Source organism: Lithobates pipiens, unplaced genomic scaffold (assembly GCF_037356315.1).
Source record: "Lithobates pipiens isolate NorthernLeopardFrog02 unplaced genomic scaffold, aLitPip1_a1.2 Scaffold_16, whole genome shotgun sequence".
Taxonomy (NCBI): domain Eukaryota; kingdom Metazoa; phylum Chordata; class Amphibia; order Anura; family Ranidae; genus Lithobates; species Lithobates pipiens.
The window spans coordinates 119629294-119701382 of NW_027507748.1; the positions used below are offsets into that span (position 1 = coordinate 119629294).

Sequence of the window (72089 nt, forward strand, 5' to 3'; positions counted from 1 at the left end):
GTATCACACAAGAGTTTATATATCTTACACCTTTTTTTCCACCTTAGCGCAGTTTTTTCTTCTTTTTTCTCTCCTCTGGAGTGGAATGCTGTAAGTACACCTGTGGACATTCTCGCCTATGTTTGCTGTTGAGAGGGCACACAGGGTCCCAGCTCGTCCATTAGCACCAGGCAATTACACGCACCCTTTCTTGTTCAAACTACCAAATTATAAACATAGAGATGTTATTCTCTCTAAAGCCTGGCAATTGAAAGACGCACCAGTTATTGATAACTCAAAGGTTTCCAGATTCTTACAAGTTCCAAGATGTCAAGAATCAGCTCAGCAACTTAAACCTGCACTATGCTATGCTCTATCCTGCTCGTCTACGGGTAGTTGCCAGAGGAGAAGTACATTTCTTTGACAAGTCTCCGCGATGCAATGGCTGGATGTGGAGGAAAAATCACTTTGTGCAGAGATGTCTCAGAGCCGCGCTGCAACCTGATGTGCTCATACTGAGATAGTTTTCCTCCTTTTTTTTGTTCTCCTTTTTTATTAGTACATAGCCCAGTTACTCTTTTGTGCTCAGGCAGAGGTATGAAATACCTTAGTCTTTTCAGTGTGTGCTGGATTCAAGTTTGCCGTTGTATGTGAAGCTATATTCCACCCTTTAGGTCTTCTACTGTTTCCCAACCATAGAGGTTCTGTGTGGACGAATGACTTGTTTACTATACTGTTGTGGACCCAGTTGATTCTATGTGAGTTACTTTGTTTTTTGCACATGACATTCCACCGATATGTTTATCTGATCTATGTGACTTTTCGCCTGATTTGACACCTGCTTCACCTGTTTATGGCCCTGTCCCTGGTTTGGTTTCTACCTGGGTGGATAACACCTATACCTCCCAATTACTATACTAATATTATCAGGTCCTGGCCTGCTACTGATGTATTATCCCGTATGGAGAATATTACTTTCCCATACCTGGCTACTACTCTGAGGGTACTATCATGGAACATCGGAGTACTTAATGATCCGGTTAAAAAAACTGGTGGTATTTAAAACTATTAAAATACTAAGAGCTGCCATAATATGCCTCCAGGAGACACACTCACCTCAATCCTGTTTTTTTTCTCGGTTGTTTAGCCATCAATATCATGCTACCCATTCCTCCTATTCCAGGGGAGTAAGTATTTTCATTCATCAGGGAACTGGCTTCTTCTCTTGTGCCCAGTCTCTTATTGACTCAGAGGGTCGCTACATTTTCTTATTATGTCTCATGAGGTCCTCAAGGTTTTGGCAATTTTTATGGTACGATTTCCAGCTCTTCTGCTGTTAGTGGTAGGGTATTTCAACAATTGTATCTGGATGTTTGTGGGATAAATTACTGCTTGTATCTTGCTTTGGGATGGGGGGCCTACCCCATTTGCTCACCTCCTTGGAAAACTCGGATTGACTGACATGTAGATAATATGCCACCTAGATACCAAAATATCTTCACGTTACTCTGCTACTTATGGTGGACTATCTAGGATAGACTTGGGCTTAGGAAATTATGCCATGTTGCCCCTAGTGGGTACTTCTAACTATGAGGGTAGACATATTTCTGATCATTCATTCAGCTATGGGTTGAGCTGTTGATGCTTGATCTTCCTAAACGTTCTTACTGGAAGTTGCTAACAACGGATGTTAAGTAGAGCTTTGGCAACCAGATTGGCCAAGGTCGTACATAAGTTACACCCTACTTATTAAAGTGTTACTAAACCCAGTAATATGAAAATAGTTCACCCCCCCCCCCCCATGCCCACAGCTTATAAATCATCTTTTTACATTAAAATACTGCCACTATATACCTTTTTGAATGATCTGTATACCACGATTACATGATAAACTGCAGAGTTTCTCCAGTGCTGAGAGTTCAGGAAGGAGGAGATTACCACTGCTGCCTGTATACATGTTCACATGTGTGATGTCCAATATCATGTGACCCGGCTAGCTCCGATTAAATCAAGTAAATGTGCTCTCCAGCATTAAAGACACAACTGAGCATGTGCAGGTCAGCTACTCTCCCTGTGTTAGCTGGCCTTCCCCAGATAGACAGCGCAGGGAAACAGCCTTTTTACACAATGCAGAGGATTAACCCCTTAGGTTCCACGGTGAGTATAACAAGCATGCTATGCTGCATATACAGACTGATTTTACTGTTGTGGGTTTAATAATACTTTAACTGCTTGCCGACCAGCGCACGCCGATTTACGTCGGCACAATGGCATGGCTGGGCAAATGAGTTTACCTGTATGTCCCCTTCTAAGACACGGCATTGTGGGCACGTGCGCCCGCCGTGTACTCCGTGAGCATGCCCATGGCACGGACTTGATGTCCGCCGGGGGCCCGCGATCATGATGCAGAGTGCAAGAACGGGGAGATGCCTATGTAAACAAGGCATTTCCCTGTTCTGCCTAGCAACATGACAGGGGTCTACTGCTCCCTGTCATCGGGAGCAGTGATCTCTGTCATGTTGTAGTGAGCCCATTCCCCCCCACAGTTATAATCACTCCCTAGGACACACTTAACCCCTTGATCACCCCCTAGTGTTTAACTCCTTCCTTGCCAGTGTCATTTACACAGTAATCAGTGCGTTTTTATATGTATGTCACTGGTCCCAAAATAATGTCAAAAGTGTCCGATGCAATGTTACAGTCACAATAAAAATCGCAGATCGCCGCTATTACTAATAAATAAAAATTAATAATAAAAATACCATAAATCTATCCCCTATTTTGTAGATGCTATAACTTTTGCGCAAACCAATCAATTTACGCTTATTGCGTTTTTTGTTTTTTTTACTAAAAATATGTAGAGGGATGCATATTGGCCTAAACTGAGAAAGAAATTTGTTTTTTAATATATTTTTTGGGGATATTTATTATAGCAAAAAGTTAAAAATATTGCTTTTTTTTCCCAAAATTGTCACTCTTTTTTGTTTAAAGTGCAACAAATAAAAACCACAGAGGTGATCAAATACCACCAAAAGAAAGCTTTATTTGTGGGAAAAAAGGACATCAATTTTGTTTGGGTGTAACGTCGCACGACTTTATTAATTGTCAGTTATATCGACACAGTGCCGTATTGCTCTGGTCAGGAAGGGGGTTCTTCCGGGGCTGAAGTGGTTAAGCTCAATGAACATTCTCTTTTGAGAGCTCAAAGGGCAGCACAGTGGCCAAGTGGTTGGCACTTCTGCCTGGCAGCCCTAGGATTGTTGGTTTAAATCCCAACCATGGCACTATCTGCCTGGAGTTTGCATGTTCTCCCTGTGCCTACATTGGTTTCCTCCCACTCTCCCAAGACATGCTAATAGTTTAATTGGCTCTTGTCTAAACTGGCCTTAGTTTGTGTATGGATGATAGTTAGGGACCCTAGATTGTAAACTCCTTGAGGGCAAGGATTAATGGGAATTTACAATATACAGTGGTGTGAAAAAGTGTTTGCCCCCTTCCTCATTTCCTGTTCCTTTGCATGTTTGTCACACTTAAGTGTTTCGGAACATCAAACCAATTTAAACAATAGTCAAGGACAACATAAGTAAACACAAAATGCAATTTGTAAATGAAGGTGTTTATTATTAAAGGTGAAAAAAAATCCAAACCATCATGGCCTTGTGTGAAAAAGTGATTGCCCCCCTTGTTAAAACATACTATAACTGTGGTTGTCCACACCTGAGTTCAATTTCTCTAGCCAAACCCAGGCCTGATTATTGCCACACCTGTTCACAATCAAGGCATCACTTAAATAGGAGCTGCTTGACACAGTAAGGTCCACCAGAAGATCCTTAAAAGCTACACATCATGCCGAGACCCAAAGAAATTCAGGAACAATTGAGAAAGAAAGTAATTGAGATCTATCAGTCTGGAAAGGGTTATAAAGCCATTTCCAAAGCTTTGGGAATCCAGCGAACCACAGTGAGAGCCATTATCCACAAATGGCGAAGACATGGAACAGTGGTGAACCTTCCCAGGAGTGGCCGGCCGCCCAAAATTACCCCAAGAGCGCAGCGACGACTCATCCAAGAGGTCACAAAAGACCCCACAACAACGTCCAAGGAACTGCAGGCCTCACTTGCCTCAGTTAAGGTCAGCGTTCATGCCTCCACCATCAGGAAAAGACTGGGCAAAAATGGCCTGCATGGCAGAGTTCCAAGGAGAAAACCACTGCTGAGCAAAAAGAACATCAAAGCTCGTCTCAATTTCTCCACAACACATCTTGATGATCCCCAAGACTTTTGGGACAACATTCTGTGGACCGATGAGACAAAAGTGGAACTCTTTGGAAGGTGTGTGTCCAAGTATATCTGGCGTAGAAGGAACACTGCATTTCATAAAAAGAACATTATACCAACAGTAAAATATGGTGGTGGTAGTGTGATGGTCTGGGGCTGTTTTGCTGCTTCAGGACCTGGAAGACTTGCCGTGATAAAAGGAACTATGAATTCTGCTGTCTACCAAGAGATCCTGAAGGAGAATGTCTGACCATCTGTTCGTGTACTCAAGCTGAAACGAACTTGGGTTCTGCAGCAGGACAATGATCCTAAACACACCAGCAAGTCCACCACCGAATGGCTGAAGAAAAACAAAATGAAGACTTTGGAGTGGCCTAGCCAAAGTCCTGACCTGAATCCTATTGAGATGTTGTGGTATGACCTTAAAAAGGCCGTTCATGCTCGAAAACCCTCTAATGTAACTGAATTAGGACAATTCTGCAAAGATGAGTGGGCCAAAATTCCTCCAGGATGCTGTAAAAGCCTCATTGCACGTTATTGCAAACGCTTGGTTGCAGTTGTTGCTGCTAAGGGTGGCCCAACCAGTTATTAGGTTTAGGGGGCAATCACTTTGTCACACAGGGCCATGATGGTTTGGATTTTTTTTCACCTTTAATAATAAACACCTTCATTTACAAATTGCATTTTGTGTTTACTTGTGTTGTCCTTGACTATTGTTTAATTTGGTTTGATGTTCCGAAACACTTAAGTGTGACAAACATGCAAAGGAACAGGAAATGAGGAAGGGGGCAAACACTTTTTCACACCACTGTAGGTAGTAGATAGATATAGATAGTAAAGTTCTGCGTAAATTGTTGCTACTATATAAATACCTGTAATAAATAAGTTCACTTTCCTAAGTGATCATTTTCTACTCCTTTAGTAAATCCTTACTACTGTCTGGCTCTAATATAGCACTTTAGTATAATCCACGATGATTATGTCTAAAATGCATTGGTTCCATTATTTTAGCTAAACCAGCGCAAAGACCACTTTCTTAACCACTTCAATACAGGGCATTTTCACTTCCTTCCTGCCTAGGCCAATTTTCAGCTTTCAGCGCTGTCACACATTGAATGACAATTGTGCGGTCATACAATGTTGTACCCAAATTACATTTTGATAATCCCCCCCCCCCACAAATAGAGCTTTCTTTTGGTGGTATTTGATCACCGCTGTGTTTTTTATTTTTTGCGCTATAAACAAAAAAAGAGCGACAATTTTGAAAAAAAAAAAAACACAATATATTTTTGCTATAATAAATATCTCATTTAACAAAAAAAAATGTTTTCCTCAGTTTAGGCCGATATGTGTTCTTTTATATATTTTTGGTAGAAAAATTGCAATAAGCCTATATTGATTGGTTTTCGCAAAAGTTATAGCATCTACAAAATAGGGGATAGATTTGTCGTTTTTATTATTAATTATTTTTTTTTTACTACTAATGGTGGTGATCTGCGATTTTTATCATGACTGTGACATTGCAGCGGACATATCAGATACTTTTGGCACCATTGACATTTATAAAACGATCAGTGGCAAAAAAAAGCACTGATTACTGTATAAGTGCCACTGGCAGGGAAGGGGTTAATACTAGGGGGCGCTAAAGGGGTTAAATGTGTGTCATAGGGAGTGATTATAACTGTGGGGGGAGGGTACTGATGAGAGGAGGAGACTGATCGGTGTTCCTATATACAAGGAACATTGGATCAGTTAAGACTCAAGAGTGAGGCCAGGTTCACATATGTGCAGTCGCGGTTTGCAGCCCGGCGTCCGGTTTCTGTTCACCGGTTGAGGTGTGAATGAGGTCCAAAATTTTGCCTGAATTTGCAGCTGAACTGGACCCAAAAATGCACAGGACCCATTTGGAAACTGCACCGTGGCCGTCCCGGACATGTGTGAATCGGCTCCATTGAGAGCCGGTCCCATTCATATGTTATTTGAATTGGATGCAGTTAAAAACGCATCCAATTTGCACATACGTAAACACTGCCTTAGCAAACAGAAGCAGATTGGCTCACTTAGTTAACCAGTAGAGCGATACAGATTTCCAGTTATTAGTTCTCTTTTCAAATCCAGACTTTTGGAAGCAGAAAACCCGTGATCAAAGAGAGTGCAGGCTTCCAGTAGAATCATTACATCTATGATATCAATCTCCTAATAAAAAAGTTGTATATTTCCTTATTAGATGCTACACTAATAAGCTGATATAGGTATTCTTTATTAGCGCACTGATTTTACATAAGGGGCATCCTAAATCACCAGCAGAGTGGATTTTCCATTTTCCCTCTTTTGTACTTAAAGCAGAGTTCTGCCTCAACCTCAGAAAATTTAAAGTCAGCAGCTACACATACTGTAGCTGCTGATTTTTAATATTAGGACACTTACCTGTCCTGGAGTCCAGTGATGTTGGCACCTCAGCTGATGTTTCTATCGGCTGTTGGGTGCTGCCGTCACCATTTCCGGTAAGGGGTCCCTACTGCGCAAGCGCCAAGTGCTCTCCTACTGGCCTGACAATAGGGGGGATGAGGGGGCCGGACTTCTGATGTACCTCGCCGCAGTATGTAAAAAAACAGTTACCCACTCCCCCAAAAATGTGACACCGCAGGGGGGGACAGATAAGTGGAACTTCCACTTTTGGGTGGAAATGCTATAAACATGAATTCCAGGTATGGATATTTTTACATAGTTACATTGGTCTAGCTTGAACCAATGTAACTATCCATATATCATACTTGGCCAAGGTGATGCCACCATCACGCCCATGTCCTGGAATGTCGGGTCTGTTTGGTTGTGTGCCAGCTGGCGCACCAAATACAAGGAGATATTGTTTTATCGCTGTTGGAAGTGCAAATTTTTTTATCTTATTAAATGCAAAAAAGATTTTATACTATGTGGAGCTTTCTGTTTTTTTTGGTGGACCTTATATCCATCCTGCCAAATGATGCCATGCACATAGGAGAACCTTGCGATCAGGAGAAAGGCCCAGGCTGGGTTATAAGTGACAGACATAGAGTGATCCCTTGTAATGAGGGCTCTACTGGAGCTGGTAAGCAGGTTTTTCAGCTTTTGGTGGCGACAAGGTGGTGGATGCTGGAGATTAACACCAAGAATTCAGGATTTATTATCACAAACATTGGTGGACTGGTTAATGGACATTTGATTTTTCATATGTTGTTTTCAATGTGATTAATTAGCATGATTCTATTTTTATTTACTATTGTTGGACTTTGATTACAGTATGTCATTCAGGAGAATTGCTGCTTGATTTGTTTATTTATAACTACCCTATAGTGCAGTTTTTTCTTCCCATGATTGAATAACTGAAGTGAAGATTTTTGGTGCCTGTATTAAGCAGACTTGATGTCTTCTCATCAGTTAACTAATGTGACTCATTAGTGTATGTGACTATTCCCATTACAAAATAAAACAAAGTCATCCTCCTGGCTACAGGCTGGAGTACAATAGCAGAGGCACCAAAGATCCAGACAAAACAAAGAAATTAGCTGTAGTGAATGTGTGGTACAGAATTCTAATGATGACAAATATGGGGAATATTCAATTAAATGAAAAGGAGGGGCTTGGCGAATGGAAAATTATAAATAAATAAATAATAATCCAAACTCGTTTGGCTGTACTTCTGTGGATCACAAGCGCAGATCATTCTGCACTCCTGTGACCCATTTTCAGCAGATAGCAGGCTGAAGCCCGTTGTTGGCTGAAGTCACAGAGCTGGTCCAGGCTTGCAAAAGATTGCGATCATGTGGTCGGGATCCACCCACATGCCTGGACCGGCACCTGGCTCAGCGAGCGAGCCACTGAGAGGCTGAGCCAGCTGCTCTCGTCCCCTCTCCACAGCCCAGTGATCCAGTGAGTGCAGGGGGGAGGCAGAGTCAAGAGTTGGTGACTGACAGCCACTAGCTCTCTGCTCAGGTAGCTCTGAAAACCAGATGATCAGAAGTGTTTGATCGCTCGGTTCTCAGCCTTAGAACCGGCGGGGGACAAATGCAGAATGCTGCATCCACCTAGTTTAGTAGGATTAAAAAAAAAAAAATCCCATACTTCTGTTTTAAAACATCATATGGAATAATTGTATTGCACAATATATTTTTATTCTTTTAATTTGTACATTTAATAGTATTGTCCTTCCTAACAAATCATCTTTAACTTTAAAGAATCATTTTCTATTGCCAGTGTTTACAGGAACCTCTGCCAAAAGAACTTTCCAGGTTATGGACATTGTACCAATGCGTATTTAGATAAAAAAAAATTCCGCACAAGACTTTCCCCAGAGAACGAGTTATTCCCTACTGAGTCTCTTGCACAGCACAGAGAAGAAACAGTCACGCTGTGAATAACCAAATGCATGGCAAAGATACCTATTTCCTTTTTGTGATACTGCTTTATGCATATATGATCATCCAGGGCAAATGGTTAAAGATGGAAATGGAGACTTAGAATTTTACTATGATAAAAAGTTGACATTTGCATATCAGTAACAGCACAGTTTAGTCTGCTTAGGCTGTGGTTTTGAAACTGATGGAGTTAATTATGAAGGTGTCAGTAAATGTATTCATATCACAAATACTCTGTCTTTGATCTAATAATTCCAAATGTTTTGTCATTTGTAACTGAGTTTGCAACTCCAGAAACCATTCTTAATTTAAGCATATTTTGCAGCAAATCATCACCTCTCCTGATTTCATATCGAATTCAATAATACAACTTCTTCATTCTAAACATTAAGCATAACTAAAATATAATGAATAACATAATAATAATTACTATAGGATGCGATAAAATATTTCTTGCTGCTTGAAGTTTTTCCCCAAATTGATATACTTTTACTGAATTTTTTCCACCAATTATTACCTGAGACCTCTGACCAATGATGATCTATTTCTTGCAAATTTCCTTGTTCATGTTTAACCACTTCACCTCCGGAAGATTTTACCCCTTCCTGACCAGGGCATTTTCTGCAATTCGACACTGCGCCGATTTAACTGACAATTGCACACTTGTGCGACGTTGCACCTGAAGAAAATTTATGTCTTTTTTTTGTCTTTTTTTTTTCCCACAAATAGAGCTTTCTTTTGGTGGTATTTGATCACCTCTGCGTTTTTTATTTTTTGCGCTATAAACAAAAAATTCGACAATTTAAAAAAAAATCTTTTTTTTTTACTTTTTGCTATAATAAACATTCCCCAAAAATATATAAAAAAACATTTTTCCCTCGGTTTAGGCCCATATGTATTCTTCTAAATGTTTTTGGTAAAAAAATCACAATAAGCGTATATTGATTGGCTTGTGCAAAAGTTATAGTGTCTACAAAATAGGCATAGGATAGTTTTAAGGCATTTTATTATTAATTTGTTTCTACTAGTAATGGTGGCGATCTGCATTTTTAGTCGGGACTGCGCCATTATGGTAGACACGTCAGACAATTTTGACACATTTATGGGACCATTGGCATTTTTACAGCGATCAGTGCTATAAAAATGCATTGATTACTGTAAAAATCTCACTGGCAGGGAAGGGGTTAACACTAGGGGACAATCAAGGGGTTAATGTGTTTCCTAGTGTGTGTTCTAACTGTTAGGGGGGAGTGCACTGTGTAGGGGAAGGGATAGATCGATGTATGAACAGCCGATCTGTCACTTCTCCCCTCAGAGAACCGGAAACTGTGTGTTTACACACACAGATGCCGGTTCTCCGCGTGCCCCGAGCGATCGCGGGAGCCCGGCAGTGTTCACGACCGCTGGGCACTCACATTGGCTCTGCGGGCGAGCAGGGGGCGCATGCGCGCCGCGGGGCGAAGCAACGTTACATAACGTCGATTTGCCCAGCTGTGCAGCGGCTGGTCAGCAAGTGGTTAAACAATATTTCTGCATTCTGAAGTTCCTTAGCTAAAGCTTTTAATAAACCTTTATCCTTTTGAATTACATTTTGCCCATTCTTCCCAAGGAAATTCATCTATCTGAGATTTATTGTATTGTAAAGGAAGAACGTATTTTTAATAAGCATATTTGTTAAATTTGTTCTCAACCCTTATTGCAATAATGTCTCCTTTTATACAATACAAGCCCTGATTTAGGTTTTCTGTATTTGTACAAGAGGAGAAAAAAGTTTTTACCCTTTCTGTGTCTGTCATGATCTGGAATTAAACCTTCCTTTTATCTACAAGAGTAATTAATTCAGAAGTAGTTTCAACTTTTTCTATTCTTGCTGAACATAATTTATGATTATGATAACAAGAATGAAATATACTTTTGTCTTGATTAGGTAAAAAAATAAATTTAGACTGGAATTGTAAACATGATGACAGATCTAATTGTTCTAATTCAAAATTGTCATCGTTAAATGCAAAATCTGTATACTGTCATTTATAATATAATAATTGTGTATTACTGACCGGTAATCCCAAGACAGTAATTAGAACCAATATTTGTTCTTTCCCAGCTGTTGGAATCATAGAAGAACTATAACATACATCCTGATTGCATCCTATCCATTTGTTTACCCATACATCTGTATGATTTATTGCATATACATATTCTCTGGGTAAATTCTGTAAAAGGCCAAGAGAAGTTATTCCACTCTGAAATGTTTGCAAAATTATTTTATTTATTAGTGGAATATTCAGTCTGGATATCTAAGCATACTCTGGCTATATGAGAATGTTGTTAATTTGTCATTAAATTAAGAGTAATATTTTGAAGATGTAATATAGATGGACCATTACATTAGCTGTTTTCATAACCATATCTTCTAATATCTGATTTAATTTTTTTTTTACCTTAATACCTTTACTTCCCACTAAACCAGCTGTTTCAAGATCAGACTTTAAAGTGTTAATATCCATACTATTTGTTATACTTACAATAGTACAGACTCCTCCTAAAATATCTTCAACAATATTACTCTTAATTCTGTTATGATTCTTACCATTAAATCAATTCCAAACCATCTTTCAATACCCAATTCCATATTAACCAAATGTCTTTGACATTGTGGAAACCTTATAGAAATTTTCCATTCTGAAATATTAAAGTTCCACAATATAATGACAAACTCCCTCTCTCAAGAGAGCTCTGCATTGGAAATGGTTAAGCTGGAAAGTATTAGCAGGAACACTTTTCTTATCAACACATGGAGTTTTCCTTGGAGACATTACAACACTTGCATTAGCACATTTCAACAGATAATTTTCTATTGATATACAGCACTCATATATACCAGTATCATTTAAAGATACACCTATTTGATGATAAATAAATGTATCATTAATCCAATTTAGTGATGGCCGAACGGTTCGCCCGGCGGTCGTTTCGCGGCGAATTTCCGACTTTCGCCGTCCGCGGGTTCGAACGCCTTTTTCCGTCGTTCGCCCCGGCGGACTTACGTGTTTAATGTATACAAGAACTTTAACCTTTCGTGACACGTTTATCATGTGTTACAGGACAACCAATTGAGACATGACAGCTCATGGACACTTGGACATTCCCCCTAACCTATAAATACACCCGATCCGGTGGCCATTTTACATTCTTTCTTCTGTCACTGTAGGGAAAGGATCCTGTGTGGAGTAGGGACAGAGAAAACGCTAGCTATTTGGTACACAAAAGTTCTTTTCAGGACTGGTATAGGTGTTAGGTCAGCAGCCTGAGTTTCTTTTGTCAGTTTAGATAAAGGGACAGAGCGCTGTATGCTGCTATTTTAGGGACAGCTCAGCCAGATTAGTCTTTCTTCATCATCATCATCATCATCATCATTAGCTGTTACTATCAGGTCCACAAAAGAGCTGTTCCAGCTAATCGTTCCAGCCTACTCTTTTTTGCCAATTTGTATAGGGACAGGCAGGAAGCAGTGTGTCAGGCAGTGAGGATAATTTTAAAGACTTGCTGTTACTATTAGTTCCACAAAGGTTCTTTTCAGGACTGGTATCAGTGGTACGGTAATAGGCTTGTACACGTATAATATTCTTTCTTCCAAATATAGAAAGAATATTATACTTGACTGCTGCCCTTCTGCTGCAGTCTGCTAATCATTCACAACTCACTTGTTCCACAAAAGTTCTTATAAGGACTGGTAACTTGGTCTGTCTAGGGTGCTACGGTACATAGGCTTGGGTGCGGTACAGTCTGCTGTTCTGTAAGGACCGCTATCGGTCCACAATAGATAGGGTTGCCGTGCACTACTGCTGACCGCTGCCCTATACTGCAGCAGTCCTTCAGCGGTATAGGGACTGACGCACAGTCTGCTAAACACTAATACACAACCTGCTTGGTCCACAAAAGTTCTTATAAGGACTGGTAACTTGGTATAGGGTGCTACGGTACATAGGCCTGAGTGCGTTACAGTCTGCTGTTCTGTAAGGACCGCTATCGGTCCACAATACATAGGGTTGACGTGCACTACTGCTGACCGCTGCCCTATACTGCAGCAGTCCTTCAGCGGTATAGGGACTGACGCACAGTCTGCTAAACACTAACACACAACCTGCTTGGTCCACAAAAGTTCTTATAAGGACTGGTAACTTGGTATAGGGTGCTACGGTACATAGGCCTGAGTGCGTTACAGTCTGCTGTTCTGTAAGGACCGCTATCGGTCCACAATACATAGGGTTGCCGTGCACTACTGCTGACCGCTGCCCTATACTGCAGCAGTCCTTCATTGGTATAGGGACTGACGTACAGTCTGCTAATCACTAACACACAACCTGCTTGGTCCACAAAAGTTCTTATAAGGACTGGTAACTTGGTATAGGGTGCTACGGTACATAGGCCTGAGTGCGTTACAGTCTGCTGTTCTGTAAGGACCGCTATCGGTCCACAATACATAGGGTTGCCGTGCACTACTGCTGACCGCTGCCCTATACTGCAGCAGTCCTTCAGCGGTATAGGGACTGACGCACAGTCTGCTAAACACTAACACACAACCTGCTTGGTCCACAAAAGTTCTTATAAGGACTGGTAACTTGGTATAGGGTGCTACGGTACATAGGCCTGAGTGCAGTACAGTCTGCTGTTCTGTAAGGACCGCTATCGGTCCACAATACATAGGGTTGCCGTGCACTACTGCTGACCGCTGCCCTATACTGCAGCAGTCCTTCATTGGTATAGGGACTGACGTACAGTCTGCTAATCACTAACACACAACCTGCTTGGTCCACAAAAGTTCTTATAAGGACTGGTAACTTGGTATAGGGTGCTACGGTACATAGGCCTGAGTGCGTTACAGTCTGCTGTTCTGTAAGGACCGCTATCGGTCCACAATACATAGGGTTGCCGTGCACTACTGCTGACCGCTGCCCTATACTGCAGCAGTCCTTCATTGGTATAGGGACTGACGTACAGTCTGCTAATCACTAACACACAACCTGCTTGGTCCACAAAAGTTCTTATAAGGACTGGTAACTTGGTATAGGGTGCTACGGTACATAGGCCTGAGTGCGTTACAGTCTGCTGTTCTGTAAGGACCGCTATCGGTCCACAATACATAGGGTTGCCGTGCACTACTGCTGACCGCTGCCCTATACTGCAGCAGTCCTTCAGCGGTATAGGGACTGACGCACAGTCTGCTAAACACTAACACACAACCTGCTTGGTCCACAAAAGTTCTTATAAGGACTGGTAACTTGGTATAGGGTGCTACGGTACATAGGCCTGAGTGCAGTACAGTCTGCTGTTCTGTAAGGACCGCTATCGGTCCACAATACATAGGGTTGCCGTGCACTACTGCTGACCGCTGCCCTATACTGCAGCAGTCCTTCAGCGGTATAGGGACTGACGCACAGTCTGCTAAACACTAACACACAACCTGCTTGGTCCACAAAAGTTCTTATAAGGACTGGTAACTTGGTATAGGGTGCTACGGTACATAGGCCTGAGTGCAGTACAGTCTGCTGTTCTGTAAGGACCGCTATCGGTCCACAATACATAGGGTTGCCGTGCACTACTGCTGACCGCTGCCCTATACTGCAGCAGTCCTTCATTGGTATAGGGACTGACGTACAGTCTGCTAATCACTAACACACAACCTGCTTGGTCCACAAAAGTTCTTATAAGGACTGGTAACTTGGTATAGGGTGCTACGGTACATAGGCCTGAGTGCGTTACAGTCTGCTGTTCTGTAAGGACCGCTATCGGTCCACAATACATAGGGTTGCCGTGCACTACTGCTGACCGCTGCCCTATACTGCAGCAGTCCTTCAGCGGTATAGGGACTGACGCACAGTCTGCTAAACACTAACACACAACCTGCTTGGTCCACAAAAGTTCTTATAAGGACTGGTAACTTGGTATAGGGTGCTACGGTACATAGGCCTGAGTGCAGTACAGTCTGCTGTTCTGTAAGGACCGCTATCGGTCCACAATACATAGGGTTGCCGTGCACTACTGCTGACCGCTGCCCTATACTGCAGCAGTCCTTCATTGGTATAGGGACTGACGTACAGTCTGCTAATCACTAACACACAACCTGCTTGGTCCACAAAAGTTCTTATAAGGACTGGTAACTTGGTATAGGGTGCTACGGTACATAGGCCTGAGTGCGTTACAGTCTGCTGTTCTGTAAGGACCGCTATCGGTCCACAATACATAGGGTTGCCGTGCACTACTGCTGACCGCTGCCCTATACTGCAGCAGTCCTTCAGCGGTATAGGGACTGACGCACAGTCTGCTAAACACTAACACACAACCTGCTTGGTCCACAAAAGTTCTTATAAGGACTGGTAACTTGGTATAGGGTGCTACGGTACATAGGCCTGAGTGCAGTACAGTCTGCTGTTCTGTAAGGACCGCTATCGGTCCACAATACATAGGGTTGCCGTGCACTACTGCTGACCGCTGCCCTATACTGCAGCAGTCCTTCATTGGTATAGGGACTGACGTACAGTCTGCTAATCACTAACACACAACCTGCTTGGTCCACAAAAGTTCTTATAAGGACTGGTAACTTGGTATAGGGTGCTACGGTACATAGGCCTGAGTGCGTTACAGTCTGCTGTTCTGTAAGGACCGCTATCGGTCCACAATACATAGGGTTGCCGTGCACTACTGCTGACCGCTGCCCTATACTGCAGCAGTCCTTCATTGGTATAGGGACTGACGTACAGTCTGCTAATCACTAACACACAACCTGCTTGGTCCACAAAAGTTTTTATAAGGACTGGTAACTTGGTATAGGGTGCTACGGTACATAGGCCTGAGTGCAGTACAGTCTGCTGTTCTGTAAGGACCGCTATCGGTCCACAATACATAGGGTTGACGTGCACTACTGCTGACCGCTGCCCTATACTGCAGCAGTCCTTCATTGGTATAGGGACTGACGTACAGTCTGCTAATCACTAACACACAACCTGCTTGGTCCACAAAAGTTCTTATAAGGACTGGTAACTTGGTATAGGGTGCTACGGTACATAGGCCTGAGTGCAGTACAGTCTGCTGTTCTGTAAGGACCGCTATCGGTCCACAATACATAGGGTTGACGTGCACTACTGCTGACCGCTGCCCTATACTGCAGCAGTCCTTCATTGGTATAGGGACTGACGTACAGTCTGCTAATCACTAACACACAACCTGCTTGGTCCACAAAAGTTCTTATAAGGACTGGTAACTTGGTATAGGGTGCTACGGTACATAGGCCTGAGTGCAGTACAGTCTGCTGTTCTGTAAGGACCGCTATCGGTCCACAATACATAGGGTTGCCGTGCACTACTGCTGACCGCTGCCCTATACTGCAGCAGTCCTTCATTGGTATAGGGACTGACGTACAGTCTGCTAATCACTAACACACAACCTGCTTGGTCCACAAAAGTTCTTATAAGGACTGGTAACTTGGTATAGGGTGCTACGGTACATAGGCCTGAGTGCAGTACAGTCTGCTGTTCTGTAAGGACCGCTATCGGTCCACAATACATAGGGTTGACGTGCACTACTGCTGACCGCTGCCCTATACTGCAGCAGTCCTTCAGCGGTATAGGGACTAAGAGTTTTGTCACAGGGTGATTTAAAAAATGACAGGCAGAGGAAGAGGCAGGCCCTTCCGCAGGGGTGGTAGGGGTAGGGCAGGAGCAACAGCCTTGAGCCAAAGTGGGAAGTTGCAGAAGGTGCGTTCAATTACTTTAAAGGACGCACCAGACTTGGTTGAGTGGCTCACTCAGCCTTATTCTTCTGCACCCTCCTCATCCTCTCGATCTGCACCCTCTTCTTCACTCTCTGCTATGTGCACCCCCAAAGACACTACCACCAACAACACCACCACCACCACATACCTTCCGCTTGAGTGCAAATGGGGGCCTTCATGCTCCAGTGTTTTAATAGGGACCCCCGTATAAAAAGCATGAGGGTCAAGGACCAGTACTGGGTGGCAACGTACTTAGATCCCCGGTACAAACACAAAATGGCGGAAATGTTACCGCCGTCGCAGAGGGCTGTCAGAATGCAGCACTTCCAGGCCTTGCTTCGAGAAATGCTGCATTCTGCTTTTGCGTGCGCTGGCAGAGGAGCAATTCCCACTCCCAGAGAAGGATTTGCGGGTACCAATCCAACAGCGCCTGCAAGAAGAGGCCGGTTTGAAGATGTGTTGGTGACTTCGGATATGAGGTCATTCTTTCAGCCGACCCATCGACAGGTGTCATCCGGATCCAGCATCAGGGAACGCCTAGACCGTCAGGTGTCCGACTACATTGGGTTAACGGCCGATGTGGACGCTCTGAGGAGTGATGAACCCCTAGACTACTGGGTGGGCAGGCTTGACCTCTGGCCAGAGCTTGCCCAATTTGCAATCGAACTGTTGGCTTGCCCCTCATCCAGTGTCCTGTCCGAAAGGACGTTCAGCGCAGCAGGGGGGATTGTGACCGATAAGCGTACTCGCCTAGCTCACCACAGTGTTAACTACCTCACATTTCTAAAAATGAATGAGGCATGGATCTCGGAGGAATTCAACACATGTGATCAGTAGACCATGTATATGTCTATAAACAATTTTTGGAATCAAGCACACAGACCTTCTTAATTCATTTGGCTCACTTCCCTGACCCAAAAAAGCACACCGTACTATATGCCCCTACCCTCCTCTTTGAAGAGGTTGAGCGGTGTCATATTTCTACTGGGGCTGCTTATTATGAGGGGTTCCCACCATCCCTGTGCTGTGCTGACTTCCTCCTGGGTGTTCTTATTATGAGGGGCTCCCACCATCCCTGTGCTGTGCTGACTTCCTCCTGGGGGTTCTTATTATGAGGGGCTCCCACCATCCCTGTGCTGTGCTGACTTCCTCCTGGGGGTTCTTATTATGAGGGGATCACACCATCCCTGTGCTGTGCTGACTTCCTCCTGGGGCTGCTTACGGTGCTGCTGTCAGCGCTGTATGTCACGGAGCTGCTGTCAGCGCTGTATGTCACGGAGCTGCTGTCAGCGCTGTATGTCACGGAGCTGCTGTCAGCGCTGTATGTCACGGAGCTGCTGTCAGCGCTGTATGTCACGGAGCTGCTGTCAGCGCTGTATGTCACGGAGCTGCTGTCAGCGCTGTATGTCACGGAGCTGCTGTCAGCGCTGTATGTCACGGAGCTGCTGTCAGCGCTGTATGTCACGGTGCTGCTGTCAGCGCTGTATGTCACGGAGCTGCTGTCAGCGCTGTATGTCACGGAGCTGCTGTCAGTGCTGTATGTCACGGAGCTGCTGTCAGCGCTGTATGTCACGGAGCTGCTGTCAGCGCTGTATGTCACGGAGCTGCTGTCAGCGCTGTATGTCACGGTGCTGCTGTCAGCGCTGTATGTCACGGAGCTGCTGTCAGCGCTGTATGTCACGGAGCTGCTGTCAGTGCTGTATGTCACGGAGCTGCTGTCAGCGCTGTATGTCACGGAGCTGCTGTCAGCGCTGTATGTCACGGAGCTGCTGTCAGCGCTGTATGTCACGGTGCTGCTGTCAGCGCTGTATGTCACGGAGCTGCTGTCAGCGCTGTATGTCACGGAGCTGCTGTCAGCGCTGTATGTCACGGAGCTGCTGTCAGCGCTGTATGTCACGGAGCTGCTGTCAGCGCTGTATGTCACGGAGCTGCTGTCAGCGCTGTATGTCACGGTGCTGATGTCAGTGCTCTGTATTACGGTGCTGCTGTCAGTGCTCTGTATCTCCTGCACCCTCTTGTTTGCCTACCCTGGTCCCTGACCTTCCCTCTCCTCCATTGCCTTCATTAGCTCCATAGTCCTGAATTGTCAGAACAATTTCCCAAATAAAAAAAAAATGCTTGTAGTTATCGATCCCAAATTCACCTCATACATGTATTATGCTATTGTCCAGGTGGTGGGACTACGTGCTACCCCCTAATAATTACCCCGTGGCCGCAAATTCGACCTAAAGGTTTGCGAAATTCGCCTCCCATTGAAGTCAATGGAGCCCGCGGCGAACGGTCGTTTTCGCGAACGTTTGTGCCCGTTCGCGTTTCGCGTTCGCGAAACGTCCCGTCGGAAGTTCGTCCATCACTAATCCAATTCACACTACCATAAATTGCTTTATGAATTATGTTAGTAGTACTGTGAAAAAAAGCTACCCAAAAATTCACAATTCCTTTTCCAATTAACAATGAACTTTGAGGTAAATATATTTGTGTATTAGAATACCAAATGCAAACTATCTTTGTCAATGATTTTTAAAGACTGTGGAGGCACTTTAATTTCTGGAACAATCATATCTACCACAGTAATACTAATTTTAACCATTATTTGAGCAAATTTCCTTGTTAGTTTAAAATCCCATGTTCTTACAATGTCCCCTTTTTCATCTCCTAGTATATTTAAATGTTCTGAATCTAGTATTTTTACAAAATTTTGTAATAGGTAATACAAATAATCTACTGGATAAAGTAATTTCCCAGATCGTATCATATTATTAGTAACATGTCCAGACAATATTGTTGAATCGTTACCTTTTACAAATACTGACCAGAAACTCCTTTACTCCTTTACATTCAAAAGTTCCGGTTCTGTTGTTTAGTTTAAAAGATCCCTGCATTTAAAAAAAAAAATTTTTTAGATTCTATTTTAACTTTGATTTCAACATTATTACTCTGAATGAAATACAATTGCATACGACAATCATATCCCTGTCCTACGCATACATATCCACATATCCAAACAAATCTTTAGCTGTATTGATATTAGTATATCTAAATCTATCTCTTTTGTCATCTATATTGATATCATTGTCTTTATCATTTTTTCCATCTGTATAAATATCAATGTCAGTGGCGTAACTAGAACCTTCAGGGCCCCGATGCAAGAAACCATGAAGGGCCCCCCTGGACCCCAGCCATGGCCCTTCCCTCCGAGTCCGGTGGGGGAACTTCAGGGCATGGTCACAGGTATGACCTTTGTGAGCCCTGTAGTTCCACCACTGGTATCAGTATTTATTTATTTATTTTTATTTTTAGGTGCCCCATTTGGGGACTGTCCCTAGGCAGGATGGGGTCCCCGTCCCCAGGAGAGATGAGGTCCTTTTCTCCAGGGCAGATGAAGTTACTGCCCCCAGGTGAGAAGGGGTCCCTGTCCCCAGGGGAGGTGGGGGTTCCTGTCCCCACGTGAGAAGGGGTCCCTGTCCCCAGGGGGAGATGGAGGGGGTATGTAATGGTGTGTGGGGGATGGGGTCCTCTCACTAACCATGACCAAGCTGTAGGCCGCGCACTCATCCATGTTGGCCTGGGCTCCATCCAGTGTGCTGGACGGGCGATCAGCATATCTCACAGAAAGACCTTTCATCATCTGTGTATGAAGGGGGAGGAGGGGGGACTGGCAGACAAGCTTGCAGTGTCCTCCGGGGAGCCGGCTCTCATAGGTCTGCACTGCATCTGTGTGCTTAAAGTTTGTTTACCCAGGAGAAGTATGCAGTGCAGTGTGGGCTGGACTCGGAACAGACATCGGACTGAGCGGCAATGCATGGAGCAGGAGAGGGGTACTCTGAGGAGCCGGCTGAGGACACAGGTCATGCGGGGAATTCACAACTAAAGAGCAGCCAGTGCGATAGTCGAGCATGGAGCTCTGCTAGTCACCCTCCACCTCCAGCCACCCGTGTGCATGGTGCACTGGTACCCCTAGCTGCCTATGCTGCTGCCAGCCATATGTAGAGGGGGCTGCATGGGCCCCCTGCATCACAGGGCCTGGTTGCGGTCGTGACTGCTGCACCCCCTATAGTTACGCCCCTGATCAATGTCTTTATCACTTTTGTCATCTGTATTGATATCAATATCTTGCTCATTTTTGGTATGTATATTGATATCAATGATGCCTACATCTCTTTTGTTTCTGAATAATGTAATGTCTTTGTTGTGTAAATCTTCAATCCTGTTAAACTCTGCATAGCTGGAACAGTTTGTGATATATTTTACCACAGATAAAATTGTCACTAGAGAAAAAATTAATCCCGTGATGATGTGTCTTCTCTCTTTAAAACTTTCTTTTCTTTTGTTGTCATTTCTCCAGGTCAGATTTTTAGAAATCATTACTGAAAAAAAAATGCAGCTTCATTATCTTGGCATATACAATTCGCATTGATCAGTGTGTACTCACATTTTGTGTTGTCTACATGCATTTTTCACTGAATTGGACTTGCACCATTACACCTTGAACATCCAACATGTCAAATGGACCTTTCCAATTACTTTGCAACGGTCCACTTTTCCTATAAATTTTTATCATAAGCTGTCCTCCTTTCTCAAACTTAGAAATAGGTGGAGGAACTTTTTTTGCATACAAGTAGCTGCATGTGGAAAAATATTGTTCAGATTGTCCTGTAACATCTGTAAACATTTTGTTTTCTCCATTGCCTCTCTTTGCAGCATAGACAAAAAAAGGTAAAAAAAAAAGGTTAATTGGGATTCACAAGCGGCATTTTCCTTCCTGTTATTAATTCTAAAGGAGAATACTTTTTGCTCAAGATGCTGTGCTTGTTACACTCATCAGAACAAATGGTACAGCATCAACCCAAGTATTTCCTCTGTATAACAACATTTTTGAAATTCTAGATTTGATAGTCCTATTTATTCCTTCCACAATACCTGCAGACTGTGGATGATATGGTACATTAAATGTCTGTTCTATTCCCAAGATTTTACACATTGCTTGCATGATTTTACCTGTAAAACTGAATCATCTGTCGCTACTGAGGTTTCTTGGTATACCCCAAACTGGAAAAACATCATTAATTAACATCCTAGCATCATCTTTGCGAACTAGGAGGATCTTGATCCACTCAAAACAAACGCAAATCTGAATAAAATTTTCCCTGATGGTAATGGTCCTATATAAACTATTTGTATAGTAGACCAAGGTCCGTCTGCTGGAGGAATTCTTTGTAAAGGAAGTTTCTGACCCTTTGGTCTAGGATGCACTTGTGCACAAATTAGACAAGAGATAATTACACTTTCTACAGTCTCTTCCATTTTGTCCCAATAAAACTTCTCTTTAAGACTTTTAAGCAATTTTCACTTACCAATGTGATCTAAATTTTCATGATTGAATTTAGTGAATTCCACCCGCATGTGTTGTGGTATAACAGGACGCAGAACCCAATCTAAGTCATGGCACAAGATCCAGTTTTCACGAACAGAGGAAGATCTTGGGTCTCCCGGAGAAAAAGTAAAATGATACATCCCTTTCTGTTCCTCAGCAAATGAGGGACTCTGTCTTTCTGTTTTCTTCATAACATTAACTGAAACCAATTCAGGTTGAATCACTAATTTTCCATGCAATGCTGCTTCCTTTGCTAATGTGTCTGCTGTATGATTACTTACAGATAGCTCACTATTATCTTTTTATGTGATGGAATTTTTACAATAGCATATGCAAGAGGATTTTTCTCTGCAAGTTCAAAAACTGATTCAAGTGTCTCTTTCTGCACAAGGGTCTTATTGGATGAATCTACAAAACCTCTACGTTTCCAGAAAGGTAAGTAGTCAGTAAGAGAATGAACAACATATAAACTATCGCTATAGATCACTAATGGACTTCTATTCTCTTCCTTGTCAATTGTCTGTACTGTTTTTACTGCTTCAAGTTCTGCTCGTTGAGCTGAAAAAAGTCCTGGAAACTTGTGTTGTATGGCAAGCTTACGCTCTGGATACCAAATTGAATACCCACTGTAATAATTATCCTGACGTACAATATCTTGAACCCTAAATACAGGTTCATCAATTTTTTCTGCTCCTCTACGGAAGAGAGGAGAGTGTGTCTCATGGACTTCACACAAACATTCATGTTCTAGCCCATTGTATTCCATCAACTGATGAAGGATATACTTGGTATTGTGTTCAGCCTGTATTTGTTTAGGTGACAGAGCCAACAACCATTGAGAAAATCTTTGATTAGAGACTCCAGGAACATTTTTCTCAAAAAGGAACTTCAAGGTACTATGTGGGGTCTGTAAAATGATTTTGTTAAATCCTGCAATATGCTCTGTTGCTTTTACCACATAATGTACACCCACTAATTGCTGGACACATTAGTCTAAGCCCTTCTCCACAGGAGTAATCATACAAAAAAATACCCAAGAATTCTCCAATCCCCTCTCCCACTGCAAAGCAAATGGTGCTTGTTTATCCACAGTAACTAGTGCAGGAACTGACTTCAAATAATTTTTCAACATTTCAAAAGCTTTTTGCTGGACTTCTGTCCAGGGACCAAATTCATTCTCCTCTTTATGTTTTAACAAGTCATATAGTGGTTTTGCCTTCTCTGCCAATGACTCCATAAAATCTCTGGAGAAATTTACCAAACCCAAAAATTGTCTCAATTCTTTGAATGTTGTCGGTACAGGCAAAGATGCAATAGCCTCTATAGGTTCCTTTAAAGGCTGCTTCTTCCTTGGACCAAACAAAATTCCTAGAAATTTGACTTCACTTTTCATGAGCTGAACTTTGCGTGTATTCTGCTTGAGACCTTCTTCTTGCAGACGTGTCAACAATTCTGCCAGAAGAGTTAAATGCTCCTCCTCATTTTCACTTTAAAGAAGTATGTCATCTATATACTGGCTCAAACAATCTGGTTTAGAAAATATTGATAAAACATTTGCCAATGCTTGATGAAATATAGATGGAAAACTGTGATAGCCTTGCCGAAGATTAAAAACATATTGGACATGTTTGTAAATTAATGAAAATTGATATTGACAGCTTTTGGCAATGCTAAAAAAAAAACAAAAAAGCAATGTCTAATAAAGAAAACACTTTTACATTAGCGTTTAATTGCGACATGATGTCTGGTGTTTCCACTACAATAGGGGAACAACATGGTATGTATTTGTTCAGCATTCCTAGGTCAATCAAACGTCTGTATGCAATAGGGTGATCTCATTTAGCCACTACCCATAAAGGATTATTTATCACAGAATTAGCTTTCCTGATGAGTCCCTGTCCTAAAAACTCTTGAATAATCATTGAAACAGGTTCATCTGACTCTGGTGGAAATTTGTATGGCTTGACAAATGGATGGTCCCTACCCTCAATGTTAAACTCAATACCTTTGAATAAACCAACTCATCTTTTTTCTGACTTTTTTTCTGTGATTGTATCATTTGTTTTAACTTCAAATTATTTCCTGTATCAGGCCATTTGTAATATGTGTCAACTGCTTCTGTCAAATAGATGCTTCCCACTTCTGAATAATCACCTGGATCCATTACCACATGCTTACGATCAGCTGAATCTTTCCAAATCACTCCATTGCCTAAATAAATTATCCACCCTCTTTAACCACTTCCCGACCAGCGCACGACGATGAATGTCGACAGAATGGCACGGGCAGGCATATTGGCGTACATGTACGTCCAATATTCGTTGCCGCCGTGCCATCGGGAGGGGGCCGCTGGCGGCGCGCTCCCGCGCTGGTCGGGACCCCCGTGAGTCCGGTCGCGGGACCCGCGGACTCGATCGCCGCGGGCATCCCCGCGATCGTCTCATGGAGCGGCCGAATGGAGGAAATGCTGTATAAACAACATTTTTCCATTCTGCCTAGCAACTAGTGACGCTGATCTCTGCTCCATGTGATTGGAGCAGAGATCAGTGTACACTAAATGAAAGCCCAACCCCCCCACAGTTAGTAACACACCCCTAGGAACACTTAACCCCTACACTGCCACCCACTGGTTAACCCTTTCACTGCCAGTGTCATTTACACAGGAATCACTGCATTTATATAGCAGTGATTACTGTATAAATGACAATGGTCCCAAAAATGTGTCAAAAATGTCCGATGGGTCCCCCACAATATCGCAGTCACAATAAAAATCGCAGATCGCCGCCATTACTAGTAAAAAAAAAAAATAATAAAAAATTATTAATAAAAATGCTATAAAACTATGCCTATTTTGTAAACGCTATAACTTTTGTAGAGGAATACGTATCGGCCTAAACTGAGGGAAAAAAATGTTTTTTTATATATTTTTGGGGGATATTTATTATTACAAAAAGTAAAAAATTATGTGTTTTTTTCAAAATTATCGCTCTATTTTTGTTTATAGCGCAAAAAATAAAAACCGCAGGGGTGATCAATTACCACCAAAAGAAAGCTCTATTTGTGGGAAAAAAGGACGTTAATTTTGTTTGGGAGCCACGTCGCACGACCGCGCAATTGTCAGTTAAAGCGACGCAGTGCCGAATCGCAAAAAGTGATCTGGTCTTTGACCAGCAAATTGGTCCGGTCTGAAAGTGGTTAAAATAAAATATCTGTTCTGATTATATTTTCGGCTCCCTGGCAAATCCACATGTCAATTTCAGTTTTCAAACAACCTGGGATTTCAAAGGAAACATTTTTACACATTTTAGCCTGAGAATCACCTGTTCCATTAAACCCAACAATTGTGCAAATTGCTGCATCCGATAAAACCGATAGTGTCAAACCAGTGACATTGATCTGAGCTCCTGTGTCTAATAGAGTTTAACTTTTAAAGAAGGACAGCCATATGGTAGCTACATAATCTAAAGAGTGAGATACTAATTATTTTTTCCTCTATTTGTCACGGGGAAGCCAATAATGGCTCCCATTGATTTCACTGGTTGAATGTGCATTCATATTCTTATCAATCCCTCTTAGCTCTTTCCTCAGAGAAGTGTAAGGAGAAAAAGTCTTAACTTCTTCTGCTTAAGGTGGGGCAGAAGGTTGAATGGATATCAATCAATTTTCTTTCCCAATGTTTTTCAACTCAATATCTCTTAAATAATTCCTACACTGTGACTCATAATGACCTACTCTTAGTGGCTTTTTATGATCAAACTGTCTTACCCTGTCATTCCTGAAGGGGGCAGCATCAGCTGCTTTAAACCTAGTGTGGGTGTCTCTTAAAAAAATTGCTATTCTGCATGACAGATATTTTGGCTTTTAAATTAATCTGTTTTAATTGTCTTCTTACAATATTTATAACTGAAGATGCCTCGTCTACATTTTATTTTTGACTAGCCAAGACCATTGATGCAGGATCTAAATATGTAGATTTTCGAACAAATGCCCTTATTGAGGCTGTAGTTTCGTCCTCCAACGCATATACCATCTTGAATGCCTTAGCAAATTTCTCTGTAAAATGATCATGTATTGTAACTCTTAAGGAGTCCAATATTTCATCCGCTCGCGTTTCCTCCCCCATAATACACAGAAATAACTGATGCAATCTCTCAGATGCATCACTATGAACTTTAGCTCCATGATTATCAAGATATGGTGATTTGATTAAACACCTTGAGATAAAATTAGGAACCCATAAACAGAAAATGTTATTCCTTTGATCATCACTCAAGTAGAAACAATCACAAAAAGTTTCAAAGACATCCCCGTTGTGAAACGCATCTGCTCTTAAATCATAATGCGGGATATCTTTCAAAATTTTCATTAACTGATCATGTATTTGGAACTGAAGCTTAGATGCTCTATCTAATAAATTTTGCTTGCATACGTCAGTGTCACTTGGCTCCTCCTCCACCTCAACAGAAAAATTTGGTATGTAGGAAGCCTTTGTTATTTTTAACAGTTTTTTGATATCCCTTGTCGTAAGAACCAAAATATGTTTGTTTTTTGAAATTGTAACATCCTGCATTTCCATTTCACTCTTCAAATGCTCAATATAGTTACAAAAAATCTTACAGTTTGCACAACTAGGTTCAATAGATATATTTGCATGTGTTTGTATAATTTCTGAAACATTTTCAACTCCTGATTTGTTCACAACACAAATCATGTTTTTCTGGCACATCATAAACTGTTGAATTAAAAACCGAAACCAACTTCCTTACGTTTCGCAACTTTTTCTTTGTTTTAGCTAATGAAAATCTAGCCTTGCCAATTTCAGAATTCGCCTTTAAATATTGTTCATACATTGATTTCCACAACATAGTATCAGATACATGATTCACAAACCCTTTAAATTCTAATTTGCTTTCATTAGCTAGACAACACATTTCATGATTCCTACACACCAAATATAGGACTCTTTTCCTTATGCGCTGATCTCAAATAACCGTTTTTCAAGACTTCTGATTTCCACACAAAATCTCAGGTCTTCACAATCATCAATCGATCAATTTTTCTTCTAGGTTCATGCAATAATTCCGAAGTTTTGATTTCACTTTCTCCCCCTGATCAAGGACGAAAGTGGTAAAAAAAAAACTTCCACCAAATTTATACTGGCTGGCATGCGCCAATGTAAAAGTATTGCTTTATAGCTGTGCCTTTCAACTATGATTGTGAGACAAATTTCTGATTGAGTCAGCCTGAATCAAACTGTGTGATTTATTTCCACACAAAAGTTACAAAATACTTACAAAAGTTGTACATTCAAATATAAAAATAATTGTAGCTTCAAATAGGATCAACTAAATTAGATAACATTGTCTGTTTCAAAAATAAGTTCAAGGCGTGTTTAAAAATGGCTGATGTGTGCTTTGTTCTGAGAGCATCTGTAAAATTGTCTGTATGCTGAGTTTCTGTTGATATGTTAGCAGTGTAGTGCAAGAAGTGAGTAAGAGAGCTTCCTGCCAGCAGCCTTTCACTTAAAGAGGGATTCCACCTACAAAAAAAATATTAAAAGCCAGCACTTTTAATAAATGGAAACTCCCGGGTTCCAGCGATGCCGGCAGCCGAGGCCGATCGATCGCTCGGCTCTCGGCTGCTGCCGCCACCATTCTAGGTGAGGGAATCAGGAAGTGAAGCGAATCGGCTTCACTTCCCGGTTCCCTATTGCGCATGCGCGAGTCGCGCAGCGCAATAGGAATTGTCCGCGCTGTCTCTGAGACCCGTGTGTGTCCCAGCAGACAGCGCGGCAGGACAGGAAATGGTGTAGACTCCCACGGGAGTCTATGCCCAGAAGTGGGTGTAAATACCTGTCTTTGACAGGTATCTCCACCCCCCTCCCCCCTGAAAGGTGCCAATTGTGACACCGGAGGGGGGGAGGGTTCCGATCAGGGGAGGTTCCACTTTAGGGTGGAACCCGCTTTAAATAAATTTGATCCCTTTGTTCAATTTCACACTTGAACTAACCACTCCCATATTACTCCCGTTATCACCTCCCATCTACTCCCCACAAGGGTGGGAGCTAGGAGTAAGAACTCCATTCAACCAGCATGTCTCATCAATACCAGACACAGGAAATGAGGGATGACAATCGGCCTGCCCCCGAATGAATATATCCATAGTTTCACAAACAGAATATCAGTAACATAGGAATTCCTTAATGAAAATATAACCAATTATATCAATCAAAAATGATTTGACAGCTTCTTGAAATTGAGAACTCAGTTCAAGTCTCACATCTGTAAGTCATTAGTTCAAAAGACTTCACATGCACACAATATTACAGGAGATCTCACAACCTCAGTTATATACTTATAAGACCGAATTAAAATTGAGATATTAAGAATATAACACGCTAGCACATTCCTTTTCCCTAGTAGAAAACAGCACTCTGGAGACTTGTGGATCAGTTCTGCATGGGCTAGGTTCTGCGCTGCAGCCTGCTTTACTGTACATAGAGCAGATAGAAAAATTGTTTGTGGGAATTGAGTGTATGGGACTGCCAACATCCTTAAAACATGAAAAGAGGAAACATGCAACAAGTGCAGCAGGGGCCCCTTGGACATTTAAGGGAGAAATAAGAGTAGTGGAGTAAGTAAAAGGCAGCAGTGTTCCACTTATATTAAGTACACAATATGTAATAAATGTTATAAACATGAACAGTGACATTAAAATATACAAGGTATACCAATGAACCAGTTAATACATAGATATACAGTATATATATCAAACCCAAAGCTAATAATCCAGCCACTGCTAGAGTCAAGCTGAGGTCAATCCGTGAAGATTTGTAGTATACATCCTAGCATGTTTAGGAAATTTATTGGTATATATTTTTTCCTTCATCAGGGAGATTTGGGTGACTTTATCTTTATCTGCAACATACATACAGTTACATAGTGTTTATACTGTAATGCATAAAAGGCAAGTAGTTTTACATGACTGAATGTTTTTTTAGGCTTAAAGGTACTTACATACAGGGTTCATTGAAGGACATAGGGAAATGGTAAAAACAATTGTGAAAATTCCACGTTGGCTAAGAGAGACAGCATGGGTGGACAAGCATGCAAAGCTGGGGCCGGCCACTGATTCACATCCACAGGAGACACTCTGATGGCTACACCAGAAGAGAGCTAATACTGTCTAAAGGACCATAAAAACGAAAATCAATCAATCAAGGTTTTAAGATTAGTACACAGACACATCCAATGTGCATGTGACAGAAAAACAGAGGCAAGATAGGGAGATGCATAGAGCAGATAGGTCCACTCTGTGCTTCCCATAGGCTCATTGATCTGTAAACTCCTAGCACGTTCCAGGATCTGGGAAACAAGCTTTCTCTGTTCCAAGATTTCAGGGTCTGGCTCGAGCGACCACTCAGTTTCCTGACTCTCCATGTGATCTCCCCAGGACCATAATGACAGGGATGACCCCAAACAGATCCAATTAGTAAATAGCAAAACTTAAAATAGTGTGGTGCTTCCCAAGATCTATCATATACATGAATTTACATCCAGTTTACATCCAATGTGATACTGAATAATAAAATAAAACATGCATAAAAAGTGCATAATACAGTATAGACCCTTAGATTCCTTTATGGGTCCTCATTGAAGCTGTAGACTGTGATCCTCTTCCTATAAACAATATATTATGGTTACAACCTGCGGATCGTAAGTCAATAAATAACCACATTTCTAAGCACTCTCTATCTATATGGGATAGGTATAGAAATTCACATGGTCTGCAATCTCCACAAAATCCGCTATTATCTTTCCACAAGAATCCAACTTTTTACCCAGCCTGGAAATATCCCAAAACCTTTAAAGCTTGGTCTAAGGCTGGTATCACTTCTTGTCTATATAATTTAACTTCAACTACATCAATAAAATATTTTACAGATCTATGTGAATTATATAAGCTTCCACAATCAGAAATATTCAGATATCTCCAAATCAAAATTTTTTATACGCCTCTTCTCAATTTAAATGTAAACTTACATAATATTTCTCAATTTGAAAGATTTTGTCTCAAGGAACCACATGCTAAAGGTCGTATTACATCATTGTACACACAATTGATATCTAATTCTAATACTGTTATACCTAAATATGTGGCCAAGTGGGAAAAAGATTTGGATTGTACGATCGATTCTAGGTCTTGGTCCAACATATGATCTTTCACAAAATCTGAACCATCATATAAAGTTCTCACACGCTGGTATTTGGTTCCTGCGAGAATCGCCAAATTCTCAACAGACAACACTGGCCTCTGCTTTCGTGGCTGTCCAGAAAAAGGTACCTATATACATACCTGGTGGCATTGCTCAATTGTACAATCATTTTGGAAAAAGATCTTTCTTATAATTACAAAATGAATCTGAATCAGACACAATTCAAATTAGTTCTTACACTCCTGATAGCCGCAAAGCAGACTATAGCCAATGCGTGGAAAACAGATGTGGTGAATATTGCAGAAACCAAACGTAGAATGAAGCAATCTTTCATCCATGCTAAAATGGACGCTATAGATAAAAACCAGATGACAAAGTTTGATATAATATGGAAACCTTGGATTAAATATTATACGTCAGATAATATTGACAACCGAGTTTTATTGTTATGGTGATTAAGATTTTTTATAGAATTACAACATTAGCTGATACATAAAACCTCCTCCGGAGAATTATTCCCTCCCCTTCCCCTCCTATATACCTTTTATGTTCTTCCCTTACTATATAATACTTACTATAAACATACTTTAGAAGTTATGGTCAAAACTTTAAAATCATATATTTTCTTTTAGACATATTTATATTTTCTTGGGATTAAAATGTTTAAAACTCAGCTATAAGAATGTTTTCAAATTCTAAAATATATAAGGCCATTTATTGTCATTCCCAGGAGAATATCTTGAAATTCTTCTTTGCTTTGTATCATCCGTACTTCAATATGTCTACTTTTTATTTCTGGTATCACATAATTTGTCTTATATTCTGTACATGTAATTTATTTTAACATAAAATAAAAACTTTTGAACGAGAAAAACAGTATAGACCTCGCACAAATTATAGAGCGAATACTTAAGTGTCCTCACACATCGTGCAATAACCAAAAGTAAAAGATAAATAAGTCCAAAACAAAAAATCTGCTGTAGTGCAATGTACTAGTGTTTCTTCAGATTCAGCGACCTATCAGAATTTGTCTGTCAGATTTCTAAATATCGTACTTCACTATATAAGCTCTGTTTACTGTTAAAAATAAGTGTGAAATGCAAGACTCCGGTCAGTTGAACAAGATGTCCGCTTGCCCCCTTCTCACTGTATCCTTACTGTGGAGGAGTGCAGGATGTAGCAAGATGGCGGCGACAGAACGTCACTTCCGTTACAAATTCTGACGAGTCGCCTAATCTGATGAAACACCGTAATGTTCTGTGATAATATAGGTGATCATCCTCCTCCATAAATAACATACACTTCACCCAGTGTTATGTGGATTCGCTCACCTCTATATTGGACCTCAAAGTTTCCTAAGAGGTCAAAACAGCTTAATCCATATATGGGTACACAATTCAGATTTATCTTCAGTAATTACTTCTCCAGCAGACATCTTCCAAAACTCCCAATCATAGGAATGGCATAAAATAGAAAGGAAGACTAATAGTGTTCTCTGCATGCAGTTTATTACAGTAAAAAGGGTTAAAAACACACTTACATACAAGATATATAAAAATTGCATATAACACTCAAAGATACTACAGCTCACCACCAGTTCCCAGATATAAAACAAGATGGCAGTATCGGCAGGTTCCACTCCTATATGCATTGCGCATAAGCCCTGTTGGGGGTGCAACACGTATAGGAGTGCTAATTTATCATTCACTTTTGGTTATTGCATGGTATGTGAGGACACTTAAGTGTTTCCCCTATAATTTGTGGGAGTCTATACTATTGTATGCACTTTTTTATGCATGTTTTTCTTTTATTACATGTGAATATTCAGTGTCACATTGGATGTAAATTCATGTATATGATATATTGCGGGTAGCGCTGCAGTATCTTATATTTTGATATTTATAAGAGGGTTGTGGAATCATTGATTGGCGTATGCTTGCTACTCACTTAGAGAGAGAGTTTACTGACAGTGCTGAGTACTTGTTGTTTAGTTTTTTAAAGCTCCAGTCTCCTAGCTGCTCTATCTCTTCTGCCATACTACCAGCTGCAAATTTGGGTGACCCTGGGTTAGTTCCCTGATCAGGTGCTTTCTCTTCAGAAACAGATGCCAGTTTACTAGTAGAGGGCTGTGTACTCAAATCCAGCTCTTTGGAGCTGACTTGACTGGGCTCTGTAGCTTAAGCATGTATTTGCAAATGTGTGCAAGCTAAACCTCTGTTTATAACGCATACTGTAATGCCCCATACAGATGGTCGGAAATTCCGACCTAAAAAAGTCTGATCGGTTTATGTTGTTGGAAAATCTGATCTTGTGTGAGTTCTATCAGACTTTTTGAGAGCTGGATCTAAAATTTTCCCACAACAAAATCCGATCAGACTTTTTCCGATCGTGTGTAGAGAATTCCGACGGACAAAGTGCCATGCATGCTCAGAATAAATTACGAGACGAAAGCTGTTGTCTGCTGGCCTCTTTATAGTCCCGTCGTACGTGATTTATGTCACCTCATTCTGAACAATCGGATTTTCCGACAACTTTGTCCGACCGTGTGTGTATGCAACACAAGTTTCGGCCAAAATCCATCGGAAAAAATCCAACGCATTTTGTGGTTGAAATGTTTGACCGTGTGTACAGGGCATTAGACGAGATAATTACTGTTAGATAATACTGTTAGGCAGGCCGGTTGGTAAGTTGAGCCAGAAAATTCTTTGTTTTTGTTTTGAATGCATTGCCTTTCCATGGGCTCCTTGCTGCAAAGGCCAGTTATAGGTGAGGGCAGTGGCCATTTGTTTGTACTGTTGTAATATTAGTGAGGGAACGCACTGAACACCTTTGCTGCCATTGGTGGGTGTCCAGTGTGCCCCTGTGCCTTTAACCACTTGCCTACAGGGTACTCACACCCCCTTACTGCCAAGGCCATTTTTCAGCTTTCAGCATTGTCGTACTTTGACAATTTCACAGTCATGCTACACTGTACCCAAATTAATTTTTTTATTATTTTCTTCACACAAATAGGTATTTCTTTTGGTCGTATTTAATAACTGCTGGATTTTTTATTTTTTACAAAAAAAGGTCCAAAAATTTAGAAAAACTTTTTTTACCTAGTTTGTGTAAACTAAGTAATTATTCTCCTTCAATGATGTGCGCTGATGAGTTGGCACCAATGGGCACTGTTAGGCTGAACTGGTGGGTAATGATGAGGTGGCACTTATGGCCTGATGAGGAGCCACTAATATGCTGCACTTATGGGCACTGATAGGAGGCACTGATAGGTGGCACTGATGGGCACTAATAGGTGGCACTGATTGGCACTGATAGGTGAGACTGGTGAGCACTGATAGGCAGCACTGATAGCCAGCACTGACTGGCATCACTAATGGGCACTGATTGGTGGGACTTGTGGGCACTGCTGGGCACTGATTGCTGGCACTGGTGGGCGCTGATTGGTGACACTGTTGGTGCTATAATGTAATCAGGGCACTGATGATCAGTGCCTTGATTACATGTTTTGTTGCCCTTGCGAGGAGATGCCGCTGATTGGCTCTCCTCCCCACTCTGTCAGTGTGAGGCGAGAAGCGCCAATTACCGGCATCTCCGTGTTTGCAAGTGACCGGCTGTAATTGAACACAGCCGATCACATGGTTAAAGAGCCGTGGATGAGGCTCTTTAGGATGAAGCGCTTGCCACACTGTGCGCCCCCGCAGGCACGTGAGAGAGGCCGTTCTGGGATGCTGTTATATGACGCTGCCCCCGAAAAGAAAGCCGCACTACCCCACTGTCATTTGAGGGTGGGTGGGCGGAAACTGGTTAAAGAGGGGTTGGTTCCCTCCAGGCTCACCTGTCCTCTGCCTATCCATTATAATGCATGTGCTTCCACTGTGGAGGCTCTCAAAATTTAGAGTTAGGACTACAGATACTGGGGTGCCCTGACAGGGCTCTGCATATTTGCAAATGCATGCAAACGAAACCCCTGTTTTTAACGTATACTGTTAGGATAATTTGGTTGGTTGCAAGCTTCTTTGGCTTTGTTTTGCATGCTTTGCCCTTCCATGGACTCCTTGCTGCAAAAGCCAGTTATAGGTGAGGGCAGTGGCCATTTGTTCACTCCACTTAACTCGGCCATGATCATATCCCTCTGTCTTCAGTCCCAGCCCTGAAGTAGTGGTGAAATGCAGAGTAGCTGCAATGGGTGAAAGAGTGGATAAGGCTTTCTGCTCCCAGGTATGACTAAACTCTGGTGCCTTTCTGCACAAGCTGGAGCTACAATACACTTGAAAGGTAATAGGCAGTAGGTTAGGAAGCAGCAAATCCAGTAGCGCCAACCCGATACAGTAGCACTTCGATATCCAAGTACTGCTCGTTGTCCAAAAAAATCGATAGTGTACCCTTTTGGTTCACTTTCTCTATGTGGATAACCCCTTCACACTGAGGTCAGTAACTCGGACTTCCTCTTCCAGCTTATATGGTGCAATATTCCTCCACCTGCTAGGTAGACTCTTCCTGTAACAGGAGCTAACTCTTCGTTGCCCAGCCAAAATTGCAACAGATTTTTTGCAGTTGGTACAAGAAGTAATTTTCCCAACATGCATTCACAGTATAACAAAGAATTCTGTTACACATGAAAGTGGCTTTGAGTGGTGCTCCAAGTGCCAGTGGTAAAGTTCCTGTTATTCACTTAAGTGCGGGTGCCGACATACACAGAGCCCATTCAAGCCCAATGAGTAATACTGAAGCGTAAAGATGCCACACTCCAATCAGCTCATATGTTTTGTATGAATCAAGAATGGCCCCCGTCTCGGCTCCTACCAGGCCTCATCCCCTGACAAATTTAACGCCGCCAACAGGGCTTAGTCATAACGAATATTGTTGTTATCACTTAAGGTTGGACTTTCTAGAGTTGATTTAAAAACCCTCTCCCACAAAAACATTTTTATCCTACTAGGCATCTGACCTGTTGTTATGCTCATGATCGGCACCGCTACTGATAAACTTGAAGAAACCTGAGCAGTAAGAAGAAGACTATTTGGATTTTAATTTCCACCTTTAATGCTGGACTCCAGGATAAGCAAATATTGTTTAAATACAAGCTATGTGTGCTCTTCCTTGAATCTTGGTGTGCTTTGTGTATTTCTTCCAGATCTGTGTCGTAATCCAAGGTAAAATGATTGCAGGAGCTTCCTGTACTAAAGACCAGTCACTGTTGCTCTCTTTTGTTGTGCAGGATGACTGGTCTTGTCCTCCCCCCTCCTTTTCTGTAGGCAGCCTTTAGTGGGATGTCCCTCCCACAGCTCTGCTCTCTGCACAGGCTATGTACAGCTCGGTGATGATGTCACTGCTAGTTGTACAAGATAATATGGGGGTTTTTGTAAATGCATTTGGTGCACATAAAGTGGATTTATATCTTTTGTGGCTAATAAGTAATAAATTATTTTTTTTTGTGCTCAGAGATTAGTTTTAACTGGAATGCACTAGAGAATGAACTGAAAGCCAATCACAGAAACTTAAAGTATCTCAAAAAAGTGAGTACACCCCTCACATTTTTGTAAATATCTTATTCTAACTTTTCATGTGACAACACTTAAGAAATTACACTTTGCTACAATGTAAAGTAGTGAGTGTACAACTTGTATAATAGTGTAAATTTGCTGTCCCCTCAAAATAACTCAACACACAGCCAATAATGTCTAAACCGCTGGCAACAAAAGTGAGTACACCCCTAAGTGAAAATTTCCAAATTGGGCCCAAAATGTCAATATTTTGTGTGACGACCATTATTTTTCAGCACTGCCTTAACCCTCTTGAGTTCACCAGAGCTCCACAGGTTGCTACTGGAGTCCTCTTCCACTCCTCCATGATGACATAACGGAGCTGGTGGATGTTAGAGACCTTGAGCTCCTCCACCTTCCATTTGAGGATGCCCCACAGATGCTCAAGAGAGTTTAGGTCTGGAGACATGCTTGGCCAGTCCCTCACCTTTATCCTCAGATTCTTTAGCAAGGCAGTGTTCATCTTGGATGTGTGTTTGGGGTCATTATCATGTTGGAATACTGCCCTGCAGCCCAGTCTTCGAAGGTAGGGGATCATGCTCTGCTTCAGTATGTCACAGTACATGTTGGCATTCATGGTTCCCTTAATGAACTGTAGCTCCCCAGTGCCGGCATCACTCATACAGCCCCAGATCATGACACTCACCACCATGCTTGACTGTATGCAAGGTACACTTGTCTTTGTACTCCTCACCTGGTTGCTGCCACACACGCTTGACACCATCTGGACCAAATACATTTATCTTGGTCTCATCAGACCACAGAACATGGTTCCAGTAATCCATGTCCTTAGTCTGCCTGTCTTCAAAAAACTGCGGATTTCTTGTGCATCATCTTTAGAAAAGGCTTCCTTCTGGGATGAAAACCATGCAGAACAATTTGATGCAGTGTGCGGCATATGGTCTGAGCACTGACTGGCTGACCCCTCACCCCATCAACCTTTGCAGCAATGCTGGCAGCACTCATACGACTAGTCCCCAAAGACAACCTCTAGATATGACGCTGAGCACGTGCACTCAACTTCTTTGGTCGACCATGACAAGGCCTGTTCTGAGTGGAACCTGTCCTGTTAAACCGCTGTATGGTTTTGACCACTGAGCTGCAGTTCAGAGTCTTGTCAATCTTCTTATAGCCTAGGCCATCTTTATGTAGAGCAGCAATTCTTTTTTTTTTCGGATCCTTAGAGAGTTGTTTGCCTTGAGGTGCCATGTTGAACTTCCAGTGACCAGTATGAGAGAGTGAGAGCAATAACACCAAATTTAACACACCTTCTCCCCCTTCACACCTGAGACCTTGTAACATTAACAAGTCACATGACACCGAGGAGGGAAAATGGCTAATTGGGCTCAATTTGTACATTTTTCCTTAGGGATGTACTTACTTTTGTTGCCAGCAGTTTAGACATTAATGGCTGTATGTTGAGTTATTTTGAGGGGACAGCAAATTTACACTGTTATACAAGCTGTACACTCACTACTTTACATTGTAGCAAAGTGTCATTTTATCAGTGTTGTCACATGAAAAGATATGATAAAATATTTACAAAAATGTGAGGGGTATACTCACTTTTGTGAGATACTGTATATGGTCCCCAGGCTGTGGCTCATGAGCCACATGGCTGCAGCTATGTGTACACATTTGGCTTAAAGTAATTGTGCCCTGACCTTTTCTATGTGCAACACTTAAACACAATACTTTTATAGCACGCTAGTTCTGGGCTCCAAGTAGTCTTGAGTTGTCTCAGCAATAACAATGACATTTTAGAATCACCCAAGGTGACTGCTGTAGCATAACTTTGTAACTTTCATTATTTTTCTAATTAATTTCCCAACTGTGATAAAGAAACCTAAGCCTGAATCTGATACAATATAAAATGTCAGCAGGTGCCGCAGCATCTATAACACATTTCTCAAGAAAAAAATGACTAGGGGTTTCCCAAGAGCAATTAATCAAAGAAAATCTTCAATATTATTATTTTTTAATTACATTTATTTTTCATTTTCGCAGTTGGTACAATTAAGAAGTAATTTTTCCAACATGCATTCACAGTACAACAAAATAATTTTGTTTCCGCTAGATTATCGTTAAAAGAGAATGGTAGCACCACAGAAAGCCTGTGAACAGTGACCTCTCACTAGCACGGCAATAGTAGTTGACAGGAGTGCCTTGGCCTTTTATTGCTGGATGCGTCGGATAGATTGGATTTGGAAAGTCTGGGCATGGGATCCCCACTCTCTCCAGTGCTTGTATTCACCTCCATGGTGGTCGGATTCCAGGATGTACTGGTAGCCACGATAACCGGGATACTGGTAACACACCCAGCTGCGAGAAAGTGAGTGCAATACATTAATATCAAAAAGCAGTGCTTTTCATTTGCAGATAGAATTAATTCATTCATGGAGCACTTTTTAAAACAAATATATATTTATTTTTAGCTCTAACCTGGTTTCTTCTTAGTGCTTAATACTTACGCTCCACACTGAACTTTCATGGATCCGACTTCATTGTTTCCCCAGCCCATAGCCTGTAGAGAAGGGTAGTCATCACATATCTCCCACTGGCGTCCAATGAAATTCTCCTTTTCAAAGATAACCAGCTTGGATTCTTTATGGTTCTGCATACAGGAAATAAAACATGTTAATTAATGTTTTAATGAGAATAATGTGTAAATCTATAGAACACTGGGGGTTTAAAGAGAAAGATATAGCCATAAGTATTAGAGTATCATTCATGAATACGAATCTAAAGCACTAATAAAAAGGAATGCACTTGGCAAACAATATGTAAACGTGTATAATCACTGGCCATATAATTGTTTTTTTGTGTCATTGCACTTCTGACCTTGTCTCCACCAGATTTTCCTCTAATTTAAAAAATTCTGACATGGAAAGTTGTGGTATCAACATGAATTTAACAAAGTTTGCCAGAAATACAGCAATAGAACTAGTAAAAAAAAAAAGAGAATTAACAAAAAAAAGCAACCACAAAGACGGATTGCACCATGGATAGTAATAGGTTTAGGGTGGTTTAAACTCTAATAAAAAAAAAGAAGGGGAAGACGTCTTTATGGGTGAACTCTAGTTAGAGAATACATTTAAAATAGTCTTTTTAAAAAAATAAGAAAAATTACCAGAGCATAGCTAAATTGCCACAGGCTCCATTATGAGGGGTCAACATACCTGTAATTTTTAAAAAGCTAGATGTTGCAGATGACAGCTCAGAGTCTAAAACCATGTCAAGAGCTTAGTTTACATGGCACTCATCCATACCGCTAAAATTAGGGCATTTATAACTAGACATGTGCGGTCCGTTTCATTCCGAATTAAAATTCAGACAAATTTTTGTTATTTGGAAATTCGGATATATCCGAATGAGAATAGTACCAAATATAAAAGAATCCGAAATACTGAAAAAAATTGCTGACGAAATTCGAATTCCAATAGTTTTTGAATACTTTTCAAATTCAAATACTTTTTGAATGCGAATGGTTTTCCAATTTCCAAAGAGAATAAAATAGAATAGAAAAAAAAAGAATAGAATAGAAAAAAAAATTATTCTGTTTCTTTATTTTCTATTCTATTTTATTCTCTTTGGAAATTGGAAAACTATTCGAATTAGAAAAATGTTCGAATTGGAAAACTATTCGAAATTGATTGGAAAATGAATAAACTAACCGAATTCCGAAAAACAAAAAAAACGAATTTAACGAAACTAATATATGTAAATAACAAAATGAAACAAAACAATTTTTTTCTTTCTGCTCGTGTCTATATCAAAGATTTATGGAACTATTTTGTCGTAAATTCCAGTTGAACATTCAGTTTAAATCTTCTAAATACATCCCAGGGGCATAAAAGGCATAAAACTGCTCTCGCAGTTTGTTTCTTTTGAGAGTAGCCACAACCTAAGTAGAAAAGCCTGCCAGCATGCTGTAGATAGATCTTGTTCTATGTGTGAAAGCAGTGGTCTCTCTACAGGGGTCCAGCAGTCAGAGCTCTGATCAGCAAGGGGCATTAGCTTTGCTAACTAAGGAGTTTTAGCTTTTTTTTTAATCAACAAAAGTGTTTATTGATGAGAACTTAAGGCACCACATGGAGTGTTTACAAAGGCATACAGTCAATGAACAGTAATATCTATTACAATTCCAACATTCTACAGAAGTTTGATAGTGCATAGCCATTGACATCTAACACATGTGTTAAGAATCATTGTAAGGGACCTGTCGTCCTCACTGTTCCCCTATCTAAGGGGGGCTCAGCGTGTTAACAAGAATATTAGAATTGAGGGAAACTAAAATATGTCCCAAAACAAATGAAAGAACGTAAACTAATACAAAATAACTCTCTCTAATTGCGCCGCTAACCCCGTCATTGAGAAGGTTATGTGATTATTAATAGGTCCTATCTGACGTACCTCGCCAAGTACTTTGCCTTTTTCATGTAGTACTGTGCTAAAAGATGTTCATCCTATCTATCTAGTGCCAGTTGTGGGAGTGCCACATCTGGTGAGCCCAGCCAACACTGCCATATGCCATAAAACTTATTTGGCGACTTCCTATGCTGATATGTATTTTTTTCCCTTACAAGGGTGATGAAGGCGTTTTAGCTTTGACTCAGCAAGCGCCATAAGAAGGCCACAGCTTCCACATCGCACATTTTTTGGTTTGATATATCTGGAATATATTTAGCTGATTTAACCTAAAAGTATTTGGGCTTTAAAACTAACTTCTAACAAACTCATAATCTTAGGATAAAAAGTACAATATATTTTAAGAGGCTAGATGTTTCTTGTTTTAGATGTTTTTCTATCCACTCAAAGCACCCACAGTCCCCATTACACACTCACAGCAGAACAGATTGGGCGGAAAGACATCAGGCGCTCAATGTGATAGGCATTACTGCCACTCCAGGCATCCCAACGGGGGTACTCTCCTCTTTCCAGGACAAACTGTTGACCGCAGAAGCTTGTGTGTTCATATCCAATCCATCTGTGTGAAAACAAGCAGGAGAATAAGTAAAATGTGGGTTGTAAGCAATGTCTATCTTGTCCACAGGTCCAATTGAATGCCACAGGGCACGGAATTTGAATAGGGCCTTCCACAATAATTTTTAGGGATGGTGTTCAAATCATTAATAAACTAAACTATCATTTTCTGTTTCACAGAGATAGAATGTCATATCAAAATAAGCCTACCTATGACCTAATGAGCACTTCCTAACCTCTCCTGCACCCAACAGAATTATTCACTGGGCCTTGACCAACACAGTACACCATAATATTAATGAATGTATTGTGTTTCCCTGATGGGCAATGGGGTTGATTCACTGAAGGAATAGAGACTTTTCACCTAGCAAAGTTGTGAAGTTGTGTTTACTCTGAACACCCAATCACATTCACTCTATCGAAAAAAAAATTGCTGGAGTTGAGCTTTAATTTTATTGAGGGCAACATGGGGTATTCCCAGGCTGCATAGTAGAACACAAACTGTCCTACCATTACATACATAAGGCCTAGAGTAGGCCAAAGCTTTAAGATGGCCATGGGAAGGAATCCTAGGCCTTACTCTGTCTAAATATATTTTTACTAAATGTTTTTAAAATAAACTTTATTTTTGAAAGGACAAAATATTAACTATCCAAATGAGTAAAAGATTATTGCAGTTTGAGAAAAGATTAGGATGCTGAGCACACACCTAAGCTAGTATTTGTATTTTGGACTTTTAAATATTTATCACAAATACCCATGTGAGCTACAGTTTTTCATTTAAGCAAGCAGTAATGTAAGAAATCTCTTCTAGAAATGAACTAATAAAGTTGTGTTTGGCTGTATATATGACCCAAGAAGTCTTAAAAGTCACTTAGAAGCCATACTTACGCTCCACATTCCACTTTCATAGACCTAATGTTATCAAAGCCGCACTCCATGATGTTTGCACAGGAGGAGGTGAATTCCATTCTCTTTCCTTGAAAGTTCTCTTGGTCATATACTGTAATCTGGTAGTAAAAAGAGCCATCATTTTACTGTCACATGACTTAATAACCATTCCTGTGGCAGGATTTACAAATCAAATTAAAAAGCAGCATTTGATAGCCATGCAAACAATACATTTTGTGGGGTGTAAATGGGATAAGATTGTACTGGAATGAATATGGTGTGGGTAGAAGTATGCATGCTTGATCTCCCTGCAGCTGGATCAGGTGATGGCTACCTTCCTTTGTATGGATACCCTGCAGACTAAGTTTGGGCTACCTCCAGTTCCACTTTTAGTTGAATGGCTGCATTTTCTCTGTAGCTGCTCTGTCCACTGTTTAGCATGCGCTTTCTAACTCTGGAGATCCTAAGTCTCAAGAGTAATCTTTGGTGTAAGCAGTTGAGCACATTGTCCCCAGCAGGAGCCTAAGGGAGCTGTTTATGATGGATTCTGCAATTTAATAGTTATGCAGTTATGTGATTTGTGACATGCTGCTTTTGTGGCTTTTTTTCTGCTTAAAACAAATTCAGATAAGGATGATGAATGAATATTTTTGTTTTGCTGGTCCCATGGTTTCTTGTTCTTGGTGCCAAACAAAAGAGACTATTTTGAGCAGCCGAGAAGAAATACAATAAAGTAAACACAAGTGGCTCTTTTTAGTCGTTTTTGGTAATACTCTCCTATAACATGATCTCTGTGTTGGATCATGTTCAGGATACAACCCAGATACAGAACATCTAATCTACATGAAGTCTCAGTGTTCTTTCATTTGAAATAACTGTGCTATTGTTATCCCCACTAGCTCTCCCTCATGCACAATATCTGGATACCTTCCAGGGTCCCAGAGGAACAGGAAGTGGGTTGATCTGGGCCATTTTTTCAGAGGTGATGTCTTCTGCAAAAAAAAAGAAAGAAAAATGAAAAAAAAAACATTTATATCACACTTTCACAAAATGGGATGTTGTTATCATATCCTATCACCTGTTATTTATATTTCCAGCATGTTACGCTATCCCGTGTTCAAAACTGTTTTCAACAAGAGAGATTTAAAGTGCATATAGAAATGTAGAAGCCCTCTGCATTTCTGGTAGATCAACAGGGTTTTTTGTACTTGCTGCATTTTAAAGGGATACAACATGGAGAAATGTACATGTACTATTTTTTTTTCTTGACATACAGTTTAAGTTTCAGTAAATGGGTGTTAAGATCCTAGACATCAGAACACAACACATTGGTTAAGCTACATTTCTATGTGTGTGCTGTTATTTATATTTATATATATATATATATATATATATATATATATATATATATATATATTTTTTTATAATAATAAAAAAATCCTCCTTTTAACAGTAGCAACAGACTACCTGTGTTTACTTTGCGGTCAAATCTGTAAACTGGCCTCCATGCCATACCTAAGGATGTGACATTTTAGGGCTGAACTGCAAAACAGGCAGTTAGTAGTCTCAATATCAGAAATGAATAAGGAAGTCAAATATTAAAGGATTTGCAGTTCTTGCAGCTCAACTTTGTGAACTATGACACAGCTACTGTACTTACAAATAGATAATGAAGACAGTGTGCTGCAAGCTTTCAAACAAATTTCATTAATTATAATGGAGAGACATGCATTCTCCTTTAGTTCTTTAATCACTTCTGATTACTCTCTGGCTAATGAAGAGGGTACATGGTTCCCTTTCATATATAAGCATGTCAGTAAAAAAAAAAAAAAAAGATGTATGGGTTTTTCATTTCTACCAACATTCATGCCATGTATCAGATACTTAGCTAAACCACTCTTTAGCTTTCATTTGAAACCCTTTCAATAATCAATCCCAATATATATATATAGCACATTTAAAGTTAAAGTGGAACTTCACTCTCCCAATCAACATTGATTATTTTTAATCCTCATGCTTCTAGCATTAGTAAATAGACAGGAAAGTATATCATATTTACTTGTTTTACACTTTTTTTCCCCTTACACTTCTTCAGTTACTTACTGGTTTCTTGCCTAAGCAAATTATGTCATACATCCCAGGAGTCTTCAGAAGGGGAGGAGAGAAGGAGGGGTTTTCTCAGCTAATCACGCTATCCTGCATGCATGCTTGAGCTAAGGGCAGATGGATTCAATGAAGTAAATGCTACATGAATCAATTGACCTTATTCAAGATGGCCATGGCCAGAAATTCTAGGGGGCAGTAGCAGCTGGTGCTCAAAATTTTTGGGGGTGCGCAAACAAACAAAACAATTCTGAAAAAAAACACCAATTGCAACTTCACTGTGCCATCAAATACAGCCACTGTGCCATCAAACACAGCCACTGTGCCCATCAATTGCAGCACCTGTGCCCATCATATGCAGCCAGTGTCCCATCATATGGAGCTTATGCCCATCATATGTATCCTGTGTGCCCATTAACTGCAGCGCCTGTGCCCATCATATGCAGCCTGTGTGCCCATCAAATGTAGCCTGTGCCCATCATATGTAGCCTCTGTGACCCATCATATGTAGCCTCTGTGCCCATCATATGAATCCTCTGTGCCCATCATATTTAGCCTGTGTGTCCATCATATGCAGCCTGTGTGCTCATCATATGCACCCTGTGTGACCCATCATATGCAGCCTGTGTGACCCATCATATGCAGCCTGTGTGACCCATCATATGTAGCCTCTGTGACCCATCATATGTAATATGTGTGCCCATCATATGCAGCCTCTGTGACATCCCGTCTGACTGGCACACTTTTACCCCATCCTGGTGAGGGCAGCGAGCTGTGGGACATGCAGCAGTTGATGGTGCTCCTGTGTCCTCCATGGCTCTCTGTCCTCTCCTGTTCTGTTCCATTGCTGTCTTCTGTTCCATTAGGTGTCCAATCAGGACACCTGTGCCTTCAGCCAATCAGGTGATGGGTATTAGAGCCACACCTCCGATTGGCTGCAAGGCAGTTCAGTGTTAGCAAAGAAAATATTAATTTGCTTTGCTAACCCATCTGGGTGAATGCTTTGCGCTCGCAGTTCACCTTTTTTGAAGCCTATTAGAGCCTATGGCTCTAATCAGGTGCATCAAAAACACCCCCCTGCTGCTATAATTCAGGCACCCAGTGACCAAAATGGAGCAGAATGCCTGAACAGCGGCCATGGATAGATTCACGCAATACATGAATATATCCATTATACACAGAGAGGGGTGGCTGGAGAGAGGGAGCAGTGGCCAAGGGCCTTATGGACACACCACCACTGCTAGGGGGTTGTTTTTCAAAGTGATTTCTCACTTTGGTTTGTGGTGCTTGGATGCAATGAAGATCCACATTAGTTTTCAGATAAACAGCTAAATAGCCTTCAGCACATACCTTGCATGTGACACACCTGATTGGCTCTTAGTGCTGCCCTTCCCTGTCTCACTCTGCAAGCTGCTGTACAGGGGATAACATGAGCCTTCAGCACATACCTTGCATGTGGCACACCTGATTGGCTCTTAGTGCTGCCCCTCCCTGTCTCAGGCTGCAAGCTGCTGTACAGGGGATAACATGAGCCTTCAGCACATACCTTGCATGTGACACACCTGATTGGCTCTTGGTGCTGCCCTTCCCTGTCTCACTCTGCAAGCTGCTGTACAGGGGATAACATGAGCCTTCAGCACATACCTTGCATGTGGCACACCTGATTGGCTCTTAGTGCTGCCCCTCCCTGTCTCAGGCTGCAAGCTGCTGTACAGGGAATAACATGAGCCTTCAGCACATACCTTGCATGTGGCACACCTGATTGGCTCTTAGTGCTGCCCCTCCCTGTCTCAGGCTGCAAGCTGCTGTACAGGGAATAACATGAGCCTGATATTAAGAGGGATTTAGGGATTTATACTAGTTGCTTTCAGCAATACACTGTATGAGTTTTAATGATACCATAGCAAGCTATAAATTTAGCTTGGCACATGTAGTAGTCTTTGCTTCCAATGTTACAATACAGATAGTCCATAATGATCATTAGGCATTTACCTAATTAGAATATCAGTAGTTACATGACTTTAGGGTGTCCCCAAGATTAGCAATTATATTTATATATGTAATCTGTAAATGTTTAACTTCACCCTATGTTCCTTCCATCTGATATTACATTGACCTATCCCATTATGACTATGTATTTCTATGTCTGCTTTCAACAGCGAAACATAAATACAAACACTGTAGAATCTTTTTTTGAGAGAGACTCCCTATTCCGTGTATAGTACTAGATCCTGTATAAATGCAGCTTAATTTCTGGAACTGGGTCCCTGATGGAGCTGTGCACTCACCTCGCTCAGTCTGAACTGCTGGGATCTCCATCTGGCACTCGCCTATTCCCTCCATCCATTCACAGGGTTTATATAGGGAGATGAGCCACAGGTCTTAATGCCAGCTTTTCACCTCGTGTCAGCACAATGCGGTCTGCGCTATTGTCCCCTGCTGATCCCAGGCCTCCTGTATATTGCTATCTGCATGACTGAGCCACTATCTATGACCTCACTACACTGTCCAGCTTCTACCACTTTTTGAATACATTTTGTATATATAACATTTTGGGACATACTACATTAATAAATATATGAATATATATACAGTATACATTCCGAATAACATCTGTTATATAGGGATCATTCTTTGCGTTCATTTATCTACCTATTTCAGGATAACATCCATCGACACATATTATTGTGTCTATAGGCATCATTCTTTGAGATCATTTATCTACTTATTTAAGAATCAGGATTTTTTCTTTACATTTTGTTTATTTATTTAATTTGTGTAAGATGCTACCCTAGTCATTCATATACAACTACAATGAAAATCAGTTTGATCCAATAAACTAGGAGCGACGGGTGAGTAAACATATGCATTAGATGCTGCTTGAGACAAATTATACATGTACATGTTAGTTTACCCTGCATGGACAAACACAAGTTCACTGTAATTTCCAAAAGTAAAAACGTACTTGTTAATAGCTTCAAAATATTTCAGATTTAAAAGGGTCGCTTACTTTAACCACTTCAGCCCCGGAAGAATTTACCCCCTTCCGGACCTGAGCACTTTTTTTTTATTCGTCACTGCATCACTTTAACTGACAATTGTGCGGTCATGCGACGTTGCACCCAAACAAAATTGGCGTCCTTTTTTTTCCCACAAATGGAACTTTCTTTTGGTGGTATTTTATGACCTCTGTGATTTTTATTTTTTGCGCTATAAACAAAAAAAAAGTGACAATTTTGAAAAAAAAGCAATATTTTTACTTTTTGCTATAATAAATATCCCCAAAAAATATATAAAAATGTTTTTTTTCCTCAGTTTAGGCCAATATGTATTCTTCTACATATTTTTGGTAAAAAAAAAAAATGCAATAAGCATATATTGATTGTTTTGGACAAAAGTTATAGCGTCTACAAAATAGGGGATAGATTTATGGCATTTTATTATTATTATTATTTTATTAGTAATGGCGGTGATCTGCAATTTTTATCGTGACTGCGACTTTATGGCGGACACATCGGACACTTTTGACACTATTTTAAGGCCATTGTCATTTACACAGCGATCAGTGCTATAAAAATGCACTGATTACTGTGTAAATGACACTGGCAGGGAAGGGGTTAAACACTAGGGGGCGATCAAGGTATTAAGTGTGTCCTAGGGAGTGATTCTAACTGTGGGGGGATGGGCTACTTAGGACATGACAGTGATCACTGCTCCCGATGACAGGGAGCAGTAGATCTTTGTCCTGTCACTAGGCAGAATGGGGAAATGCCTTGTTTACATAGGCATCTCCCCGTTCTGATGCTCCGTGACACAATCATCGAGTCCACAGGTCGTGCAGGCACGGTCACAGAGCACGATGCTGTGTCTTAAAGGGGATGTACCTGTACACCCATTTGTGCAGCCATGCCATTGTGCCGACATATATTGTCGTGCACTGGTCGACAAGCAGTTAACACAAATATCACTTTGCCTATTCAGGGCAAAATTAAAGTGTCTGCTGATAGCTCCAGCAAGGTATACTCGCCGATCCATGTTCCCTCGCCAACCTTCTTGCTCTGTTTCTCTCAAAGGACGTTGCTTCCAAATATGGGGAACATATGGGGAACCTCCCTTTTATTACAGTGCTGTGACCTGAATTGCCAGCTTAGTGTTTCATATTACCCTTACATCAGTTAAGTATGTTTTTTCTTTTGCCTTCTGTTCTCTTATAATCAGATTTTAAAGATTTTTTGTAATAGTAATCTGGGAACTGAAGACATACAAAATGGATGCCGCCTAACATTATGCAAAGTTTGTTTGTGATTTTTGCCTTGGTTGCAGATCTCATTTAAATTTCATTTGTACCTAAAGGGTCAGACCAACTTAAAGTGATATATTTTTATTATTATACAGGATTTTTATAGCGCCAATAGTTTACGCAGCGCTTTACAATATAAAAGGGAAACAATACAGTTATAATACAATAAAATACAAGAGGATTAAGAGGCCCCTGCTCAGAAGAGCTTACAATCTAATAGGGTGGGGCAGGTGGTACAAAAGGTTGTAACTCTGGGGAATGAGCTGATGGAAGTGGTAAAAGATTAGTTGGAGATGTGATGGGCTTCCCTGAAGAGTTGAATTCTCAGGGATCGCCTGAAGGTAGCAAGAGTAGGGGGTAGCCAGACAGGTTGAGGTAGCGAGTTCCAGAGGATGGGAGAGGCTCTGGAGAAATCCTGGAGATGAGCATGGGAGGAAGAGACGAGGGAGCTTAAGAGTAAAAGGTCTTGAGAAAAGTGGAGAGGACAGTTTAGGTGATATTTGGAGACAAGATTGGTGATGTAGCTTGGGCCAGAGTTGTGAATGGCTTTGTATGTTGTGGTTAGTATTTTGAATTAAATTTGCTGGGCGATTGGGAGCCAGTATAGGATTGGAGGAGAGGGTGTTAACAGCAGTGTTAATTTTGTCAGCAAATTTTGATTTAGTTTTGGTCCTAGTCTTAGGACTAAAATGGCATTTTAGTTTTAGTCCTATTTTAGTCTTCTGCAAGTGACTGGAGATTTAGTCATATTTAGCCGATCTCCAGCTTCCTGACGACGTTAAACTGCGAAATGTGTAGAAGCTGTGGGAGATATACTTTCTTTGAGGAATTAGCCAGAACAGGTCGGCTGAGTGGAGGGAGTAGAGTACCACCTGCGGAACATCATTGGCTTCCCCGATCCTATGCTGTTTTCTTATGGCTGGATAAGCTTTGTGTCGGCTAATAGACACACTGAAATGTGAGTACAATATGTTTTAAAAGAATTTCCTAATTAAAGGTGAAACGGTTTTACACTATATTGGTTCTACTTCTCTTTAACGGGAGAAGTAAATTGAGGATTGGTTATCTGTTGAATGAACAGAAGGTTTACTGTATGGTGAAGTCTGGTGAATGGCCATTCTATAAGGTTGTGGTGGCAGGATATTGGTTTTCCCTTGGTGACACATGTGGAATATTCATCAGAAGATGAATGGGGATTGAGATGACACAGTTGGAGATGATTGAAACAACCATTGCTTATTAAGGACTATGATTTTTTGAGACACAAATTTGCATTTGATGTTATAAACAGTGTTTTATTGTATATTTGGGGGCCACTTTGGGGGTTCATAATGTATTATGGTAATATAGTGATTATAAGGCCCCTTTCACACATGCGGACATTATGTCTGTATTTCATCCATCCATTTGCGGATGAAATAAGGACATACATGCATCCCTATGGGATAGCGGGTGTCTGCAGATGAACATCCGCAGACACCCGATATTGTCCGCCTCCGCTACTGTCCGATTCTGCAGACGGAGGAAAATCCTATTTTTCTATCCATCTGCAGAGCGGATCAGATGAACACAGACTCATCAGACTCACAGTGCTCATCCGATCCCCCATAGAGGAGAGCGGAGAGCTGACAGGGCGGTCCCTGCACAGTGTGCAGAGACCGCCCTGTCCACCGCCGGCTCAGCAGGGACAACGGAGCGATCCACCCTGAGCAAGCGGATCATCACGGGGCGTATCATTACTGATCCATCCCGTGTGAAAGGGGCATAAGTGAGTTTTGGCACATATTTAGTTAAAGTATTTTTAGAGTATCAGAATATCAGCAGGAGGCGCAATCCCCAAGTATATATTGTGCATTCACGTGTGCTGCTTTTTAGCCAAGGGCGTGGTGAGCCACTCACAATTTTGCCTGAGAAGAACACAGCCATGAATAAATGGTACAAAAACATCCTCAGGCTCCGAGAACAACTTCTCCTAACAATCTAAGAACAGTTTGGTGATAAAACAACAATGCTTTTTCCAGCATGATGGAGCTCCTTACCATAAGGCAAAAGTGATAACTAAGTGGTTTGGGGAGGTGGGAACAAAAAACTGAAATTTTGGGTCCATGACCAGGAAAGGGAGCAGTCAAGGCGAGAGATAACAAGGGAGTGAAGGAGAAACTTGGTGGTTTCATTTGTTAAAAGGGGGCGAATTTTAGAGATTTTACAAAGGTGAATTCTACAAACTTTTGACAAATATTTAAGATATATGGATGCCTGTTCTACATATCTGTGAGGCTGGGTTCACACTAAGTGGTTTGGGGAAGTGGGAACAAAAAACTGAAATTTTGGGTCCATGTCCAGGAAACTAGCCAGACCTTAATCCCTTTGAGAACTTGTGGTGGACTGGTGGTCATGGTCAATCCGACCTCAAGAGGCTGGTGAGGGAACCAAAAAAACCCCCATAAATTCTGATAAGTTGCAACAATTGATTATACAAGAATGGGCAGTGCCACTGCCAGTGCTGGATCGATATCAGATTAGAAAATATTGACTCTTTACATAAACTTAATGCAATTGTCAATTAAAGCATTTGACACTTATGCAATGCTTTACCGGATACAATGATCTGACACAAATGTCAGATCATGTATACCAGATACACCTGACACAAAAAGATGTAAAAACACTGAAGCAACACTGGCAGACATTGTCAAAATTAATATTGGTGTCATTTTGGCCATAGCTGTACATACATGTACATGGCCAAGTACAACACACACAGACAGCAGCACACTGCAGTGACTGCACAGGCACTGTTATTACCTGTCTGGCACAGGCACAGCATAATAAACCAATACTTGAGGGTAATGCTTATTTCTACAATAAGAATAAGTTTAATGTCATTTTATTATTTCAACAGTTCTAATTCTGAGATACATTCAAAGAAAAAGTGCACAGTCTAAAATGAATGCCATTAGTGTGTGGATTTACTGGATTATAACAGTCACTGCTTTTTATTAACTACTCTCTCTCTCAGCATTCACAATGACAATAATAGAGGTAAGTATCACACTAAAAGACTACTGGGGCAGGACCCTGGCGCAAGGTAAGGCTCAAATGCTGCTCTATTTGACCGTTACTGATCAATTTTTCTTTTTCCTCTCACCTCACTCACACTGGCGTAGGACTTGTCACGTGGCACTGGGTCTGGATTGTGTAAGTAGGCGGAGCTCCGTAAAAAAATGGAAGTTGGTAAACAACCCTCCTTGCCATTTTCGTCTCGTTGTCATCCGAGATCCAATTTCCATCATAGTTTTCGTCAGTGGACGAAAATGTGCTGTACTTTTAGTTCCATTTTCGGCACTGTAAAAATGCCGCTGACGAAAACGTTGACAAAAATGTTTTCGTTGACAAAATTAACACTGGTTGGCAGACATTGAGTGGTTGGTAAGGCGAGAGATAACAAGGGAGTGAAGGAGAAGGTTGGTGGTTTCATTTGTTATAAGGGGGCGAATTTTAGAGATGTTACGGAGGTGAATTCTACAAACTTTTGACAAATATTTAAGATATATGGTTGCCTGTTCTAAATATCTGTGAGGCTGGGTTCACACTTATGTGAATTGGATGCCAGTTTCCAGCTCTCAATTGATCAGTTTCACACATCTTCGGAGTGGAAAGGGTCCTGTGCATCTTTGGCTCAGGCAGAAATTTGGACCTGATTCGCACCTGAACCGGTGAACAGGGATGCACCTGACCCCTGCTGTGAAATGCGGCCGTGGCATGTGTGAACCCGGCCTGAGGTGACAACTCCTTGTGCTTGCTTTACATATCATTGGCAACTAGACATGTGCATTCGTTTTCGTCCGAATGCATTTTCGTCCGAATTTCAGGTATTTTAGTTTTCGTTTTGACAAACTATAACGAAAGCACAGAATCCGAAAAACGAAAGATCCGACATAAATAAATGCTTTATTTTCATTTTCGTTATTACAACAGTTCGATATAGAATAGGAGATTCAACGTGACTCTGACAATAACAATCTGTGTCTATTGAATCTGTGGTCAAATGTGCCTAACCTTAGCTCTATTAGTCCAAGATTATATAGAGAAAAGATTTGACAGAGAGAAAATATTCAACATACAGAGAAAAGATTCGACAGAGAGAAAAGATTCTGGAATTGGGTAGGGGAAGTAAAATAAAAATAATAATGATGATGATGAATGTTATTGGCTGATTGTAACCAAAGAGGAGGAGCAGTAAAATAGCTAGAAATAAGTACACACGTACACTCAACTTACTTTCACTTACGAGTGCTAGCAGAGAGAGACACACACACTGAATCATTTCAGAAGACAGTCAATGTTAGCTGGTCCATTTGAATTGTCACTTGTCAGAGAACCCAAATTATTATTAAGCATAAGCACAGCAGCAGAACAATAGTGAAGCAAGCTACAGTTCAACTTAGCTTTTTTCCTAATAATCTGCTGCTATTGTGTTAGTGTGAGAACCTTATAGTGATACTAGTGTTGCTGCTAGTGTTGTTGTGATAGCCTCAGAGGCTGCCTGTGTTGTGAGGGGGATTTATTATTATAGAATCTTGTTACCTGTCTGATCAGTGATCGCTATCACCAGTCCACCAGTTTCTGTTTGAACGAGTATATAATATATATACAGAAACACTTGTAGATGGCCCAGGAACGTCCTCCAATGCCTCCATGTCGCTCTCAAAATGGCTTGTCGCCATATTTGTTATTATCAGTCACTCACTATCTGACACCTGACACTGTGAGACTTAGACGATTCATTCAACATGAACGACGGAGATTTGACAAAGCAATGAAAAACACACACGTTATTATAATATTCGACGGAGCATCGAAACTGTACGATGCTGCAATCGTACATTTCCGGAGTCAATGCTCCGCCTATAGGCTATATAGAGTTTAGCAGCTCCGTCAAATCTTCTTTATACATTCGACAGACACCATAAGCCTTCAAAGACAGATTCAACCGTAATTCATGTGGGTTTTCGGACGAATGCAATTTTTGAACGAAAAACTAAATAAATATAAACGAATTTCGGGAGTAACTAAATACATTTATTTTTCGGACGAAAACGAAATTCCGAAATGAAATATTTCACTCTGCACATGTCTATTGGCAACAACTCCTGGTACTAGGGATGAGCCAAACCCCCCCCCCCCCCGTTCTGCGCATAGCAGAACATGCAAAAAATTTGTTCGAACACGCGAACACCGTTAAGGTCTATGAGACACAGACGTGAAAAATCTAAAGTGATAATTTAAAAGGCTTATATGCAAGTTATTGTCATAAAAAGTGTTTGGGGACCTGGGTCCTACCCCAGCGGACATGTATCAATGCAAAAAAAGTTTTAAAAACTGCAGTTTTTTCGGCAGCAGTGATTTTAATAATGCTTAAAGTGAAACAATAAAAATGAAATATTCCTTAAATATCGTGCATGGGGGGTGTCCTTAGTATGCTTGTAAAGTAGCACATTCTTCCTGTGTTTAGAACAATACCACAGCAAAATGAAATTTCTAAAGGAAAAAAAATAATTTAAAACTACTCGCGGTTGTACTGTATTGTTGGGTCCCAGCAATATAGATGAAAATCATTGAAATAACAGCATGGGTTGGTATGGAAATTAAGGGGAACCTTGCACCCAAATTTTTTAAAAAAATGGTATGGGGGTCCCCCAGGCACCCAGGCACTATATACTCTGAATAGCAGTATATATACTATATGGATACTATCACAGATACTCTTGATGGGTGCAGGAATGGGAATGGGGCATTGAAATAGTATATGAAAAAATGTAATTACATGCCCCTGTTAAACAGGGGTAGAAAAATTGGGCCTTGAGTGGTGGTGCCACAACACTGTAAGCCCTCACAGTTACTCTTGTTTGGCGCAGGAACAGGCCCTGCTTGAAATATTATATCAAAAAGTGTAATTACATGCCCCTGTTAAACAGGGGCAGAAAAAATTGGGCCTTGGGTGGTGGTGGTTGTGCCCTAAACCAAAAATATTGTTGAAAGCTAGCATCATCATGATTGAGGAGGAATAGGATAGTCAGCATAGGCAGTCTTCAAGGGATCCCACAGCCATAAAAAAATCAATCAGTTACAGCAGAATTAGGTGCTTGATAGCTGCTGATCCAACACTGATTCATTTTTATGAATGTGAGCCTATCAATGGAGTCTGTGGACAGGTGTACACCATGATCCATTACAAACCCTCCAGCAGCACTGAATGTATGTTCAGAAAGAATGCTGGATGCAGGACAGGCCAGTAGCCCAATTGCATATTGAGAAAGTTCTGGCCAGTTGTCCATCCTCAAGACCCAGTAACCCAGTGTATTCTCTGTTGGAAAGGTCTCCAAGTCTGCTCTTGTCTCTAGATATTCCTGCACCATGTAATGCAGACGCTGGCGATGGTTGCTTAAACCGATTAGGCCTTGGTGTTGAGGGCTGAAAAATTGTCTAAAGGCATCGGTCAGCTGCCCGCCTTCTCCACTGCTGTTTCTCTGACTGAATGGAGCCTCAGCAACACGTTGTCCAACAAATTGTAATCTCCCATGGTCTGGAAATGCACCTTAAACCATGTAACGTGGTGTATCAAGAAGGGTTGCCAGCCAGTAATGATCCCTCTCTTTGATACCATGAATCCTAGGGTCCTTTCACAGGCTTTTCAGAATCAGGGAGGCCATGCAGCGTAAGTTTGTAGAGGCATTCAATTCTGAGTCCTCTGAGTCACTAAGGATCACATGATCCGTAACTATCTTCTCCCAGCCACGTACAACTCCTTGGGTTTCTGGTGACTGAAAACCATCCCTTGAAGACTACTGCTGAGCATTATCCTCTACATCCATGCTGACAAAATCCTCTTTCTCCTCCTCCTCTTCTTCCTGTGTGTTTGGTGGGCCCGCAGAAATGCTATCTGGATAAAGGGGGCCTTGAGAGGTAAGGTGCCCTTATTCCACAAAGCGTGTGCTCCAACAGGAAGATTAGAGGGACAGTGTCCCTGATGCATGCACTGTCTCTGCTCACCATTCTTGTGGCCCAACTGGTGACAGGACAGTGCATGCATCCTTGATCAGTAGCCACTGGCTTGGCGAAAAGAAGCCAAGCTCCCCTGACCCTGTCCTGATGCCATATTCATACAGGTACTCATTGATAACCCTCTGCTGCGTGTGCAGCTGCTGCAGCATCGGCAACGTTGAGTTCCACCTGGTGGGCATGTCACAAATGAGGCGGTTGGTGGGTAGGTTGCATTTCCTGTGAATGTCATTTTATGACCCAGAAAATGACCACACACTTTTCTGGCCTGCCTCATAACATCCTGTAAGCCTGGGTACCTGCTCAAGAATTGCTGCAGCACTCAATTCAGGATGTGTGCCAAACATGGAACTTAGGTCAAGTGTCCCTGTCAGAGGGCGGAGAGAAGGTTGGTGCTATAGTCGCATACAACCATTCCTGGCTGAAGCTGGCATGGCGCCAACCACCTCTGAGTCTGCCCCAGCAGAGCTGACAGAATCTCTGCCCCAGTGTGGCTCCTGTCCCCTAAGCAGACCAACTCAAGCACCACATGGCATCTTTTTGCCTGACTGCTTGCGTAGCTCCTTGAACACTTATGGAGCACTGCTGGTTCAGATGACAAATCTGCAGAAAAGGCCATAGAGGAAGAAGAAGAGGAGGGGGTGGAGGAGAGAGCTGTGGCAGAATCACCACTAGCATTTTGGAGGCATGGTGGCAGAACAAGCTCCAACAATACTGAACCCTGTCCTGCATCCTTCCCAGCTGCCAGCAGAGTTACCCAGTGTACCATGAAGGAACGATAACATCCCTGCCCATGCCTCCTGGACCATGAGTCAGCGGTAATATGCACCTTACTGCTGACCGCCCTGTCCAGCAAGACCAAAACATTGCCTTCCACATGCCGGTAGAGAGCCGGATTTGCCTTCCGTGAAAAGAAATGGAGTTTTGGAACCTTCCACTGAGGTACAGCACATTCCGCAAATTAATGAAAGGGGGAAGAGTCTACCAGCTGAAAAGGCAGCAGTTGCAATGCTAGCAATTTGGCCAAGCTAGCATTAAGACACTGAGCTTGTGGATGGCTAGGACCAAATTTCTTTTTATGGTTCAGCAACTGGGGTAGGGAAATTTGCCTGCTAAAATCAGATGGTGGTGCACTGCTAGCAGATTGGCTGCAAGTACATGGAACATCTATTGCTATACCTCTCAGTGCAAATTTTTGAGAGAACTGGAGGTATAGTGGGGTTGGAGATCCCAGATGAGGAGCAAGGAGAACTCCGCCTTTTTCTTTGATATGAGTCTTTCAAATGCTGTTGCCAATGAACTGCATGGCAGGTCGTCATATGTCTGGTCAAGCATGTGGTGCCCAAGCGGCTGCTGTTCTGGCCACCCTTGATCCGCTTCAGACATAGGTTGCAAACCGCAAAGGTGCGATCTGCTGCACACGTGTCAAAAAAGGCCAACACCAAGGCTGTGCGATGTGATGCAATAGGGTGGCTGCCCTTAAACTGCCCCATAAAGGACATTCTGCCTCATTGGAGTTGTGCCTCCTCCTCTCTTCTCTCAGGCACCCAAGTACAGTCAGTGACCTCATCATCCCCTCCCTCCTCATTACTGGAGCAAACTTGGCAGTATGCTGCAGCTGGGGAACATGACTGCCAGTTTCTTCTCCTTCTTGGGCACCTCCTCTCTCTAGGCTCACGTTACTCCCTTCCTCAAACTGGGACCCAATATTGGAGCCTTCAAATTGCTGCGCATCCTCCAGCAGCATGTACCTGACACTGTGGTAGAATAATTCTGGGCACTACTCCATGCATGATGGTGGGGCTACGGAAGGAGTGACTGTGGGCAAGGAGCCGGTGGAATAGGCCACTTTGGCAGCTGCGTTGGAAGGCAAACTACTCTGAGCCTGGGTGACAGCGGATGAGGACGGCTTTGTTATCCACTCCACCAACTCTTCTGCATGTTCTGACTCAATAACATGGCCAGCAGCATAAAAAAAGGACAAGCGTGCCCCACGGCCACCTGCAGAGGATGCACCATGTACATGACCAGCACTGTTGACTGCAGACACAGAGGCTGCTTGCCCTCTTTTAGTGGCCTGTGAGTGTCTGCCTCTCCTTGGTGGTCTTCCGGACATGATGTATATTTTGTTTTGCAACACCATACTACACTGTATTAGATACTGTGTACACCACCAGAAGTGTAGTAGAAACTGTACTCACTGTATTAGATACTGTGTACACCGTCTGCACTGTATTAGCAGTACTACGACTGCACTGTATTGTGTAATATGTGCACAACCAGAAGTGTAGTAGACACTGCACACACTGTATTAGATACTGTGTACACCACCAGAAAAGCAGTAGAAACTGTACTATGGCTGCACTGTATTGTGTACTGTGTACACCACCAGAAGTGTAGTAGAAACTGTACACGCTATATTAGATACTGTGTACACCGCCTGCACTGTATTAGCAAGTGTACTACGGCTGTACTGTATGGTGCACTCTCTATAGATCTCATAGTATGCAAATATTGTCTTTCAATCCACTGATGATGACTATGTGTATAAATTAGATCTAATGCAGCCTTAGTTCAGCATAATTGAGGAAAAAGTGGTGACTCCTATATAACAGGGTTACCGTTGTGCTCATAAGTTTACATACCCTGGCAGAATTTTTGGGCCTGATAACATGCACTCAAGTTGACACATGGGAAAGCAAAAGAATTGTCAAAGGATCTGGGTAGTTGAACTGGTAGTTGAACTGTATAAAACAGGAAAGGGATAGAAAAAGATATCCAAGGAATTGAGAATGCCAATCAGCAGTGTTCAAACTCTAATCAAGAAGTGGAAAATTAGGGATTCCGTTGAAACCAAACCATGGTCAGGTGGACCAACTAAAATTTCAGTCACAACTGCCAGGAAAATTGTTCGGGATGCAAAGAAAAACACACACGTAACTTTAGGTGAAATACAGGACTCTCTGAAAACATGTGGTGTGGCTGTTTCAAGATGCACAATAAGAAGGCACTTGAAGAAAGATGGGCTGCATGGTTGAGTCGCCAGAAGAAAGCCATTACTGTGCAAATGGCACAAAGTATCCTGCTAACAATATGCCAAACAGCACAGAGACAAGCCTCAAACCGTCTGGCACAAAGTCATTTGGAGTGATGAGACCAAAATTTTGCTTTTTGGCCACAACCATAAACACTACATCTGGAGAGGAGTCAACAAGGCCTATGATGAAAGGTACACCATTCCTACTGTGAAACACTTAAGTGGATCACTGATATTTTGGGGATGTGTGAGCTACAAAGGCACATGAAATTTGGTCAAAGTTGATGGCAAGATGATTGCAGTATGTTATCAAAAAATACTAGAGGAACATTTGCATTCATCAGCCATGAAGCTGTGCATGGAACGTACTTGGACATTCCAACATGACAATGATGCAAAACACAAGGCCAAGTCGACCTGTCATTGGCTACAGCAGAACAAAGTGATGGTTCTGGAGTGGCCATCTCAGTCTCCTAACCTCAATATCTGAGCCACTCTGGGGAGATCTCAAACATGCAGTTCATACAAGACAGCCCAAGTATTTTTGCCAAGAGGAATGGGCAGCTTTACCATCTGAGAAGATCAAGAGCCTCATCCACAAATATCACAAAAGACTTCAAGCTATCATTGATTGATAATAAATGGCTTCAGCCAAACACTAACCATGGGTGAAAGAAAAGTTTTTTGTGTTATCAATCATATTCTCTGCAAAATGGCCAAGACATCATAAATTCTTCCAGGGTATATAAACTTTTGAGCACAACTGTATATATATATATATATATATATATATATATATATATATATATACCGTATCCCCCAAAAGTGAGTACACCCCTCACATTTTTGTAAATATTTTATTATACCTTTTCATGTGAAATTACACTTTGCTGCAATGTAAAGTAGTGAGTGTACAGCTTGTATAACAGTGTAAATTTGCTGTCCACTCAAAATAACTCAACACACAGCCAATAATGTTTAAACAGCTGGCAACAAAAGTTAATACACCCCTAAGTGAAAATGTCAAAATTGGGTCCAATTAGCTATTTTCTCTCCCCGTTGTCATGTGATTCGTTAGTATTACAAGGTCTCAGGTGTGTTAAATTTGGTGTTATCATTCTCACTCTCTCATACTGGTCACTGGAAGTTCAACATGGCACCTCATTGCAAAGAACTCTCTGAGAATCTGAAAAAAAGAATTGTTGCTCTACATAAAGATGGCCTAGGCTATAAGAAGACTGCCTGAACCTGAGCTGCAGCAAGGTGCCCAAGACCATACAGCGGTTTAACAGGACAGGTTCCACTGAGAACAGGCCTCCCCATTGTCGACCAAAGAAGTTGAGTGCACGTGCTCAGCATTATATCCAGAGATTGTCTGGGAAATCAACGTATGAGTGCTGCCAGCATTAAAGGGGTGAGGGAGTAAGCCTGTCAGTGCCCAGACCATACACTGCACACTACATCAATTTAGTCTGCATGTCTTTTTGTTCCAGAAGGAAGCCTCTTCTAAAGATGATGCACAAGAAACCCTGCAAACAGTTTGCTGAAGACAAGAAGACTAAGGACATGGATTACTGAAACCATGTCCTGATGAGACCAAGATGAACTTATTTAGTTCAGATGGTTTCAAGCATGTGTGGCGGCAACCAGGTGAGGAGTAGAAAGACAAGCGTGTCTTGCCTACAGTCAAGCATGGTGGTGGGACTGTCATAGTCTGGGGCTGCATGAGTGCTGCCGGCACTGGGGAGCTACAGTTAAGGGAACCATGAATGCCAGAGACTGGGCCACAGGGCAGTATTCCAATATGATAGCGACCCCAAACACACCTCCAAGATGACAACTGCCTTGCTAAAGAAGATGAGGGTAAAGGGGATTGACTGGCCAAGCATGTCTCCATATCTAAACCCTATTGAACATCTGTGGGACATTCTCAAACAGAAGGTGGAGGAGTGCAAGGTCTCTAACATCCACCAGCTCTTCCATGGAGGATTGGAAGAGGACTTCAGTGGAAACCTGTGCAGCTCTGGTGAAGTTGATGACCAAGAGGGTTAAGGCAGTGCTGGGAAATAATGGTGGCCACACAAACTAATGACACTTTGTTCCCAGTTTGGATATTTTCACTTGGGGTGTACTCACTTTTGTTGCCAGTGGTTTAGACATTAATTGCTGTGTGTTGAGTTATTTTAAGGGGACAGCAAATTTATACTGTTATACAAGCTGTACACTCACTACTTTACATTGTAGCAAAGTGTAATTTCTTCAGTGTTGTCACATGAAAAGATATAACAAAATATTTACAAGCAATGTGAGGGGTGTATTCACTTTTGTGAGATACTGTAAGGCCGGGTTCACACTATAGCGATGCGGGAACGCCGCGAATCCGCGGCGTTTACCCGCATCGCACACCTCCCGCCGGCAGTTCACACTGCCCTATGCGGACGGCTGGGAGTGTCAATGTTATGTTAATGACACCCCCAGATCCGTCGGCATATCGCAGTGCGATCTGCCGACTCGCACAGGAATCGGATCGCATGGTGTGAACCCCCATGCGATCCGATTCTGTTGCGGACCCAAAAAAGGGTCCCGTGCGAGTTTGCTGAGGGAGCGATGCGAATTCAGCCATACTATCTGTATGGCTGAACTCGCATCGCTACAGAGATCGGATGTGATTTGCTGTGCGAATCACATCCGGATCTCCCCCCGCAGCGGTGTGAACCTAGCCTAAGTGTATGTGTGTGTGTGTGTGTGTGTGTGTGTGTGTGTGTATATCTATCTATCTATATATATATATATATATATATATATATATATATATATATATACCATTCTTTCTGTGTATAATGTGAATGTTTCATTAGAGCAAATAGTACTGCAGAATTGCAGTATAAACATTCCATAGAGCAATAGAATGTTTAACTTCTAAATACAAATTCAATTTTTATGGAGGGACAGAAGGCCCTGATCTGATTTCACAGAGGATAACACAATATTTTCCATTATGCTGGGATCTTCTGAGGTCTTTCCAAAAGTAGAACCTGTGCAGTCACTTTGTTCTGAACAGCCAAAAATCATTTAAAAAACCTTTCTTTACCCTGTCCATAAATCACATATAAACTCTGGGATTTACTTCTTGTTCTTCTAGCAGTATATTTTTGTATTGAGTCTATTCTTACGAGTCAGCAGACAGTGGAACAGCTTAGTACAGGTCAAGGGGAAAATATTTGTTCAGATTTGGACAACCTATTGTATGTGGTTCCAATTGTTAGAACTATGAGTCCCAGCATGCCTCGCTAGTCTGTGAAATAATTGGGGATGCTTTTCCCTTCAAAGATTTTTTTAGTTGTTTCCAAAACATACCACACCTGCTTAGACCTCATTGTTCATATATTATTTAAAGAATACTTTATGTACATCTGTTATTCCATTCTGTACATCTGACTTCACTGGCTAATATCCCCATTACTGTTATAACTGGGGGTTCCAGTTAATCCCTATCTGTCTGTTGAACAGATTGAACTGTATGTACACATCTAGTTTATATCAAAGATTACAGAAATCTTCTCATAATAGTTTGGTGCCATGTAACAATGTCCAAAGTTATAATTACTAATCATTCTGATCCAGGGAATTGGACCAACTGACCTTGGGGGTAATGAAAGAATATTTTTCTCTTTTAGCCCTTGTACACACGTTCGGACATTCCAACGGAGAATGTCCAATCGGACCGTGTTGTCGGATACTCCGACTGTGTGTGTGCTCCATCGGACTGATTCCGTCGGGGCTGGGCTATAAAACTTTCCGACAACATGATCTGATCGGACTTTGCCCGATTGTGTGTAGAGAATTCCGATCGGACAAAGTGCCACGCATGCTCAGATCAAATTTCTAGACCAAAGCTATTGGCTACTAGCCTGAACGTAGTTCCGTCGTAACGAAATAACGTCATCACGTTACATACGATCGGATTTTCCGCTAACTTTGTCCGACCATGTGTATGCAACACAAGTTTGGGGCATAATCCGTTGGACAAAATCCAACAGATTTTGTTGTAGGAATGTCCGACCATGTATACAAGGGCTTAGGGCAACATTGGCAACGTTTGCCTGACTTTGGGCCAAAAGCTGAAAGAGCAGCTCAACCTTATTAGTCAGGACATTTTAAAGGTTACACTCAAAACAATAAAATTATAGTTATCATATTGGATAGATTTTACTCTGTTTTCTTGTTTTCATTTTTCTGCCTAATTGTCAGGATATATAGCCATTTTCTAAACTCCCCTTGGTAGATCTCAGGGAAAAGTTTACTGGCTGCCTTGGAATCCAGGGTGACACCTTAGAGGTGTCATGGATCTGTGCAGAGCACATAGAGATAGCTGCTAGCATTAGGTGGTAAGATCCCTAGACCCATGTGACCACTGCCAAATGCCTTGAGCCATCTCTAGTTGTGTGGTCTTGGCGATTTTGGTATCCTAGTAATAAGTGAAATTGATGATGAACTCATAATATGCATGCAGCTAAAATTGCCTATGCTACTAAAATAGCCATTCCCCGTAACAATGCTGTAGTTCCTGCTAATGGTGCTCAGTGACCTTTAACAAAAAGGACTGATGTTGATGTGAATTGTTTGGAAGCACAAAGGTGTGGATTGGAGAATAGGCATTATAAGGTCTGAAGGGCAAAGTGAGGTCAAAGTGACAAAATGAAACAAAAAGAACAAATACAAAGCAAAGGTTATACCAGTGACAGCATGAAAGTATATTCTTTTAGGTGACACCATTAGCTGCTAAAATAATACATTAGTGGCCATCCTGGCGGTGCATTATTACAAATGCTTTGTGCTATTGAAATACTTTTACTCCCTAAATTTGATGACTTTAAAGTTGAGGAAGCTTTACATGCAGGGGCATTCTTATAACTTGGTTTCAAGTTATTGATTTTTGGTGTTCTTTTTATAATGTAGATACATATTCTATAGTGCCGGACAACTGACTAACATCCTTTTAGAGTAATGTTGATGTAAGGAAACCAGTATAAAACGTTATTTTTAAAACATTCAAGCTTATACGCTACATTACCAAAAGTATTGGAACGCCTGTCATTACATGAACTTTTATTTTTTATTATACAGGATTTATATAGCCCCAACAGTTTACGCAACGCATTTCAGTCTATCTGGTTGAGGTCAGGACTCTGTGCAGGTCAGTCAAGTTCCTCCACCCCAAACTCGCTCCTCCATGTCTTTATGGACCTTGCTTTATGCAGTGGTCCAAATCATTTGGGGGGGGGGGGGGTTATGGTGTGCAGTTGTTTTTCAGGGGTTGGGCTTGTCCCCTTAGTTCCAGCGAAGAGAACTCTTAAAGAGGAGGTCCAGTCTGTACAAATTTATTTTTTAAAGTCAACAGCTACAAATACTTTAGCTGCTGACTTTTAATAAAAGGATACTTACCTGTCTAGGGAGCCTGCAATGTTGAAACCCCTAGCCGATCTGTCCAGTGGGGGCTGGTGTTGTTTTTTTTTTTGAGGGGGAGGCAAACAACCCCCGCTGGGTCACCGGTGAATCGGCACTAGCACAACGGCTAGCTACCCCCCCACGCAGAAGGGCACTAACACCCCCCTCCACCACCCACTGTCCTTATCGTTGATGTGGGCGGTGAGAGCAGCGATCAGAGCTGCTGTGGGCATCTTCCACGTTTTGGCAAATCGGGAGACGATTTTCATACCTGCTTCCCGATTGGCCGGGAGGAGTATCAGTGTTGCAACATAGAATATTCATTCGCTGTTGCAACACACCTGGGTGGGCTCCGGACGCATCCTCTGCGACCCGAGCCCATGCTATTTTGAAGCCTATTAGAGCCTATGGCTCTAATCAAGTGCTTAAAAAAAACCCTGGTCGCTGTAATTCATGTGCCCAGTGCCCCAAAAGGGGCCGGACATTCGAATAGGGGGCGGTCCTGGATAGATTCATGGGGCCGGACATTGAGTAGATTGCCGCATGAGATTGCAGTGATCTTAGGATTAAATGGGAGCAGATACCTGATTTTGATAGGTATCCGCTCATCCCTCCCCCCCAAAAGGTGCCAAATGTGGTAGCAGAGGGAGGGAGGAAGTAAAGAAGCAGAGCTTCCCCTTTTGGGGGGCTTCACTTTAAGGCATCAGCATACCAAGACATTTTGGACAATTTCATGCTGCCAACTTTGTGGGAACAGTTTGGGGATTGTCCTTCCTGTTCCAACATGACTGTGAACCAGTGCACAAACAAGGTCCATAAAGACATGGATGAGCGAGTTTGGAGTAGAGAAACTTAACTGGCCTGCACAAAGTCCTGACCTCAACCCAATAGAACAAATTTGGGATGAATTAGAGCAGAGGCTGTGAGCCAGGCCTTCTCATTCATATGAGTCCCATATCAGTCCCATAGACACCTAAACCTTGTGGATAACCCTCCCAATAGAGTTGAAGCTCTTATAGCTGCAAAATGTGGGTCAACTCAATATTAAACTCTACAGACTAAGACTGGAATGCCATTAAAATTCATGTGCATCTAAAGGCAGGCATCCCAATACTTTTGGTAATATAGCGTATGTGGATAATTTGCCATGGGTACTGTGTGTATACACTTTTATTCCAACATGCAAGCATTGAGTTTATCTGAATGTTACTGTGTGTGCACAGTCCTGCTGCCTACACTATAAATTGATTATTAGCATAATGCAAACTGAACAAATGTAAGAAATTCCTCTGGAGCTCAACAAAAGATCCAGAGAATCTCTATCTTGCATGCCCCACAGGAACTAAATATTATGGCCTTTTGGAAAGATTCCTTTTATTTAGCTTTCAAACTACAACATTTGGGCCATTTTCCCTTTTGGCCCAAACTTGTCTTGCATAAATACGGTCCCACAAAGTTGTCGGAAAATCCGATCGTTCAGAACGAGGTGACGTAAACCACGTACGATGGCACTATAAAGAGGCCAGTAGCCAATATCTTTTGTCTCGTAATTTATTCTGAGCATGCGTGGCACTTTGTGAGTCGGAACTGTATACATACGATCAGAATTTAAACAATCGGATTGATCCAGATCTCATACTTTGTGTGTCAGAAATTCCAATGGAAAAAAGTCAGATGGAGCCCACGCACAATCGGAATTTCTGACAACACAGTCCGATCGCACATTTTCCGTCGGAAAGTCCGACCGTGGGTACAGGGCAATAAGGTGGAAGTTTAGGCAAAAAGGGAATTAACTCTAATCCTATGCCACATTCTAAAACTAATCTATATAGCCCTGTAACGAAAGAATTACTGTACTTACCTGTTCTACAGCTGCTCCAGTGCGTCCCATGCTGTCAGCGGCGGCTTCACTGTGTAGACGTGTGCAGGAGAGGCAGCCGACAACAGAAGCCCCATAGCAAGTCTGTGGGTGATGTCACTTTCCAGGCTTTTTCGAGCCATTGTTGGTTCTCTCCTGCACACAGCATCCACCGCTTAAGACCAGACCAAATCGGCCGCAGAACAGGCATGTACAGCAATATTTTTTTTCTTTTTTTTTTCTTTACAGGGCTAGATAGATTAGTCTTAGAATGTGGCATAGAGTAGGATTAGAGTTAGTTTGTTTTTGCCTAAACTTCCACTATAAAGTAGAAGCAAACAACAACTAAATGTATATCAAAAAGTTTGTTATAAGCAATTGCCATTATTTATGAAAATATTTTTTTCTAATTTTTTGGTTATCTTTTGATGTATCTCAAGGCTTATTTGCAGCCACATTCTGTTGCATGCACCCCAGCAATGGCCGCATGGCATTTTTCAGGGTGAGTTTCATGATGGTAACAACAGTAGACCATGCCTGTGTAATGTGTGTTAAGGCTGCCACTAGGGATGAGCTTCCAGTTCGAGTTAAACTCATGTTCCACTCGAACATTGCCTGTTCGCCTGTTTGACGAACAGTGAACAATTTGGGGTGTTCGCGGCAAATTCGAAAAGCCGAGGAAACACCCTGTACAAGTCTATGAGAGAAATCTAAAGTGCTAATTTTAAAGGCTAATATGTAAGTTATTGTCCTAAAAGGTGTTTGGGGACCTGAGTCCTGCCCCAGGGGACATGTATCAATGCAAAAAAAAGTTTTAAAAACTGCAGTTTTTTCGGGAGCAGTGATTTTAATAATGCTTAAAGTGAAACAATAAAAGTGTAATATTCCTTTAAATTTCGTACATGGGGGGTGTCTATAGTATGCCTGTAAAGGGCTTAGAACTGTCCCTGCACAAAGTGTCATTTCTGCAGGAAAAAAAGTCATTTAAATTCACGTGCGGCTATAATGAATTGTCGGCTCCCCGTAATACAGAGAACATTCAAAAAATTACGTGGGGTTCCCCCTAAATATCCATACCAGACCTGAGGGTCTGGTATGGATTTTAAGGGGCACTCCACGCCAAATAAAAAAAATGGAGTGGAGTTCCCCCTAAAAATCTATACCAGACCCTTTATCCGAGCACGCAACCTGGCAGGCCGCAGGAAAAGAGGGGGGATGAGAGAGCACCCCCCCCGAACCGTACCAGGCCACATGCCCTCAACATTGGGAGGATGCTTTGGGGGTCTGTGACCCCTCAAAGCACCTTGTCCCCATGTTGATGAGGACAAGGGCCTCATCCCCACAACCCTGGCTGGTGGTTGTGGGGGTCTGCGGGCGGGGGGGGACTTATCAGAATCTGGAAGCCCCCTTTAACAAGGGGACCCCCAGATCCTGCCCCCCCTGTTTGAAATGGTAAGGGGGTACAAAAGTACCCCTACCATTTCACAAAGAAAGTGTAAAAGAATGCTAAAAAAGACACACACACTGTTGAAAAAGTCCTTTATTAAAAATTAAAAAAAATTAAAAAAAGATTCCAGCGGTGGTAATCCACTCTTGCTATCCAGCGACGGATGATCATCTCTCCAGGGTCCAGCAATGGCTGATCTGATCCAGCGATGGGTGATCTCTCCATCCATCCATCCTCTGTCTCCACTGGCGGAGACACTGCGGGGATCCCGGGATCCTGACATTTCTTATATGAGGAGGGCGGGGCGGACCCGTCACCTGACCCCCCTTCTGACGCAATTGGGAAAGCCTGGCTTCCCCAATGACGTGTGGGTGACCCCGCCCCCCTCTGATGTAACGGAAACCTGCGTTACATCAGAGGGGGGCAGGGTCACCCACACGTCCACAGTTGAGAGTAAGAGTATTTAATACACATTGATATTGGAGTTCCATCACTTAAAATTGCATACCTTATTCGAAGATTAACTGCACCTATTTATTGTTGCCTTATCACCAAGAGACTATATGTGTTTATTCACTTTTTGATGTTGCACAGTGCACATTATTAGGCATAAAACCAGTCCAAATCTCCTTTATATTTCCTAAGCCAAATTCATAGTATGGAAAAAATACAAATCACGCTCAATCCAATAAAAGACCCTACAATGAAGAAAACTAATAGGTTTCACAAAAAATAATCACCTATAAGTTGATTTCCATTCAAAGGTCCGGGTGGCTCCTTATAACAACTGGAGATCATCTGATGGGTCATATTCTCTGGGGAGGAAGATTTGAGCTGGTTTCATTTTGTTTTATATGTATTCTTCAGTTTGCACACATTTGTGATTGTTTAGAAGCAACAAGCATTACTTGTATGTAAAGTCATATGACAGGGGTCAGAATTTCAAGTCCTGAGCTACTAGCAAGGCTTAAGAGTTACTCGTCACCATTTGCCCCACCCAACCCCTACCCTACTTCGCCCCTAAACACACTTACTTACATTTTCTCATGACAATGACGCAGTAAAATGTTTTATGCAGAATTAAGTTACAAAAATAAATATTAACAACAACTTTAACAATATTAACATAAAGCATATTTCATTCATCTGACTGTGATAAATAAAATAAGGATAAAGTATTATTGGCTACTATAGGCAATAGCATTATTGCTTTGTTAAATTGGTTGTAAACTTTTCCCCGCAACTTTGTCCCATGTGAATCAGCATAAAAAAACCCTAATGAACACTCCTTACTTGCTTAGTATTATTGTAATCCTTTTTGTTCTTTAAAATTACGTCACTGAGCATGCCCAGATCTCCCCTGATTTACGGCACACTCTCTATCTGTTATCAGGACTTCCTAGGCATACTACTGATATCCCAAGAGACTGCAGGATCATTCAGAGCTTCCTCCTACAGCCCATGTGACCATGTGACCTTACATGTAGTGTAAAACTGGCCATTATTGCAGTCTGAAGCTGATAAGAATGACAAAGGCAAACATTAGACAATGGCATAAGTAAATACTTTGAAATAAAACAAGTGAGCTATGAACAGGGAAGCAGGGTTGCCATAGAAACGTTGGATTGAGAAGGAGGCTTGGTTAACAGTACAGGAAGTGCTCAATGTAAGGGCGGAAATACACTCCACTGTGGACTCAGAAAACAATACTTAAGATGGCGCTGCCTAACCCCTGGAAACAAGTTTTTTAAAGTTTCTTTAACCACTTGCTTACTGGGCACTTAAACCCCCCTCAGTCCCAGACCAATTTTCAGCTTTCAGCGCTGATGCACTTTGAATGACAATTGCGCGGTCATACAACACTGTACCCAAATGAAATTTTTATCATTTTTTTCCCACAAATAGAGCTTTCTTTTGGTGGTATTTAGTTACAGCTCGGAGTTTTATTTTTTGCTAAGCAAACAAAAAAAGATGCAAAAAAAAAAAAAAAATTATGTTTTAATAGTTTGTTATAAAATTTTGCAAACGGGTCATTTTTCTCCTTCATTGAAGTGCGCTGATTAGGCGGCACTGATGGCTGCATTGGTGGGCACTGATGGGCTGCATTGATGGGCACTGATGGGCTGCATTGGTGGGCACTGATAGGCTGCACTGGTGGGCCCTGATAGGCATAGTTAAGGCGGCACTAATAGGCACAGATAAGGCGGCACCGATGGGCACAGATAAGGCGGCACTGATGGGCAAAGATGGGCACAGATAAGATGGCATGGATGGGTGGCACGGATAAGTGGCACGGATGGGTGGCACGGATGGGCACTGATAGGTACCACTGATAGATGGGACTGATGGGCACTGATAGGTGGCACTGATAGGTGGCTCTGATAGGTGGCACTGCTGGGCACTGATGGGCGGCACTGCTGGGCACTGATGGGCGGCACTGCTGGGCACTGATGGGCGGCACTGGGTCGCAGCACCTTTGAGGCAGATTGTGGGCACTGTGGGTGGCACTGTTGGTGGCACTGCTGGATGGCACTGTGGGTGGCATTGTGGGTGGCACTGTAGGTGGCACTGTGGGCACTATGGGCACTGATGGGGGGCACTGATGGGGGGCACTTACTTTTATTCAGGATGGCACGGCGGTGGGCAGGTGGGCACTGGCAGGGGGCAGGTGGTCAGCTGTATTGCTGACCGTGATCGGGACTGATGTCCCGATCACGGCCGCCGGTGATCGGCTTTTTTTTTCTCTCCTCGCGCTGTCAGCGCGAGGAGGAATAATAGCCGATTACCGGCTCCGTTCTATCACATGATCAGCTGTCATTGGCTGACAGCTGATCACGTGATAAGGGGTCGGGATCGACCCCTTGCACGGATCGGTGATCAGGCGAGTCTCACGGACTCGCCGATCACAGAGCGCGCCGCGCGCGCCCCTCAGGGGGCGCGCAGGCCGCTCGTATCCGGGACGACGTCAATAGACGTAGTCCCGGAAATGTAGGTCCGCGCTAATGCCGTCATTTGGCAATAGCGCGGATCTGTAGTGGTTAAACAGTAAGTAATATGCAATTTTGGCTAGATTACAGTGGCTATAGTTTGAAAATGACTTATTATAATGGACTAAATGAAAAGAAGCATCAGAGTGGGAGAGTTTACTTCCTCTTTAAGCAAATATTTAATGCTATATTAAATATAGCATTAAAAAAATTTGAAACAAATTAATTACACTTTTACTGATTTAGCATGCAGTGATACTGACAGTTATTTTGTGTTTCTTCCATTTGCAAATAATCGCACCAACTGTAGTCAACCTCTCACCAAGCTGCTTGGTGATGGTCTTGTAGCCCATTCTAGCCTTGTGTAGGTCTACAATCTTGTCCCTGACATCTTTGGACAGCTCTTTGGTCTTGGTCATGGTAGAGAGATTGGAATCTGATTGATTGATTGCTTCTGTGGACAGGTGTCTTTTATACGGGTAATAAACTGAGATTAGGAGCGCTCCCGTTAAGAGAGTGTTCCTAATCTCAGCTTCTTATCTGTATAGAAGACACCTGGGAGCCAGAAATCTTGCTGATTGATAGGGGATCAAATACTTATTTCACTCACTAAAATTAATTCAATTTATAACGTTTTTGAAATGCGTTTTTCTAGATATTTTTGTTGTTTTTCTGTCTTTTACTGGTAAAATAAACTTACCTTTACCTTACCATATAGACTGATCATTTCTTTGTCAGTGGGCAAATGTACAAAATTGGCAGGGGATCAAATACTTTTTTCCCTCACTGTAGACTGGAATTCTTCATGGAAGAATTGCAGCCAAAAAGCCATATCTCCGATGTGGAAATACAGCTAAGTGACTTATCTATGCCTGAAAACATAGGAACCGGACTGCAGAAAAAATGGCAGCAGGTGCTCTGGACTCACTGATAAATCAAACTGTGAAATATTTGGCTTTAGCATGAGACATTCTGTTGGCTGGAGGGCTGGAGAGAGTTATAATGACTGTGAAGTGAAGCATGGTGGAGCCATGTTTGAGCTGCATTTCTGCACACGGAGGTGGAGATTTGGTCAGGATCAATGCTGTCCTCAATGCTGAGAAATACAGGTAGATACTTATCCATCATGCCATACCATCAGGGTGTGATTGGCCCCAAATTTATTCTGCAGCAGGACAATGACCCCAAACATACAGCCAATGTAATTAGAACTATCTTCAGCGTAAAGAACAAGGACTTCTGGAAGTGATGAGGAGCCCTGATCTTAACATCATGGAGTCTTTCTGGGATTACATGAAGAGACAGAAGGATTTGAGGCAGTCTACATCCACAGAAGATCTGTGGTTCGTTCTCCAAGAGATGTTTAGAACAACCTACCTGCCGAGTTCCTTCAAAAACTATGTGCACGTGTACTTAGAAGAATTGATCCTGTTTTAGGACTTCTCTTCTGCTAATTTACTTTCCATTTTGTTGATTGATAAAACAAAACTATTGGTACTTCTATTTATGAAAGCATTCTTAATTTACAGCATTTTTTCACACCTGCCTGAAACTTTTGCACATTAGTATGTGTGTGTGTGTGTGTATATATCTATATATATAGATATATATATGTTTGTATATATCAAACTATATATAGTGTACACATTCTAACATCGAAAGGTCAATAAACATACATTAACTCTGCTTTTAGTATAGAATATATTTCCAGAGATCCATATACAGTACTTGCAAACTGTATCCAATAACAACACTTATTCAAGCTGTCATCTTCTAGTAACATCAAACATTAGAGACCTCCCTAATTGTCACACACTTCCATGGGTCAAATGAATCTGTTGAGAAATTGAATGTGGAGGACCTAGAAGGTTAGAATGACAAATGCTAATAGTTGGCAAATGGTAATTTCTTTCTGGCTTTCTGGCTTATATACACATTTTCTCAAAAGAAAAAGGGATCTATCAAACTGCTCAAATTACCGACCTATTTCCCTTATCAATACTGATTTTAAATTAAAATACTAGCTAATAGGATTAAAACTTTAATATGAGGTTATATACATCCAGATCAGGTTGGTTTTGTTCCTGGTGACTAGGGATAAGCCGAACACCCCCCCCCCCCCTCCCCGTTCGGTTCGCACCAGAACATGCAAACAGGCAAAAAATATGTTCGAACGCGCAAACACCGTTAAAGTTTATGGAACATGAACATGAATAATCAAAAATGCTAATTTTAAATGCTTATATGCATGGTATTGTCATAAAACGTGTTTGGGGACCTGGGTCCTGCCCCAGGGGAAATGTATCAATGCATAAAAAAGTTTTAAAAACTGAAGTTTTTTCGGGAGCAGTGATTTTAATAATGCTTAACCACTTGCTTACTGGGCACTTAAACCCCCCTCCTGCCCAGACCAATTTTCA

The 72089-nt window shown here is 41.8% G+C and overlaps 1 protein-coding gene across 1 annotated transcript; it reads right to left on the reverse strand.

The window, feature by feature from the left end:
* Positions 1–37514: 37514 nt before the first annotated feature.
* On the reverse strand, positions 37515–45944 carry CRYBA1 (crystallin beta A1). The gene is made up of 6 exons (XM_077480365.1): positions 45819–45944; positions 42355–42419; positions 41428–41546; positions 40399–40540; positions 38025–38167; positions 37515–37875 (listed from the first exon to the last, which is right to left on the reverse strand). Exons 1-6 carry the CDS (start codon positions 45871–45873, stop codon positions 37728–37730), a joined length of 672 nt encoding a protein of 223 aa, XP_077336491.1. The 5' UTR covers positions 45874–45944; the 3' UTR covers positions 37515–37727.
* Positions 45945–72089: the final 26145 nt, after the last annotated feature.

Excerpts from the sequence above, each read along its gene's own strand:
- CRYBA1 (XM_077480365.1), bottom strand. The coding sequence starts at position 45,873 with ATGGAGGGAATAGGCGAGTGCCAGATGGAGATCCCAGCAGTTCAGACT. Across the intron at positions 40,541-41,427 it reads ATGAAAGTGGAATGTGGAGC|ATGGATTGGATATGAACACA; the intron begins GTAAGTATGGCT and ends GTTTTCACACAG. Across the intron at positions 38,168-40,398 it reads TCCGCCCAATCTGTTCTGCT|AACCATAAAGAATCCAAGCT; the intron begins GTGAGTGTGTAA and ends TCCTGTATGCAG.